The 72,089-nt window shown below is 35.6% G+C and overlaps 3 protein-coding genes across 5 annotated transcripts; 1 reads left to right on the top strand and 2 right to left on the bottom strand.

Moving 5' to 3' along the window:
* Window positions 1-20,096: 20,096 nt before the first annotated feature.
* Window positions 20,097-38,873, bottom strand: LOC114318197 (elongation factor Tu, mitochondrial). Of its 2 annotated transcripts, XR_003648952.2 has the most exons (14): window positions 38,479-38,861; window positions 36,649-36,724; window positions 36,351-36,443; window positions 36,120-36,194; window positions 34,958-35,062; window positions 34,763-34,853; window positions 34,291-34,496; window positions 29,037-29,120; window positions 28,842-28,907; window positions 28,690-28,752; window positions 28,129-28,369; window positions 26,877-27,088; window positions 23,516-23,667; window positions 20,097-20,788 (listed from the first exon to the last, which is right to left on the bottom strand). XR_003648952.2 is itself a non-coding variant. In XM_028265058.2 (12 exons), exons 1-12 carry the CDS (start codon window positions 38,658-38,660, stop codon window positions 27,018-27,020), a joined length of 1,353 nt encoding a protein of 450 aa, XP_028120859.2. In that variant the 5' UTR covers window positions 38,661-38,873; the 3' UTR covers window positions 26,767-27,017. The 2 variants fall into 2 exon arrangements, 1 of the variants encoding a protein (XP_028120859.2); XM_028265058.2 differs by lacking the exons at window positions 20,097-20,788; window positions 23,516-23,667 and having other exon boundaries at window positions 26,767-27,088; window positions 38,479-38,873.
* LOC114318196 (uncharacterized) lies at window positions 22,565-25,825 on the top strand. The gene is made up of 2 exons (XM_028265057.2): window positions 22,565-25,027; window positions 25,221-25,825. The coding sequence occupies exons 1-2, from the start codon at window positions 22,973-22,975 to the stop codon at window positions 25,644-25,646; spliced, it is 2,481 nt and encodes an 826-aa protein (XP_028120858.1). The 5' UTR covers window positions 22,565-22,972; the 3' UTR covers window positions 25,647-25,825.
* A 7,112-nt stretch (window positions 38,874-45,985) lies between the features above and the next one.
* Window positions 45,986-66,481, bottom strand: LOC114318198 (uncharacterized). Of its 2 annotated transcripts, XM_082877426.1 has the most exons (14): window positions 66,100-66,481; window positions 64,306-64,387; window positions 55,373-55,476; window positions 54,723-54,849; window positions 53,396-53,490; window positions 52,440-52,563; window positions 52,113-52,193; window positions 51,739-51,837; window positions 50,891-51,049; window positions 50,725-50,785; window positions 50,549-50,619; window positions 50,004-50,048; window positions 48,905-49,084; window positions 45,986-46,627 (listed from the first exon to the last, which is right to left on the bottom strand). In XM_082877426.1, the coding sequence occupies exons 1-14, from the start codon at window positions 66,135-66,137 to the stop codon at window positions 46,205-46,207; spliced, it is 1,689 nt and encodes a 562-aa protein (XP_082733552.1). In that variant the 5' UTR covers window positions 66,138-66,481; the 3' UTR covers window positions 45,986-46,204. The 2 variants fall into 2 exon arrangements, with proteins under 2 accessions (XP_082733552.1, XP_082733553.1); XM_082877427.1 differs by lacking the exon at window positions 51,739-51,837 and having other exon boundaries at window positions 66,100-66,461.
* Window positions 66,482-72,089: the final 5,608 nt, after the last annotated feature.

Genomic DNA, 72,089 nt, shown 5'->3' with positions numbered 1-72,089 from the left:
TTTGGGCAGACAAGTGTAGACTATGGCAAAAAGGCTGGAGAATCGGGAATCGTTGGTCACCAGACGCTTGCTAATGAATACCTCATCTTCCCAGTGAAGGAGAGCCGTCTTAATGGGGTCTCAACGATCCCGGTGGCAATGTCCAAAGCCTGACAGACCGGGTCAAATTGAGGAGCTTGCTGTGGAGATAAGTCTCCGATTCGTGAACCGAATGTCTCACCTGGTGACTCCAGACGCATTTGAGTCCCAGAAACACAGCCATTCAACAAGATTCGAAATGCCAAGGCTTGAAGACCTCTAGGACATGGAACAGATACGACTTCCCTCAGTTGGTTTGGATGGCATAACCCGTTGCAGAAGTCCCCCCCCCCCCCTTTTTAATCCATTTCTTTAGTCTTCAGGGAGCCAAAGCTTGACTTTACTAAACTAATAAAATAAGGCTCGCGCAAGGGCGCTCACCTTTTTTGGCTGAGCCGTATCTTGCTGGATAGGATTGAGAGAAAGAAAGGACGGGGGGTGTCACGACCCAAACCCGCCCCTAAGGGTTTAGCATCGCAACCGGCCAGTAATCCATGATTACCAAAGGCCTACTTAACAGTAATAACAATAGTACAGAGTAAGGGGCTGGCGGAAGCCAAACAGTAAATAAAAGACGTCCAATGAGTTGTGAAAATCTGGATGGAAAAAGACTTTTATGGACTAGTCCACATTCATCACCATAAACATATATACATATCGAATACACATAACATACAGGTTAGGGATCCAATCCCTTTACCATAATTGTACAGTCAAAAGTCTTAAACGTTCATTACGTAACAGAGACAAAAGGGTGAATCTGGAACACCCCAAAACAGCCTTGGCTTGAATGGACTCGGAACCTCGAAGTGAGGCACAATAGTTGGCTTGACAAAACATGAGCTTAACTTGACGCTCCTAGCTTCGGTTCAATGCCTGGCCACCTACATACATATATAAACAGTGAGCTAAAGCCCAGTAAATAACAAATGCGTAAAGGGGTCAAGAATAAATGTCTTTTCAGTAATTAAAACAGTTATTTGCATCAGTAGATCAGTTATTCAATCAATGGCTCATATTTCATGCCACATTAGTCAATTAGAAATCATAGCAGTCATATGTGGTACATCCAATAGCAAGACAGTACAATAGGTCTTAGTAGACCGAACAGTCAATTGATGGCCATCAAACAGTAAACACTAGTAGTTCCAAACATTGGAACTGACAGAGATCTCTGTAATAGTGGCAGTAACAGTAACAGTACAGTAGCAGTAATAGTAACAGTGATAGTAAGTTGCTATGGATGCCACGAGTACAGTTTATAAAATAGGACAAACATTCATTCAGTAAACAATGTTTCTTCAGAAAGCAGTACAGTCGATCATTCAGAAAATAATTATAATTGAACATATCTTTACAACATTGTTACTCACAGATTACTGGGCTATAGACAGGCTAATCAACGTCATCAGGTGCCAACCCTACACAATTGCAGAACGAACACACACTAAGTTACACACTTGGGATTAATAACTTAGCCCCTAACTTGACTTGGCGTAGTTCTATAACATTATCCTCATTAAGATGCCTTAAACATGGCCTAGGAATGTCTAGGATGGAATGAGGATGCAAAAATGTACTTTAAAATACTTTTCAAAATTTGTTGAAAACAAGGGTCTCGCTCGAGCGTGGCTTTTTTCGCTCAAGCGAGCTTACCAAAACAGAGGGGTCGCTTGAGCGTAGACTCTCTCGCTCGAGCGGTCTGTAAAAATGCAAAAAGTACTGGTTGCTGAAATTCTCCGCTCGATGCTCGCTCGAGCGTGAGACACAGTTCCTTGCTCAAGCGTAGGTCTCATCGCTCGAGCGTGCGTCTGCACACGCAAAAACCTGAGAGCTTGCAATCTACGCTCGAGCCAGCATTCCATCGCTCAAGCGGAGATCTGAACACAAAGGTGGTCGCTCGAGCGTGGAAGCCAAAATCTGGGTTTTCCAGATTTGTTTCCAAAGCTCAAACCAAGAATCAAACATACCAAAACTCATCCTTTTTGGCCAATTTTCTGGAAAACATTTAGAAACTCATAATACAACATGTTTTGAAGATCATCTTATAAAATCAAAGCCCAAAAGTATGTCAATTGAACACAAATTCAACCCAAAATTCAAGAACATGATGTAAATATGCCATGCATGTGTTTATTTGAATTCAAAGCTTCTAACACATGATCAAATGAGCCATTCTTCCCAAAAACATGATGAATTCTTATATTACAACTATAATCTAGACATGCATGGAAAAATTTCATGCAAGCAACTTAAAAACTCCATAATATGGGCATGCATGTATGAATGGACTCTCAAATCAACACTTTAAGCTAATTCTTGACTCCAATCACCAATTTTCCATGAACCATGCATGTAACAACTTAAATTCATAATTAAAAGAATGAATTTCCTACCTTAAGTCTTAAATTCCAAAGTAGAAGCCTAATTCCTCAAGTCTCCTTCAAATTCTTCTAAATTTCAAGCCAAACTCTTGATGAATTCAATTTCTCTTCCAATTCTCTCTCTCTCTCTCACACGTTTTGTCAAGAAGATGAAATGAAGAAGAATGGTGTGCCAACAATTGTATAAATCCAGTCTATGGCACACTTGTAAATAACTAGGCTCAATTAATTTAACATTAATAATTCTAATTTAATCATTCCAAATCAAATTTTAATTAAACCTACCATAAAATTCTATAAATCCTAATTAGCATATAACACTAATCAATTTCTGAATCGGTCGCCGATAAGACTTTCAATTTGCAATTCGAAATTAAAACATGAACAGATCATTCAGTAACAAACAGATAGAAATGCATTCAAAACAACACACTCATGTAATCAATTTAGGATTCCATCTTAATCAATTATTTATCATGCTTAATCACAATTTAACGCTTATCAGAAGTGAGGGTTGTCACAGGGGGCAACCATGCATGGTACTTCTCGACCGTGTCTACGAGGGACAGTTGAACGAGCGACTCATGAATGTTGTCGGGTCGAATGAGCCAATAACTTGAACGCGTTCGATCTGTTTTTTGAGCAAGAATCACAACGTTACCTTCACCATGATATGGACTCCAAGTTCTTATAGCAGAACACGAGGAAATTTATCATCAATATAATGATAGGAATGGAAATCAGAAGCACGACTGCGGTCTTCGTGGTCCAAGATAATAAAACCATCAGTAAGAGTAACGTAAGCATGAGACTTTTTGGTAGTACTGGTGAACCAGATAGCCGCGGCGATGGAATTTGAGATGGAGGACTTGTAGTATCTCTCTAGATCTGGCAAAAATGAAAAACCCCCTAACATAATTCGAATGGGGGCTAACCGCTGAGCCCACTCTGGTCTCACATGGTAGGCCCATGTGGTTGCGAGCTGGAGCTGCCATAGCTTATGGCTAGAGCAATGAGAAGGGGCCCCAGCAGAGATAAAAGTCAGGATAACAAGCGCTCTACCTGCCAAGTGGAAGGCAGGAGCAGCAAGCAAGTGCTTGGTAGGCCAACAGCCCAATGAACCGGGTGGGGTACTCGACAAAAGGGGGCACACTAAGCAAGTACGAGAAATTGGCCTCGCTCCGCTTTCTTAAAAGCAAGGACCACTGCAGGAGGTCAAACCAAGGACCTATGGAAGTCGGGGCTCGTCCCCGGTTAATATTGGATCAAACAATAGAGGGTCGTAGCACTGACCTCTTTTTTAATTGATTCAATACAATAAGGGAAAAGATCGTACAGTTCCCTACCAAGACAAACTCTCAACGGATCCTCCGCGTGCTAGGCATACCTTTTCCGTGCGTTTTTCTCGTGGCGGGAACAGAACAATAGGAAAAGACCCAGTTGACCTACCCAAGGCTCGAGGGCACGCTTTCTTTATTTAAGAGAGAATGGAGAGTGAATCGAAAGCTTTCTGTCTGCGTTCTTGGTTTGGGGGCTTTCAGGCCCCTCTCGATCTTATTCGTAGTTGGGAAGGGAGAAGGAGTCTAAATCAATGGACATTAATGAACCATCATTGATGGACATTGCACATGACACGATCAATTTGACTCAAGGTTCGATGCTAATAGAAGTAACTTACTCTCCTAGTAGCGAAGGAAAAGGGTAGGGCTTTTTTCGTAGCAATAGTGGGTGGGTCTCATGAGATCTATGCCAGCCATCGGAATCAAATGAAGGTCGAAGGACTATTCGATTCATTAAGGGGCATAGATCTAGGCCTATTTGTTCGGTCAATCACCAAAAGCGGGGAGGAACCACTATGGACGAGACCCCCCCCCCGCCTCGATTCTTTTGCATAGTCCAGGGGCCGGCCGCAGCAGAGCAACGGGGCATAGCAGCGCCCTCGCCTGGCGCCATTCCCAGACCTAGCAGCAGACGAGCGGGACATGCCTGAATTCAGACCGGACTAGACTCTTCTTTGTTTGAGCTGCTCCCACGCACGTAAACCGGAAAATCCCACTTGTCCTGGACTGGAGAAGTACGTAGAGATCTTTGTGGGACTGTGGAGGAAGTCTCAATCGATCTTTTCTAGGATTCCTTATCACGCCACACATGGGGATCTTTCCATTGATAGATAAGAGGGCTCCCCCCTTGAACAGACTCTTAAAGCTTAGGTTACTACCTGCCTGCGGAAGAGGTGTACTTTGTACCTCCCCAAGGTCATATAGATCGGAACTCGGAGCGATAAGAATAAAAGCCCTACCCACAGCTACAACTATTGGCGCTTCAAAAGGCTTAGATTCTAAGGGCACTACTGAAAGCCCTTTTTTAGGTCGTGTAATAGGGAGGTGTAAGCCCCGAAAGCCTTTGGTACTTTGGTAGGGCAAGCAGCCCTTAAACCAAAAAAGGGGTTTGGAACCCTTCCCCTATTTCTGCATTTCATTCTCTATTTGGCCCGCTTCAAACAAAATGAGAAAGAAGGGTCGGTCAATAGCATAGCTCTCTTTCTTTCCCCAGTCTCTTTTCGAAGGAAAGGCCTTCACATTCCTAATCTGGTAGGGCCGGATGACTTTCTTTGCCCTGGCTTAGTGAATCGCATCCCTGCACAACGACATTGTTTGTGCACCCCTTATTGTTTTGGCTTAGTGTTTGCAACAGCTAGGAAAGCAATCATAAAAGTGAAGCCTATCGCCACACCGACCATCAAATACAAGATTGGGCCTCTTCTCAAAGATTTGATGGAACGGCCTAGCCTAAAAAATGAAGGTTCTAGTACACGATGCGTTCCATTGTACGAATCGTGAGCATACCACGCATGACCGGACGTAGAGCCACTAAAAGCTGGCAGACCGGGCCGGGTACAGGTGCCAGATCCAAAAAGTCGAGTCTCGATCAGCTTAGTGCACCAACCACGTGGTACGACGGGCACTCAAAGACCTAGCAAATGATGGCCCACCCCACCCAAGAGCGCTTATGTCATAGAGGAACTCATGACTGGAAACAATCCTTATGGTTTTAATATCCGGTAGGAATAATAAGAATCAAAGTCCGGGTTGGTTAGTGAGCCTAGTGATAGGAGACTATCTAGCTTGGTTCGGAGAGCACTTGTTAGTTTAAAGGTTTTTTTGTTGCTAAATGTTATGGCCTAAATGCTGAACTATTGACCCTACTTGTTTGGATGGGTGTTCACCCCAAAGTGTTCCTAGACCGCATGTATACATCCGTAAGTAACTTAGTGCAACATGGAAAATTTCATTGAGAGGAATCAGCAAAGAAAAGAAAAATGGGTCAACATCTTAATGTGTATTTGAGAGATTGTCCTTGGGCTGAGGAGTGTCCACATGAGTTCGTTGAGGTGTTTACACAGGCCTGCGGTCCTCTTTTATATTCTGTCGAGAGTTCGGATTGCTCCACCTAAGTAGAACGAAAATAAGGAATTGGAAATGGAAAGGGTTTCTTACTCTAGAAGTTCCCTCTCGTATTCCCTTCAGACCTATCAAAAGCACATTCGCTAAAGCTTCCAATCTGAACCAAACTTCCATCTGACGAACTTCGTTCTCCATTCCCTATCGATTACACACAGATTCTTCTTTCACCAAACTTCCATCTAAGGTCTTGCCCTAAGAAAAGGTTCCCTCCAAGAAAAGGTTCAAACCCTTATTTCCGAATGAAAGATCAGCTCAATTATTTCCGGACCAGGTTCGAGAGAGAGAACTAAGACTCAAGTAACTAAAAGGCTGCAATCTCCCTTTCTCGTGGGAGAAGGCAAGCTGAGAATGAAGGAAGCTACTATATTATAGAAAAAAAGATAGAATAAGAGGATTTGCGGCGAGAAGTGTGAAAAATGTAAGCTTTCTATGGATGTAACACCCCATTTTTTCCTCGCAGCGGCGGTATCTATCAGAAGCAGATGAGTCTCACCCATGCAAGCATCAGGAAAAGCTAGCAACTTGTTAGCAATTGTTCTTACAATCCAAAAAGCACATCTTGGTCCCACTCTTCTGATGGCTTAGTTATCCTTTTGGTTAGGCACATCGCCTATTCAATCCCTTAGATTGGATTACCCATTTCTGTTAAGGTTAGTAATCTCCCCTAGTTGACCCTTCAAGCATCGAGGATAACATAGTCTCCCTTGTTAGGATACATGCATTTCCAACCTTCAAACTGCATATCTTTTCTTATCCGAACTACATGTCCCTCCTTTAGTCTAAATATCCTTCTGTTTGTGGCTACCCACTTGTTTGTCTATGCATACATCTTTCTTATCAAGCATTTGCTAATGGTCTATCAGTCCTTACTCTTGTAGGCACCATGGCCTCGACGAGTAAACTTGGCAATGAGGATCTTATCAGAGAGTTATCTGCTGAGGCAAGCCCCGATACAGATGTCATGTCACCGTTTTCAAGATTGAGGTAATTTCCCTTTTCGCCTACACCTTTGAGACAATGGGCAGAGCGCATGTCCGCAGAAGACACTCTTGCTTTCTGGCGTCAATATGAGAACATTTTGTCATTGTTAAGTATCAGGGTACACTACACTAACTGTTAATCAAAGCCTTGATCCACTTTTGGTATAGGAATACCACATTTTTCATTTTGGGAATTTCGAGCTCACATCTACCTTAGAGGAATTCTCTCAACTCTTGGACCTCCCGCATGACCGCAACAAGTTGGTACAACCGTTTGCACCAGGGGGGAAAACAACCTAAGTAGTCTTCTGGCGTGCTCCCGCTTAGAACTTACTCTAGGGCTTGAGGGATCACCTAGCAAATGCTCATTAAAGTTCATATAAAAGTACTTTGCCGCCGAGGCAGGTTTTTATTCTCACAAGGTTCAAGACCAGTATGTATTACTAGAACAAGTGTCATTTTACAGCTTTGGCTTTGGCCGTATTCAGAAGTGCCATCTTTCCAAGGGATATGGGTTTCATAGATGGTACATCGATCCCATGCTAGATCAAATTGACGACCATCGCACCATAGTACCAAAGATTTTGGGAAAGTTGTTGCACTCTCTTTTCTATTGATCCTCGCATCGTCGCCGAGACTTTTTGGGATACGCGCCATTCCTACAGAGATGGTTTCTCGAACACCTTGAGGAGTTTAGCTCCATCCGAACAAAGGGGTATTTCGATCATGACATCATCACCGACTATCAGCGACATGCCAACGATCCTAGTCGTATTGCTACTAAGGGGGATTGGGATTACTGCTCTCAATTCTCTAACATTTAAACATATACTAAAAGCCCAGTCGCTCGGACTCGGTAAGGCTATTTTACAGTGTGAAGGACATCATATGGTTCCTTTAATAGGTTTCCGGGGAATGACCGCTTCCATCTCGAGTTATGAGATAATATGGGCTAGTGCAAACCATCCTTGTGGTTGAAGATCTGAGTCCTTGGTTTTTTGACTATACCATCACCAACAGCAGGGTCAGAGTCAGAGTCTAAAAAGGATTACATCTTTAGGAATGCAGAAATCACGAGACCGCGGAGAGGATACTGGCCGCAAGATTACTCAGAAAACTCATTAAGAGTATCTCCTATAGATAGAGGCCAACTTCGGGGTAGATCTCCCTCCCTGGAATGTTGGAGGCCTACCTCCGTCCAATCCAAGTTATCGGATTACCTGACCGAGGAACGAGCTTGACATCAGAGAATCCCGTGGATATGGTCAGAAAGTCAACAAGCTTTGATGCATAAGCAGTGGGAGCTAGAAACAAAGAACCTGGCATATTCCATGAGGTTCCACAAAGTAGAAACAGAAAACCAGCAATTGGAAGAGAGATAGTACGAGCTGGAACAAGAAAATCAAAGTTTTTCCCTTTTGAAGTTCATTGCATACTGCCGTTCTCACGACTTAAGGCGTAAATGAACTGTGTATATATAATAGATTTTTTGTTTTTCATGACTCATAAGCATTACATATGTTCGACTTGCGTGGTAGCCTTCCTTCTTTCTGAGTTCATAGGTTTCCCACAGGTTTTGATTACCTGTCGCGCATCAAATTAAGATTGCCCATCTCTCCATTAAATTCAGGATGACTTCTTTTTCATCAAGTTTAGGTACCTCCCTATGATAGGATTCCTTCCTTTTGAGTAGGCGCCGCCATTAGATTCTACCACCTCGTGCACTGACATTCGAAGACTATATGCATCGTCACATTTAAACATCACACGCACTGGTGTGTGAATACTCTGTCAAACGCTACACTAGCACGTACATCATATCGAGCATTCACAAACACAACATCAAAGCATCTCATGATTTGCATTTCAACTTCTTTCACAACAATGGGCTCTGATGCCCCTTCTCCTTAGTAGACGCTTATTGTCTATTACAGCCCACTAATACGAGTACTACTCCTCTCTCAGTAAGCCGCCTTACCTACTGCGCCTTCATAGGTCCAAGTACCTCAAACAACATGAACATCCTTATGTAAGCCGAACAAGTAATCACATCAAACAAAGCATTGTTGAGTCATCATCCAAAGCATCATCTCATGTCATTCCATTGCATCTCGCACATGGTCCCTACTATTCTAGCGATTATATGACCAACTCGATCTCTTTCATATCTTTATTCATCTATGTAGAAACAGGGATCTATCTAACTGGAGGAAGTCATAGAAATCAGGGGTAGGCCCTGGAGAGGTAGAACTCAGAGGACTGCTACACGTAGTCCTATTCGAACTCGAGCAAGGTCAGCATCAGTATTCGTTATGGAAAGGACTTCAACTATAGAGAATGTTGTTCAGTAGATGATTGGGGATATAAAAGAAGAAATGCGCCAACAGATGGACGAGATAATAAAGGTCGTCGCCACTCTGACAACCAACAAGAATCTGAAAAATCACCCTACTGTCCAGCAACAGCCAACAGTTCGACAACAGCCTGCAATACTGCTAACGCAGCAACACCACTAAGGGCGATAATACACAAACAACTTTAGGTCTCGAAGTGCTGATGCAAAACCCACTTTATGTCCCAATTCCAGTGGTTCCGGAAGGTAGTCGAGTTGAGATTGGCGATGATCAATAGAAGTCTAAAAAGGAAGCTGAAGATAAGAAAGTGGCAAGTCAACTTTCAAGTTTAGAAGAAAAGATGATAATTATATAGGGAGTTGATGTATATCATAGCGTGAGCTTCGCGGACTTATGTATCTTCCCCGACTTGAACTACTAAGTCCCTTGATTTCAAGAAATACAATGAAACAATAGAAATAATCAAAAATATCCCTACACAAAATCTCAACATTGTAGGCCTTGTGAATCTCCTATAGAACCGAGGCATAGACTCACTTCAGAGGACGGCGAGTTTATTGAAGATGTGTCTCAATTCAGAAGCAGGGTTGGGAGTCTAGTGTATATAACCATCACATGACCCGACATTGCCTATGTTATTGGAGTCGTGAGTCAATTCATGCAGAAGCCAAGAACGATATATCTAGATGCTGCATACAGAATCCTCATAAATCTTAAGGGTTCACCTAGATCTTCCTTTCCCATCTTCCAGTTCCAGGAGACTCCGAGGCAGATTGGGCAGGAGATGGGCTAGACAGGAAATCCATCACTGGAAAGAAATTGTATTGTCATTGAGCTCTATATCATAGAAGAGCAAGAAGCAGTGAAATTTATTGGATCAAGGAAGGGGAACTTGTTAAAGGAAATGGATTTTGAGCATTGAGAGCCTCTAATCCGGTGAAACATGAGTGAGTCAAAGATCTAGAGGTCGCTTTACCTTAAGAGAAAGGGCATTATGTAAGAAAGAAAATGGTGGCAAGCATTATAAGGACTCCTTACATATCTAGTGAGAATCAAATTTCCTACATCTTCACTAAGGGACAATGCAGGGCCCTTCTTTGATGAAAAATTTGGAAATGATCAATCTTCATTCGCTTAGAAGAGTGTTAGCGTATGTGTCTCACTTATGTCTCATGTACTTGTACTAATTGTACTTGAGTTGTACTCTTTAATTTGTTCATTAGTCACGTCCAATCGTATTGGCAAGGCTGGGGTACGTATGTTGTACATAACCGCAGCCATCTTCTATCAATACTGAAGTTGGGATTCATGAAAAGTATTCTTTTTATTGTCCTAATTCTCTATTGGAACAGATAGAGCCCTTTGGCAAGGTTAGGTATTAGTATAGCCTATGAGGGGGTTTGCTTCCTACAAAACCCCACGGACGGTCAATTCAGATTAGTGTGTGATGATTGCCACAATGTGAAAGCAGCAATAATTCTCATCTTTTTCTTTTCTCACAACAATGTCTATGTGTAGCAAACGCAAGATATGACAACAATCACCTTGATTTTCTTTCCTTACACTGACGAATTACATTGGACTTTACATTTTATTACCTATTCCAATTCTCGCCAGCAACCAGATAGGCGGTGGAGTGTGTGTTAGCAAGGGTTACGTTAGCCTGCGGGGAGGCTGAAGCGTTCTACGCTTACCGAACTGTGAGATGGAAGTGGAAAGGGTAGACAAAGCCAGTAAAGACAAGTGACTTTAGGATGAAAGCAAATGATTGCGATCCCATGGGTAATCAGGGGCCGTGACTATGACCACTTAGTTTTTTATACTATTGGACTCTGAGACAGTACAACGACGATGTGGCTATGGGATACAAATAGCTCTGATATGCCATAAGGACTTCTCACATTCACGGATTCCTATTTCTATTATGGTGAGATGAACCAAAACAGGCCGGGGAACACCTTACCTTATCTCAGTAGGCTACCCAGGCCATGAGAATGAATATTTCGCATTGTTCGACTGGATAGCGATATTCTCCATGTGTTGAGGGAAAGGCATAGACTCATCTGGATATTGAGCCTTAAACGATCAAAGGGCTTACCTTTATACTGGATTAGCTGCTCCTTTATAGATTGTTTTTCCTACTTGCCCACCTCCTCAGAAGCTATCTTTGAATCTCTCCAAAGGTTTGTAACCTCTTTTCGAAACTTCAAAGCCTTTACTACAACAAAGAGAGGGTTGCGCCGAGACTGAAGCCAAAACGTTATGGTATGATAGGCTTAAGGAGATAAATGGGATCCCAGATAACAATAAAAGAATAGAGATAGGAAGACAGGTTGATCACTTGGGTCAAAGATAAATTGTTCATTATTGGAGAATTGAACTTGATGGGAATGCAGAGAAAAAGATTACAATACTTTAGGCAAAAAACAGGCGAGGCTCGTCCAAGTAGAGTGGAAATAGAACTGTAGCAGCAAGAGCTGCGAATAAGACACTTACAGATAGTGGTATCTACAGAATCAATAGCGACACGAGGGATGGGAATTGTAGCAATAAAAGGAAAAGATAGAGGTGAGTTAAATTATACATTTATCAGCGAGATAAAGGAGGTGTTAAGTACAAAAAGGAAAAGATACAAAAGAATGAATTTCAGCGATCAACGGGCAACTTTCTTATATCTTTGAGGTCAAGATAGACAATCCCCTAAATAAATAGCGGCTTCGGCTACTGTTAGTATTGGGCTGAGACTGTACTCTAGTTATAGAACGTAACTAGATCAATTGCTTTGCCGAAATTCTTCTATAAGCTTACAGGTTCTTGAAGAGATAAGGAAACTCAAAAGAACAAGGAAATCATATTCTAGACTATAGAAATACCGGTAATGATTCGACTACTATAAGGAGAGAAACTTAGTTTCACCTTAGTTACACTTCTCTGAAAAAAGAACAAAAGGAAATTAGAAAAGGAAATCACATAGTATAAACTACAGTTCCACTAAGCATAGAGAAACACAGATACCCTTGGAACCCATTTAAATGTGGCGCTCGACAAAGAAGGAACTTCACAGTAGGGAGCTAACACTTACCTCGCTGGCACTTGCAGGGTTGCAGAGGCTTTCGAAGACCTGCCACTTCCCTTCCAGTTGAATAGAGTATACGAAAGAAAAGACAAGAGGAGATAAGATAGGCGAAGTGGGCTTCTCAGGAAAGGAGGAAAATGGCCACAATGGTCTAGGCTCATGTAGAAACCGGGAGGGTTACGAGCTCGCATGGGGATACACCTATCAAGAGGATCAAGAAAGGGCTTGCTTCGCAAAGAAATAGGTAATCGTACTTGAGACAACTCTTACGGGCTATTCAACCATTGAAGCAGGCTCAGAGCCATTGGGAATTGAGAGTTAAGTTAGGAAGAAAACTAAGGAAAGATAAAGAAAGGGAAAGATAAAAATGAAATGAAATGAATACCGGAATAACAAGCAAGCAAAGAGAAACAACGAGAAAAGACCTTGCCATAAAACAAAGGAGAGTCATTGATGGGAGCCTTTGCCTATGTTCCTTAGAGGATAATACAGGAGCAACGAAACTATTGATTATTAAAGCTTACAGCGGGAAATAAGGCGTGAGGAACAAGGAAATAATATAAGGAAACAAGAAAACGAAAGAAGAGTACCATGTTGTGATTCCAGGCCTATCAAACTTGGAATGAAGTAAGCGATGTCTATATTACAAAACTTATATATATTATATAATATATTTTCATTTTAATAGAATTGGATTCTAAATATGATAGCCCGAGGAAAGAAAAGAATGCAATAGAGTTTACTTTGCATTTTGTCATTCCATCAAAAGCAACAGGGCCTTACTATAAATATAATTAATATTCCCACGCGCGGCACACGAACTATGACTATCTAAAATTGACGACAAAAGACATAACAAAGAAGGAAACTCAATTATTCATCCATAAATTTTGATTCTACTGGTTAACCGACAACTCTTTTCATCATACGATCAATCAAATCTGAACGAAAATAGTACCTTTATACCAAAGGCGAAGAAGGAAAGAGAACCGCTCGCTATTTCTATTATCAAATCAACTATGATCGTCCAAAGCACAAGAGAAAGTCTCAGCTTAGCGTAGTTTAATCAAATGGCCTGAACCGCACCGATCAGGGTTCATCCACCACATCCGAAGTGAACAACGTATCACATCTGAAGTGAACAACCATTAATTATAAGGGACTTTATGACATAGAGAGAAGGGCGACTGTATCTACATCAAAACTTGACCGATCTAACTCGCATAGCAGCTACTGCTTCTCTAACCACTTCCCTAGTTTGATTGAATGGATAAAGAAAGGCTTAGACCATATTCAGACACAAATGATTTCGTGGTACACATCAGATTGTTGATCGACAACCGAGACTGGAAGCAAGGTTTATACCAGAGAAATCGCCTTTCAAACCCTTCATTAGGACCTATCAAAGGTGCCTAACCGAGTTTTTTGCTTAAGGGAGTTGGCCGTAGAATCGACATCTGTAGGCTTGGATCCCCAACTTCGTCGATCTGGTTCGATCGATGGCCCTGCCAGTTATAGGTGTTGTCGTAAAGGCTGAGAATGAAGGCATTTCCGGCGATGTTCGCTAGACCTATGATGGGTTTCCTTTTATACTTTATCAGATGTAATTGTTGCCCCTAGCCAATCAATCTATGAACCAACCTACAATCAATCCTAATATTGTTAGTTGGGGCTGGGCTAGTAAGCCTTATTTAAGAAACAAAACCCAAAATACCTGGTCATGGTCTAATTCGTAGCGGGCCTCATGTTCTAGTTTATAGATCGAATTGGTTTCATGTTACCTTCTAGAGAAAGAGTTTGACATCAACAGGAAGCCCCTTCCCTCTTCGGAGGTGAAAGTCAGGTCATAATTCACTTACTATAAGGAATTTGTACTAAAGGCTATCATCCTTTTGTATGAATCAGGTGCAAATTCTATCATGGCTTCATGGATCTCCATTGCTTATCATTATGCTTTGTCTCGACGAGGAAACAAAAGCAAATCAAATGATGGAACTAGAAAAATGATCCTAGAAGATTATAGTAGCCTACCCATTAGTAGAAACTAAATATGGAGAAGTGTGAAGTCAAAGCTAAAACTAAAATAAAGCAGTTCGTGCACGAGAAATGCAAAGGAATCTTGGAAGAATCGGCACTTCAGAAAGAATTGACTCTCACTCTATGCCATGGTAATTGCAAACCAGAAATCTAATAATAAATAGAAAATAACTTCCCGAAGCTGGTTGTGAGAAATGGATATGAATTTCTTATAATTTAGAATTAAAGCAATCAAGAAGCCTCGGGTGGCTCGATCACGAGCGAAAGGAAAAAGGGAGTCAGTGGGTGGTCATTTTCTAATTTTAATGGATATGTAAAGCCTGAAACAAATCTAGATTGAAATAATTATTTTAAATGCTTTGCCCAAGCAGGTAAATGAGAAGGATGTGGTCGTCTTCCTTGGGTCAAAAGGTGCAATCTTCTGACCGAAACTATAAGCATAAGTAGCACCATTGAAGAGGCCACTGAGTCCTATCTCGAAGGGAGCAGGTATAATAGTATAAGAATTGGACATGGATAGTGCGGTAGTGGGATGAGAGAAGTGTTATACTGAATGTGATTGAGAAAGCTTTGCACTTCCTTAGACAGTTTCTCTATGAACATATACATATATAGGATAAAGTAGTACTAGGAAACATTTTTTTAGATCCTTTGTTCGATGCTGGCTTCGATCCCAAAGTGAAAGTCCTAGGCATCTTGGTATTGGATCCGAATGGATGTCTAAGCGGTTGAAAGAGTCGCCTATTTGATTTGGATGAGTGTGAGCAGACGGGATGGATGTCTTAGCAGCTATCTAAGATTAGAGGGGAGATTCTCAGTAGTGGTGTTCCTTCTTTGTCTACTCTTCCTTTGAAATGGGGGGCTGGAAAACTTTAGCTCCCATTTCAGCTGCTCCCCAATCCCAAGGTAGCAAGAAGATCAGCCCTTCTTAGAGACTCTACGAAAAAATAGCGAAGAAGTAAGGGAATGCGGCCCCTCTAGCTTGCATCAAAGAGTGGATTCACTGATCCGGATGGCAAACCGATTCCAAAGGAATTCCTCGTGAGATAAGAGAACGCGTGTGTGTGCGTGCACCATGATTCCCCTAGTTTCGTTGTTTAGTGGTAACGACCGCTTCTTTAATTGTTCTATTCCAAATGCTAAGAAAGGCCATAGATGCGAACCGATCAACGAGTCTTATATACTCTGTTACGCGGGCTTCAAGAAGTTCCAGAGTGTCTGGGGTTAAGTAAGAATGTGGTGACTTCTTTCCTTTGTTTGGCTTCAGTCCAATCTCCATCAACGATGTCTGAAAACGGATGATTTAATTACTAACGTGTTGGACGGGGATCTTGGAGGTTTGTAGGCAAGCCCGGGGTGGTTCCCACTTCAACCCCTGATTGTTGGGTATGGTGGGCGTAGCGAATCACTATTTGGATTTCTATTGATTATCTCCCTCTAACTAGATTTGGGCTTTCACTCTTGATTGATCAACGCGAGGGACTCACATTTGCCCAACTCGGACGAGCTACCTTATCTAGGCTTTGTTGTCAGCCAAAGGAAAAGGAGAAACTGAGAATCAAGCGGATGCTAGGATACTTTTACTTTTACTCCTTTCTAGTTTGGTCCTATTTCAGGACAGGGGGAGCGGTTAATGCTCAAATTACCTAATGTCACACGGGAGAGGGCAATGTGGACTGAAGGGTGGAGGAATTAAATACTCTGATCTTCTTGGCTATATATAGTTGTAATTGTTCTCTTTCATAGAAGAAAGGAGCAAGCTCATAATGAAGGGATCTAACCCTCAGTGCTCCATACGGGGAAAGTGATTGATACCATGGAGGGAGATTAAGTGGACTAGCCCTCTAAGCGATAAGAAGGTCTAGTGCCTTGTTATGATGAGCGGGCCTTCAAAAAGAAAGGAAACAAACTACTTCTATTCTACTAAAGAGCAATAGGGTATTCTTTTTTGTAATCGACTCTATAGCTTCTTCAAAGTTAGAGACGAAGGAAAGAGGCGGTAGTGCGGTAGAAGGGGGAAGTATTGATAAAAGATGGCTGGTAGTAAGGTAAGCTGCAATACCTTCCTTGTTCTTGTTAGTAGCCATTCAGAGCGGACAGGCAAGGAGAAGTCCCAATGCTTTCGTCTCAGGCTAGAAACAAGAGAGATTTCTATTGATAAGAAATGATAGCTATTGATTTGGTTTGGTTGAAAGCAGAAATTTGAAAATAAGCACGACGCTGAAGTACAAAATCGAAACCGCATGTCGGATGAGGAGCGGGAGGAATTCCTCTTCTACCTATCAATCAGGAAACGACTCATACCATTCGAGGAGTCAAGGATTTGCTAACCCAAATTGATATGAATGAAAGATGCCTCTGGAACTTCTTTTTCTCAATCAGTCGAGGGAACAACCACACCTCACTAAAATTCTTCACTACTCCTACAGGCTTGACGAAGTTAAGCTGTCTGGAGGGAACTCGAATGTAAAAAAAATAAGATTCCCTTTATATATATAGTATAGATAGATATATACATAGATAGTATAGATCTGTGGATAGAATTAAGGATAAATTACACTGACACTCCCTAAGATTTATGTTTATTACAGTTCCCCCCTCACATTTGGAAAATTACACTAACCCCCTTGTCAGTGTAATTATTTGACGGTATTAACTTTTAAGTTAAAATGACATATTTATCCTTAACCTTTACATATACTTTAAAGGGTAAATTACATTGACACCTCCTAAGGTTTCAATTTAATACGGATTCCCCCCTAACATTTAAAAAAAAAACTAATTTAATAAAAATAAATACGAAGAAATATATTTAATTTGTAAAAATTTATTTCTAACCACTCAAAAGATAAAAATTATATAAAAATGATAATTATTTTTTATTTTTTATTTCTTAACCAAATTAATTTTTTATTTTTTAAAAAAAAATTTCTAAAAATCAAACCATACATAGCCTAATAATCTTTTGATAAGTCATTTCTTATGTTGGTAACTTATTTAATTATTTGTTAATTTTACAACGTTTTTACCATCTGAGGCCTGTTTGGTAACCATTTCGGTTTCAGTTTTCAATTTATATTTGCAAAAATTTTAAAAACTGTCATAAAAACTTGTTTGATAATTTTTTTGATTTATAAATGGTTGTCTCAGTTTGTAAATTTGAAAAAAAAAATGTAAATTCAAAAAATGAGTTTACGTTGATTTTTAAACAGAAATTTAAAAATTTAACAAACAAAAAAAAATTTAATTAATTTTTTTGTTTTCAAATATTTTTTTTTTCAATTAATTTTGTTTTCAATTAATTTTTTTTTCAGTGAATTTTTTTTTCAACTAATACTAACCGAGGGGGCAATTGATAATGCTACTTTAAACCTTGGGGAGGGGATTGTAATTTCTAAAATGTGAGGGGTGTCAATGTAATTTACCCAGTGAAGGCAAAATTGGTATTTAAAAAAATTAAATTGCTGACATCAGCAAAATCTGTTAGTTGACTTAACAGTCAACTAACTGAGGAAGCAATCTGTAATGAAACTTTAAATTTCAAAAAGGACGATGTAATTTTCAAAAGATGAGAGAGGAAACTGTAATATATAAACTCCAGGGGGTATCAATGTAATTTACCCTAGAATTAAACAAATGACTTATTTTGAAAATGATATTTTGCATTGGATTCATCTATTAAAGATCTTTCTTATTCTAATATTGAAAATGATATTTTGCATTGGATTCAACTAGCAAAGATCTTTGTGCTATAATTTTATTATGATAATCTAGTAGTCTAGGACTAAAATTGAATAAAAATGATGTTACTTTATGATGTATGGTTTAGAAAAAATGCAGTATTTTGGTTATAATTTAATTCTATTTCAAAATCAAATCTTTTCATTATATATTTTACTGGTGTCTCACAGCAAAATCACAGTAGAAAAACCATTATAGAAGATACTCACCAGGGTATTTTTTTTCATTTTGCAATACAAATCTCACCCCAAGAAAAGATGTCTCACTTTTTTCTAAGACAAAATCATATTGCATATGTAAGATAACAGAGCTTTTTAGATAGTTACCTGATCACAAATTCTAAATTTTAAATTTCTTGGTTGTCATTCTTCATAAAAGGCTTCTTAACGACTTTGCATATAATTTACCAACAAACTCAATTATGTGAGGACAAATTGGGCTATTAAATACACCTTAAGCCTTCAAAATTAGGTTATGTTTGGTATAAAAATTTTGAGTTAAAATAGTTACCAAAAAAAAAAATAGATTAAACAATTAATAAAACAAAATATCACATCTAAATTATAATCATTTAATTTTTTCTCTTACAAAAGTCAAAAAAATCAAAAAGTCCATTCCAAACAAAACTTTTTAACTCCGGACTACAATAGTCAAAAAAATTAAAAAGTAAAAAAATTAACCCACATTGTAAAGGAAAACTTAGTATTTTTTTACTTCTATCTTAACAATAAGAATCAATTTCATTCTTGATTTACTTTAAAATCATATTAATTCGATCCATAAACATCCTACACCATGTAACCTAATTCCGTAGAGTTTGGATAACAAATGGGGTATTGAAAGACCTTGGATTGCGTGGAGTCAAGCCATACCAATTAGTCCCCATTTCTTTTGGATCATCCTTTTCTGATGAATCATGTGGGACCCAATTACATGATAAAGTCCATATTTACTCAATAGTCCCTCTTTCTTTTGGATCATGATCACCCATTTGATGAATCATGTGGGACCCAATAATTGTTATTCATTCATTCCATGTGTATACATCTCCAAATCCGTTCATACCAATGGCACCACATTTGGTACCCCAAAAATAACGGAACATTCCAAACTAACAAAAACTACACTTTAATTCAAAGATGTTTGTGTTTATTAAACAATACATATAAGCAAAAGTAAAAAAACTAAATAGTCTATTCGAAGCCATCTCTCTTTTAGCTTCTAGGGTGTGGGTCACGATTTTATCCCGCCCTACTCTATTCTATCTTATATTTTTTTTGTCTCAAGACGGATTTTGTTCCACTATCGTGTTCTATCTCACCTATATCCTCACGGAATATATACAATATATAATTTAATTTGTTTTTAAATACAAAAGATTCAAATATCGACATATTACAGTTGATATTTAGTTTTACTTATTCAATAATTTGTAATATATCATATTATCTTTTATTTTTATTAATATTATCACTCTTAAAATTATAAAATTAACTCATTTTAATATCTTTTCGATTTATTCTATCTTGACATGACAAAGAAGGGTGAAATACTATAAATTCACTCCCTTCCCATCTCCTAACTTCCTTTTGTTTTCTTTTTTTTTTTTTCTTTTTTTGATGAAACAAAAAAAAAAAAAAAAAAAAAAAAAAAAAAAAAAAAAAACTGAACCTTAAAAAACAGGGTACAACAGAGGACACGAAGATCTCCTAACTTTTGAGGAGGCGCTAGTTGGGGCAATATATGTCGTCCTCTTCTGCTTTTTTTTTAATAAAATGGCCAAAAATCTCATCACAATGCATATTTAATCATAAATGGGTCAAATTGAATCCAGGCAACAAATTCTAATACTTTAAGATAAGTGGCCCTGATGATCTATTATGATCACACATTAAGCCACGTGTATGATCTAATTCAATTATATTAATTTTTCTTATATCTGTAATTAAATCGGTTATTATCATCTTTACTGCTGTCACTTCCTATAATCACCTTTTACTGCCATCACTACCCGCGTACAAAAAGCACTATTATTTTTAAGGTTAAATTAAATACAAGATATTTTCTTATAAAAAAAAAAAAATTCATCAAAGAAAATAAAACATGTCAAAAAAAGCAAGAAGTAATGTCTTGCGTATGAAGAATCTCTTGAGCATATCGGAGGGTAGGGCGTGGGTCTGCATTGGGGCTTGACTTCAGTATTGGCACTCCTACTTCCTTCTTCACGTGGTTCAAGGGTTGGGTTCAGCAGATTCATGATTCTGAGATTTTAATACAATCTATTGCCATTTTATAGGCTATCTGGTTACAACGAAATTCTACTGAATTCCATACTATGGCCATGACCATCGAACGAACCTTAGCCATAGCTCATGATTTATTTTCATTGGTTTTTTCACCACAGCAGCAAGTCACACAGGCACTCTCTCACTCATGTAATAACATTAACAATGTCTTCTCTAATCAAGTTCTTTTGCAGCACACTGTTTCAATCGCAGCAGATTCTCAGAAGTGGCGTATCGTGGTCGATGGGTCTTGGCTCTCAATGGAGGATTGTACTGGAATGGCCTGGGTTTGTTTTGATGAATGTAATCATCCTGTCCAGCAGATGGCAGTGGCCGGTCCACCATTGCCTTCTCCACAGCAAACGGAAGCTGCAACTGCGTTTCAAGCTCTGCGGTGGGCACATAAATAGGGCATCATGCATCTTCAATTGCAAACAGATTGTCAAGTATTAGTTTTGCTGTTACAAAATTATGACCGGGTCTCTGACGGGCAACTTCAGTCCATTTTGAGTGATATAATGTATTATAGTAAATGTTTTGATTATGTTGTTTTTGAAAAGGTGGGTAAAGAGGTTGTCCAACCTGCTCATTCACTTGCAACTTATGTAAGAAAACGCTTTGCAGTTTAATTTATATTAATGTCAACAACAACAAAAACAATCAGTGTGTGTGGTTTGAGTTTTTTGAATTAAACTTTTTGAAAACTCAATTTTTTGATTTTCATATTTTTTTATTTTTAGTGAATATTTTTTAAATTTTAAATTTTTTTTTTATTTTTTTAGATGCACCTTACTTAAATGTATCTAAAAAGTAAAAAATTTATAAAAAATATTTTAAAATTTTAATAAATACATAAAAATATAAAAAATGTATTGAATTCTAGTATTTTTTTTATATTTTTAGTATTTAGTAAATTTTTAAAAAGTTTTTTTTATAAATTTTTTACTTTTTAAATATATTTATGTTAAGTATGTCTAAAAAGTAAAAAAAAATTACTTAAAATATTTAAAAAATTTAATAAAAACAAAAAAACATAAAAAATAAAAAAATAAAATTTCCTAAAAAATATTTTAAAAAAAACACCACCAAGCTAGGGACGATGAGGTAGGGGAGCATGGGTCCCATTGTAACCTAACACAAGGAGACTTTTAGCCAAGCCTGCCAGCCACTACCAGCTAAATTGCTATTATTGCACATTAAACGGCTTTGACACAATACTTGGTAACATTTAGGATTCTAGGACCCACATCAAGATAGAATTAGTCAGAAAAAAGATAATAATAATAAATGTTATTAATTGGCTCAAGCTTCTCTCTAATCTAATTTCATACTAGAACGTGTTGTTAGATTTCATGAGCCCACCACAGAATTATCGATAATTCAAACTATTCAATGTTTAGAACTAATCTAGTATTTTATTCCTACAAAAAATTACGTTGATTAGATATTGATGGTCACTTGATTATATCAATTTTATGTTAACATAATTATGATTTTAAAAATAAATTGTTAACAAAAATGTGATATGATCAAGTGGCTATTAATATACAATCAATGTGATTTTTTACAAAAATAAAATATTTGACGAGTCTTATACATTAAATAGTTTGAATTTTCAATGTAGCTCCGTAATGAGCTCATAAAGACCCAACAAGACACTCTAGTTGAAAAACCCAACTAGAGACAAGTTGAATCCTTACTAATTTCTATATTATTGACTCGCAAGACAAATTCATGTCCATGCTATGGATAACATGTAAATGATTCCCATGCTATTGTATTCATCTTGATAGAGTGTGGGTCTCATTCAAAATGAATGTAAACATGATATTCTAAACATGTTTCTACAAAAAATTCTAGATCTTGTTTATGCTAATATCTTGGGTACGATTGGCTGATCCTAACCTAATTGAGTTTCCACTGGGTAGAATAATTTCAACCTATACCTCCAAGAAGAACTTAATATAAATAGTTCAAAGTCAATGCTTCCAACTAACAAACCATGGAAAGATCAAATTAAGATAAAAGAATCCAGCATTACACCGCCTCTATATGAATAGTCCACCTAAGAGACCTAGTAGGGCAAAATGGTCATTTCACAATTGGGTTTGTTTAGGAAAGAGGAGATCAAAAAGATGAATAAAGGAAAAGCTTATTGCTTTTTTGTTATAAGAAAAAGGGCTTTTAATCCTGAACTTATCCACCAAGGGAACAGAGGGAGACAGCACAGCTTGAGACAGAGAGAGGGAGAGAAGTGTATTACTGAAGTTATAGAAGAGAGGCAACAACAAAAACAGAAGACAGCCTTCCTAGAAGAAATTGGGGAAAGAGAAGTAACTTAAAAGTTTCTCTTTCCTTCGCATTTCCATGGCTTAAAAGTGCTCCCTAAGCTCATTTTCCTCATTTCCTATATAACCACCATTCCTCCATTCTCGCCTTCCAAACACAAGAACAAGAAGATTCCAATCCAAAAACTCAACATTAACCTACCACTTCAAAAGAAAATTTCCAATCCAACCTATTACCCATTTTTATTTCGATTTTGATTTTGATCTTGATCTTGATCCAGTAAGATGGATCGCGGGCAAGATGTAGAAGGAAGCGGAAGTGTTCATTTACAAATTGATGAACTTGGCAATGGAGGTCCAACAATTTTTGAACCGCAAAGCAGTATGGAAACAAGAGATAGTAGCAATGCTAATCCTGTTTCTCCATCAGAAACCCAAACCCAAGTCCGCGCCCCAGAGCAGAAGCTGACTCTCTTCGCCCTCCGCCTCGCGGTGCTTGAGAAAGCGGCAACAGGCCTAGGAACACTAGGCTTTATTTGGGCAACAGTAGTCCTACTTGGCGGTTTCGCCATTACCCTTGATGAGACAGACTTCTGGGTCATCACCATAATTCTGTTAATCGAGGGGACTCGGATTTTCAGCAGAAGCCATGAGCTTGAATGGCAACATCAAGCTACATGGTCAATTGCTGATGTTGGAATCAGTAGTTTCCGATTGATAAGATCAAGCTCACACTTCATAATTAAAACTATAAAAGCAATCTTCAAACCCATTGACTTGGTTCGGAAGCAAAGCCAAAGGGGCCGAGAAGTTAATCAGAGTACTCACCTGGGAAGCCACAAAAACTGTGTTCAGAAAAAGATGCCGACTCGAACATGGTTGGCTTCAGATGTTCCTCTGTTGCCATATGCCCAATGGGTTTTCTCAGCAAAACATGTCAGCAGGCTTCTGTATTGGCTCCAGATTGCTTCTGCGTTAACCTGCACAGGTTTATCATTAATGAAGCTCATTAGACATAACTATGGCGAAATAGCAAAAGGAGATACCGATAAGCGGAATCGCGGGTCTGCTCTGAATATTTTTTACGCCTTGGCATTGGCAGAAGCTTTGCTGTTTTTATTGGAGAAAGCTTACTGGGAATGGAATGTGATTTACTATAAAGTGTTGGATGAGGTGAACAGAGAGTGTGAATTGGGGGCTTCGGGTATGGTTTCGATTAAACGATTCTTCTACGATTCGTATTCGAGGTGTGTTAATGGAAGCATTTTTGACGGCCTAAAGATGGATATGGTTTCGTTCGCTATTGATCTCTTGGATTCAAATTCGCCGGATGAACAGCTAATCGGAGTTAGGATTTTACACAAATTCTCAATGAATCAGCGGTTTTCGGATGATACACTGCAAAAGATTGGAATAACGTTTCCGGTGATGGAACGGTTAGTTGAGATGTTGAATTGGAAAGATCCACAAGAAGAAGAGATCAGGAAATCAGCGGCAGAGATATTGACGAAGCTAGCAGGCAAAAAACAGAACTCTCTACGGGTTGCTGGAATACCTGGTGCGATGGAATCAATATCGTCTCTGCTCCAGAGCCAAAGGACTCATAGTATAGCTGATGAAATCTCTGCGAAGAGAGTCGTCCACGACCATGAAAATTACAGTTTCTCGACATTCAATCATTTGGGACTTCTCATTCTAAAGAAACTTGCTCGAGACCATGATAACTGCGGAAAGATGGGGAACACGAGAGGACTCTTACCGAAAATAATAGATTTTACTCACGCAGAAGAGAGGTTATTGAAGGACGAAACTACTACAGAGTCTCAGATCTTGACGGTGAGACGATCTCTTCAAGTGCTGAAGATGCTTGCTAGAACAACAGGCACCAACGGTAAGCAGCTCAGAAGAGAGATTTCGGAGGTTGTTTTCACAATTAGCAACATCAGAGATATACTACGGTATGGTGAGAAACACCCAATGCTGCAACAACTAGGGATAGAGATTTTAACCAGTCTGGCAATGGAAGAGGACGCAACAACGAGGATCGGGAGCACAGGCGGAGTCGTCAAAGAATTGTTCAACATTTTCTTCAAAATGGAGATGCCTGAAAATCAGAATCATGTAAGAATTGCAGCTGGAGAAGCGCTAGCAATGCTGGCATTAGAAAGCAAGGTTAATTGTCATCAGATATTGAAATTGAAGAAAATTGAAAAGCTCATTGAAGCATTGGAAGTTCCATTGCTACGCATCAATGCAGCACGAATCTTAACAAATTTGTGCACCTACGTTGGAGCAGACTGTTTCATGAAGTTAAAGGGGGTCACTGCTGCAGCACCCACGGTAAGTTCTCATTTAACACCAAAGAACATTCAATATCTTGCAACACAATAGGATTGTATCTTTTCAAGTTGTACAGACAGACACACGGCAAACATTCAATTTCAGAGTAATGCAGATGATAGGGTTCCTTTACTCCTATGTAAACTACAGAATGTAATGGGGATAATAATCTATAAAATCAACTCCATTGCAGGTGCTTAAAGCAATAATTTCAGAAGAAAGCAAATTGCAAGAAGTGATGATCGGACTAGCAGCACATGTTTTCAAATATATGACTACTGAAGAATCGAGCATTGTGTTCGAGAGAGCTGGAATTCAAGTGGCTGAATTAGCTAGTGTACTAGTCCAGATTCTGGAGAAACACAAGTATCCAGCAACCAAGACTCCGAGAATTAGGAGGTTTGTCATAGAGTTGGTGATTTGGATGATGAGAGATGAGGAAACAAATGTTCAAATTTTCAAGGGTCTGGGAATGGAGAAGGAGCTGGAGTCTGTAACAGATACCACATCAGAGCTTGAAAACTTCAATGTTTTCTCTGGTACCGTTGGATTGAGCCGGCACATCACACCAATTCACTCGCTAGTCGAAACTGCGATGAAGTTACTGGAAGATAAATAATTTATGGTAATTCAGAACAGATTTTTCAAATACAATATTTCACGTTGGCATGTCAGAAAAAATGCAATAATTTTGTAAATATGGATGCATGAAGATTATAGGAATTCTTTTTTTATAATGTAAAAAGTACCAGAAGTTCTATTATCTCAATAATCAAGCTATTTCTATTGAGAATGTCAGTTGCAGGTTACATTTATAAAACAATCTCCATATTAGATTGCTAATAACTAGAATGTGCACTACAAAAGTAGGACATATGAATTTGGTTATATATTATAAGTAAGGTGAACATTGATCCTGTGGTTGACTGCAGAGCAGTGGAAGGGCAAAGCCTGAACCAATTACTCCACACACTTAGGTTCGTTACAAAATTAGAAACCATTAATGCTCTAAATTCTCAATTCATCCCAAGCCAAATCAAGCCAGCCAAGATTAAAAACCTTATTCTGGTATCCTAAAAATCAAGAACCACCTGTTATGGTTTCAAGGATGAAAATAAATAAAAACTCAAACCTTAATTCAAGCACAGGTATGGTCTCAAGGATGACAGAACAGTTGTACATTGGGCAAGACAACAAACACACACAAGCTATCAGTTGGCCAATAAAAGCATGATTTTTACACACAAAGTAATTCATGTGTTTGCTAAAATTCATGTTTCTCAAATATATATATACTGGCAAAAATATACTTGCTTCATATAGTCATAGTCCTCAATCCTTTAGACTAGGATCATGGATTTGAGTAGAGATTTGAAAAGAGAAAGAAAAAGATGAGAGAAATGTAAATAAAATATAGACTAAATTTTGTCTCCATTTCTCTCATCTTTTTCTTTTCCTTCTCAAATCTCTACCCAAACTTATGATCCAAACACAGCCTTAGAGTCATAATACAATATGCTCATAGAATCGTGCACTACATAGGGCAAGAATGAAAGAAGGGACAGAAATCAAAGAATTTATAAGTCACATCCAATTGACCATAATTTGCTTCTAGAAGAACCAGTCAGAGGCAATAATCAAGGACCAGGTCCATTCATACTAGACCTGAAAGTCATAATTTCAATTAGAAGTAATAGATTTCATAGAATTTAATTCATCCGAAAATGAAGAGAGAAACATTTCTGAAGAGCCCAAAACCACCTTAAGCAATTTTGCATTATAAACAGAAAGAAGGAAATAAAAAAATTTCTCCATACAATCCATATAAATCAAAATCCAACTTATTTACCTCACTAACAGTGACTAAAGTAAACATCACTAATCACCAGAAATTGCACTCATCTCTATGAAGAGTAGCCTGACATCTGTTAAACATCTTTCTGCAAATGAGTAGGCATGAATTTTATTGTTCAGGACCAGTTGCAGTATTTTAGTCAATTACTTTTGAGACAACTCCTGCACCAACCGTCCTACCTCCTTCTCTCAAAGCAAATCTTTGTCCTGTTAATAGCAAATGATCACAACACATCCCATGGATTAGACCAACAAAAAACCAAGAATACAGAACTCAAACAAAAACAAACTATTATAGTTAGCTTCTATACTAAAAGTTCTCAATCCAAGTACTATGACTTCATCAGAAGATGAGGACTTGCAATGGGCCAGCAGTTCAATATTTGAAAACTTGAAGAAAATTTGCGTGACAAATAAGTTTCAAGTGGTATTAGATATTATGAAATGTATTAAAAGAAAAATTAATTTTATGGAGATCTTTCACATACAAAAGAAACAACAAAGTCAATACCCTCTGTCAGTTAAGACCAGCAGGCTATAAAGCTTCGTCAAAGTTTTTTTCTAATCCATGTTCCAGATACTGTTTAATCTTATGAGTAAATATCATTCATGAAAGTGTTTGTTTTAATTTGATATATGGTTGATGGCATCATTGTGTATTCCACAAGCATAGCCAGCCATATCAGCTTCACAATTAATTGAAATTATGTGCTTATGTGAAGCATATGCCTCAGAAATATTAGGTTTGTCGCAGTTGGCATAACATATGCCACTAGTATCCATAACTATGACTAAGTAAATGCATTTTAATCAAATCCCAAGTATAAATAGCCTGTACAAATACATTGCAACAACGACCCTACAAGGTAACAATACATGTTTATGAGATTCACTGGTGTCTATGAAGCAAAATATTTCACTTCACATTGTCATGACCTACACAACCAGCATTGCCCAAGCATTTGTAAGTAATACTGGACGTATGATGCAAAAAACAAACTTCAACACATCTACATTCAATTTACTTCAAACATAACTTCAGTGATAATTTCCTCCTAAGGGATGCCAGTTATATTCACAAGAAATATGACAGAACTCCATGAGAAAGAATGGATACTCCTTTGAATTCTGATATAAAGAAAAATGAAGCAGAAATTATGAGAAATAAAGAAATTTATAATCATTTGTGTTGTGTATCACCACAAGTAGGTTTATCTTCAAAAAAGAAATACTGTTGTCAAACAAACCTGCTTCAACAGGAACAGGTGAAATCAGCTCAAAAACTGCAGTCACATTGTCACCAGGCATCACCATCTTAACATTTTCAGGCAATTCCACCTTCCCTGTAATATCTGCAGTCCTCATGTAGAATTGAGGCATATAATTTGAGAAAAACGCAGTATGGCGGCCACCTTCATCTTTCGTGAGAACATAAATCTCTGCCTCAAAACGCTTATAAGTTTTTAGGGTTCCAGGTTTTGCTACTACCTGTGGCATTAATAACACTGTCACCAAAACGAGATACTTGGTGTTGGGGATAGAATAAAGAAATGAAAAGAAAAATCAACAGTCCCCGCAATGCTACAAACATCATTACAGTGTTGAAAGCTCTTCCTCATATGCAATCAAACATGTTTCATTATAATGTCAAGAAGCATTATCCATTACGACAAGGTAGGCCATTACATTTTAATTACTTTAATAGTAAGATAAAATGATCGATTCACTTTATAAATTGAGAATTGCAACTTGGCTGGAGCTACAGTTTCATATTGGTGGCCATGCGCACCTTAGCCACATTCACTCACCTGTCCTCGTTGTACCTCATCACGCTTTAAGCCACGCAAAAGAAGGCCCACATTATCACCAGCCTACAGGAGAAACAACATACCAATAGTGTAGTGACCTCTGCACTGAAACTGAAGTGTCCAATAATGTAAAAATTAGACAAAAGTTTTACCTGTCCATGATCCAAACTTTTCTTAAACATCTCTACACCAGTGACTGTAGTCTTCAAGGGCCCACCCTACAGAAGACAGACAGACAGACACAACATAATAAGATTAGTATCTTGCATAAAACATAGAAAGTAAATGTGAAGGCATTCTTCATGTTCATGTTATTTTATAAATTTGATTTTAGTACTATGAAGTACCTGCATCAATCCCAAAATTTCAATATCCTCACCAACTTTGATGGTACCCTGTTCAATACGACCAGTAACAACAGTCCCACGTCCCTTCAACAAATAAAATAATCATTAATTGAGGTAGCAGTGAATATCAGGTTCAACTTTTCACAATGTCCGTGTATATATTGATAACTGTGTAATAGGCTTTCCATGGTAGAAACTACAAAAGGCATATTTTTTAAAAAATAATAATAATGTATTAACTTCTAAGACTTCATAAATATCAAACACATAAATTGCTACTGAACAGTGCAAAATAGAATACATTGATGTAAAAAACAGCTCAATTTATTGCAACTGCATAGAAAACTATGGTACATTCCATATTGCTATGGAATGGCATAAAATCATCACCAATGTGCATTGCAAGATACTTGAAACTTTTTTTTTTTTGTCATTATTAATTATAATTAACATAAATTTTATAACTTATAGAAAAACTGTAGAAATTTAATGTATAAAGAGAAATGCTTGTATTATTGATTGATCTATATTGATATTTATTACAATGATTCATGATTCTTATATATAGAAGAGGGTGAGTGTGTAGTAGGTAAGGAGTAGGTGAATGATGCAGGACAGATTCGAAATAGGCCTGAGTATGAGCAAAAACACAAATAACAGGGCTGTTTTGGGGGTTGTGAACAGTAAATATGAACAGTAGACGTGAACAGTGATTTGTAGGAAGTAGAGGAAGGGTTAAAGAAGGATAGATCTAGATATCACACCTAGAAAACCCAAGGCATCACACCAATGGGCTCTTTAGCATCACACTAAAGAAAGATTGCATCAGCACAATCATAGAAGCATAAGCTTAATTTTCATTCATTCCATTCATAAATTGCCACAAGACTTACAATATAATTTATACTCACTTCATCTTGATTCTAAAACTTTCCAAATTAAATGACATGACTAACTTAGACTCCCTAGGACTCTTTAATGCATTAATCATGTGAAAGACTCTAGAAGACTCTTTGACCAACTAAATAACCCAAAGACCTTGACTAGAAATTTAAAGACATTTGACTTGAGAAACTCAAAAGACACTTTTAAATAAATCCCAAATCTAGTTAATCTCCCAAGTAGGCCCCACATCATCTAGCATATGCCAAATCAAGGCTTGGGCCTTAGAACCGTTGGATCCACGCCTTTTATAGACTTTAATTGGCTGCTGCCATTTTCCATCAGTGAAGTGGAGGTGGTAGTGGTGTAGTGGGTTAGGTTTAGTGGAGTAGGTGAGGTGGTAGTGGTGTAGTGGGTTAGGTTTAGTGGAGTAGGTTTAAGTGGGTGAAGTAGGTGGAGAGTAGGTGGATTTTAACAGCCCCCCGCAAACTCAAGGGGGATAGGAACTAACCAACTTGAGTTTGAAGAGAGTAACAAAACAAGAAAATACATAAAAATAAAAGAAGATAGGTGGCACTGTATGGTCGTGTCAGACCATTGGTGAAGACACTGGATGGTGGTGTCATAACGTTGTAGAGGACACTGTATGGGGGTGTCATAACCATGTAGAGGACACTGTATGGTGGTGTCATAACGGTGTAAAGGACACTGGATAGCGGTGTCAGACCGATGTAGAAGACAATTTATGGGGTCATGTCGGACCGTTGTAGCAGACACTGTGTAGTCGTGTCAGACCGATGTAGAAGACAGTTTATGGGGTCATGTCGGACCGATGTAGAAGACAGTTTACGGGGTCTTGCTGGACCCTTGTAGAAACTAACCGGAATCAATGTCGGGACAGTTTACAGAGTCTTGTCGGACCCTTTGAAGGAGCGAACCGGAATCAATGTCGGGACAGTTTATTGAGTCTTGTCGGACCCTTGAAGGAGCTAACCGGAATCAATGTCGGGACAGTTTACAGAGTCGTGTCGGACCCCTGAAGGAGCTAACCGGAATCAGTGTCAGGACAGTTTACAGAGTCTTGTCGGACCCTTAAAAAGTCGCACCCTCAAAAGGTGTGCCCAATCTTTCAAAAGGCGTGCCATCAAAAGGCGTGCCCAATCCATAAAAAGGCGTGCCAGATATGATGGCGAGGCACGTGAGTGCCTTGGCTGGCGCGCCCGTTTGTCGTCTGGCGTCAAGTGGCGCGCGATACACGTGGCTGCCTCGGCTATTTAACCAAGACGGAGGCTGAGGCTGAGGCAGAAGCTGAGACAGAAAAACTGAGAGAAACCTCTGAAAAATTCTTCCGTTGCTGAGAAAGAAACTCTGTAATACGCTGTAACACTCTGTTGCCCAGAAAATGGCTTCGTCTTCCCGTGGGCTGCTCACTCTCTTTCCCAACCTCAATGAGTCAACAAGAGAGAGAACTGGTGCGGTGGCCAGTGAACCTCAACCAAACACCTCTGTGTTTGCTCCGTTGAACTTTCCGATGCGGTCGGTGGAGCAAAAAATGGCGGTGCAAACTGATATTGAGGCCAATCAGTATACTCTGAAGTCATGTGTGGAAACCATGACTGCGGTCACAAACTTGTCGCACCGGCTGCAGAGCAGGACAAATGAGGTGCAACAGTTAAATTCCCAGCTGGCTCTGCTCCAACGCATGTATAAGGATGCGCGAGCAGAGATAAGTGTGCTAAAGGCGGAAAATAAAAAGCTGAAGCGGAAGGCCACCGTTATGTTCCGATTTGAAGGACCGCCATATGCTGCAGTGGAGGAGCAGGGAGGAGTGATCATGCCCAGTGGAGTGGGAAACACGGAGGCAAGACCGGCAAGGGCCGCCCAGGACGGAGGCAAGAAGAAAAGACCGGCGGCAGAGTAGAGAAGAAAAAAACCCGCCTGTGGATGTGATTGTTTGGGTTTTGTTTGTGTTTTTTTTTTTTTTTTTTTTGGTGTAAAATGGTGATCGGGGTTGATCCCGAGATGAATAAAAGATGGTTTGGTGTGCAAAGCTATATGGTATGAATGGAATTTGAAAAAGATTAAAAATAATGTGAAAGAAAAATAAAGAAAGAAATAATAAAAATATATTTGAAATCAAAATGAAAGAATGGGGAAATAAGGAAAGTGGTTTGGAGAAAATAAATAAAAATAATGGATTTTGAAATCAAACGGAGGAAAGAGAGGGGACAAGCCCATGTGAGGGAAAGAGGGGTTTAAAGAAAGTGAGGGAGTGGGTTGATTAAAAAAAAAGGATTGTGGGTTTGAAAGTGGAAAGATGAGAGAGAGAGAGTGGGGTACATGATGAAGAGAGAGGGATGTCGTGCATGTGTGTGTATGTGGCAGTGTGAATGAGAAAAAGAGAGAGAGAGAGAGCTGTGTTGGGTGACATTACTGCAATTGCTTGGGCTACAGCATTGATCTCTGAGCTGTCCCATTTCAAGAAGGATAAGAATGTTGAGAAGCCTAACAAGGCTGAAAGTACAATCACCTGCAGCTTATGGATGACTTCCTGATTCAGATTTCCACTCTAAAGAACAGCCTGAGTTGGATTCGTTGGCAAAGCAGGTGCCTTCTAATCTGGAATTGTCTGTAATGGATCCACAATCTGATGCTGATTCACTATCCTTGACAAAGCTTCGATCAAGAATCTCTACATTGTTTGAGTGTATGTCTAAGGAGCCTAACATGGAAAAGATTTTGGATGACACCAGACTTGTTGTGCAGGAAACACATGATAGTCTGCATCAGCACTCCATGGGTTGTGTTTTGGAGGAAAGTCACAGTTCTGATGCCACATGTGATAGACAGGCTTGTCCTGAGGGGTCTGAAGAACCGGCAGCGAAGGAAATCTCTATGTCCAAAGATTGTAAGCCAGATGGAGCAACAGTAAATACCATTAGCGAAGATTCCCCACTGGGCTCCAGTGAGAGTTCCGATCATGACAATACGGATGGGTAAAGAGATTTTGGGTTTGCGTCGGCGAGGTGGTGAAGAAGAGTGAAGGTATGTGTAGAAAATGCTAGTGGACTAGGTTGAGGTCCGACGGGCGGCCAAGGCGAAGTTGCCGCCCGCCGGTGAAGCAAAAATACTAGGTTCTAAACCTGCTCTGATACCATGTAGAAATTTAATGTATAAAGAAAAATGCTTGTATTATTGATTGATCTATAATGATATTTATTACAATGATTCATGATTCTTATATATAGAAGAAGGTGAGTGTGTAGTAGGTAAGGAGTAGGTGAAGTGGAGGTGGTAGTGGTGTAGTGGGTTAGGTTTAGTGGAGTAGGTGAGATGGTAGTGGTGTAGTGGATTAGGTTTAGTGGAGTAGGTTTAAGTGGGTGAAGTAGGTGGAGAGTAGGTGGATTTTAACAGCCCCCGCAAACTCAAGGGGGATAGGAACTAACCAACTTGAGTTTGGAGAGAGTAACAAAACAAGAAAATACATAAAAATAAAAGAGGATAGGTGGCACTGCATGGTCGTGTCAGACCATTGGTGAAGACACTGGATGGTGGTGTCATAACGTTGTAGAGGACACTGTATGGGGGTGTCATAACCATGTAGAGGACACTGTATGGTGGTGTCATAACGGTGTAGAGGACACTGGATGGCGGTGTCAGACCGATGTAGAAGACAGTTTATGGGGTCATGTCGGACCGTTGTAGCAGACACTGTGTGGTCGTGTCAGACCGATGTAGAAGACAGTTTATGGGGTCATGTCGGACCGATGTAGAAGACAGTTTACGGGGTCTTGCTGGACCTTTTTTTTTTTTTTTTTTTGTTAAAATTGATGTATTATTGATTGATGTATGTTATATTTTACAAATGGTGAGGGGCTCCTTATATAGGAGATGTAGTGGAGTAGGTGGTAGTAGGTGGTAGTGGTAGGTGTGTAGTAGGTGGTAGTAGGTGGTGGTAAAAGGTTCTTGCAAGTTAAAGTTGTTTCTTTTTCCACGGCAACGAGAAAAATTAAGTAATGAACTTATATCTATGGTGATATGTCCTCTTATTGGTTGTTCACATTAAGGAAGAAACTCTGTACTTGGAATTTTTGAATACGAATTAAAAAGCTAAAAGGTTTGCTGACACATGATATATATTACAAACCATGTGTACTTGCACTTGTCTTCCTATAATAAAATTTAAATACTATCTCAAGATAAACAAAATGTGATAAAAAAAACACAATCAGACAACTACTTACTTATAAGTATACAGCATCATTAATTGAAGAAGTTTTATTGAGAAATTGTGCAAGGAAATTGAAACTAACCTAGAAAAGGCATCATGCAGTAAGCAGTTTGTAATTAAAAATGCAAGTCGTTGAATTACCTGAATTGAAAAAACATCTTCAACTGGCATTAAGAACGGCTTATCAAGCTGGCGTACAGGATCAGTTATATATTCATCCACAGCATCCATTAGTTTTAAAATAGCCTTTTTCCCAAGTTCATCATTTGTCCCCTGTAGGGCAGACAAGGCTGAACCCCGAACAATTGGGATTTCATCTCCAGGAAATTTGTAGAAGTTGAGCAGCTCTGCAAGAATCATTTATCCGGTTACAAGCTCAATGAAATCATGACATAAGCCAAACCAAACTAAATCTTGTGTCCCAATCAGATGGGGTTGGCTAAATCATGACATAAACAGTAAGTTAATAGCTATAAAGATAATAAGTCAATAACTAAGAAATCCTAACATCATACCACAGAGTTCCTTGACTCCATCACATAACCAAGTTGTAGAAGTAATTAAAAAGAACAGCAAGTGAAATAAGTATTAACAGTTTTAAAGGTTCTCATACCACGGAGTTCCATCTCAACAAGTTCTAGTAGCTCTGAATCATCAACAGCATCAACTTTATTAAGAAAGCATACCAAAGATGGTACACCAACCTTCACACAACAATAAGAAGTACTCAGCAACATGGTTCTTTAAAAAATTGAACACATGAAACAAGAAAATCTGCTTTACAAGCTGCTAACAAAGGGTTGCAGACCTGGCGGGCAAGCAAAATATGTTCCTTTGTCTGTGGCATGGGTCCATCTGGAGCAGATACCACCAGGATGCCCCCATCCATTTGGGCAGCTCCAGTAATCATGTTCTACAGTTCAACCACATGTATCTAGTAAGTGAGGACATTCCTTGAAAGATGATAACTTATCGACATTTTTGTGTGCCCATGGAAGTTAGACAACTGAATTTTGACACCATGATGATTCCAAGTACATAATCCAAAAAAGAAACTCAAGCAATAAAGGCTACCAGCTTAGACCTTGGAGATACTTAGACCCTTTAAGGCTAGAACTTGATCCATCCTACTACTCTCTCATAATTTCAAATTGAGATTTGTAGTTAACTAGAAATCCCAAAGCAAATTGCTCCTTTCATTTCTTAGTCACCAGAAGGCTAGAACAAGATCTACCATATTTTTCAGTCATAATTTTATACATAATCCCAGAAGGGAACTCAAGTAATAAAGGCTACCAGCTTAGATACTCAGTACCTACTAGAAGGCTACAACTAGGTCTATCCTATTTCTCAGTCTTAATTTATTCTGAGATTTTTCTACCAATAAAAAATTTTCATGCCATATCCTTCGTGAATGAACTGCCATTTATAATTCTAGACTCCTAGTGTGTCACATAAGAAGCATATTTGGGTCTGATCAGCAGATTTACCAGGGCCATTTGATAGCAATGGATGTATAATGTATTAGATCCAAATTATTTGCCCATGTAGAAATTCTATCAACCTTGGATCTAAGACATGATCAATCTTATCAGGGCAAGAGCTGTTAAGAACATGAGAATAACAAAATGATTCAATAAATATTGGAAGTTAAAAAGTAGGCAACAGGCACAATTCAACTATAGTGCCATTCTTTTATGTGTGTACTGCTTCCATCATTCATGGTGCAGTCTAGAAAACTGCTTCTTTCATTTCCAGACCTCATGTGAGCATACAATTGGGGTGGGACCACTGGGTAGAAAATTATTGGATGGCATATTTGGCTGTGTTCAAATTATATGTTTCTCAAAATGCACTGAACTTCACCTGCATCCGCTAGGAAGCATTGTAATGCTCTATATAAATCAAAAAAATTTAGATTTTAGAAATTTGTTTTTTTACAGAAAACAAATCAAACTTAAAAGGCTTACTTTAACATAGTCTGCATGTCCTGGGCAGTCAACATGAGCATAGTGCCGCTTAGTAGTTTCGTACTCCACATGGGCCTGCAAAATCATGTCAAGACCTAGGGTGAACTCACAGAATGGTTTCAAAAGGTATATAAATGAGCCTAATGAGGTAACAGAAATTTTAGGCCACCTCAGCATAATGCTTTTTGAAATATAATGTTGAAAATAAGGCAAGCAAAGCTGTATCTTAACCGTAGCAATAGTAATTCCTCTCTTCTTCTCTTCAGGAGCCTTATCAATCTCATCAAAGGCAACAGCCTTGGCTTTGCCTTCTTCCGCAAGCACCTATGGTAAATAAATAAGAAATAGAGTTATTCCAACTATTTATGAAGTTAACAGGCAATTGCAAGAATAAGAAAAGCGGCAACTTCCCCATTTCAAACTGTCAGCATGCTCAACATGTCCCAGTTTCAGGTCATTTTATCATGAAATACGATCAAGAGAAGAAAAAGATTCATATCGACTGATCAAATAATTATAAATACTCAACCTTTGTGATTGCAGCAGTCAAAGTAGTTTTCCCATGATCAACATGTCCAATGGTACCCACATTTACATGTGGTTTTCTAGAACAACAAAACCAAAAAATGGAAAATGATGAGCTAACAAGCATGCATTGAAACAAATCGTGATGAGAAGTAGAGAGATATGCATATCTGAATATAAAGTTACAATATTATCTGACAGATAATAAGCATATTCATCATCCCTTCAAATTCACTAACCACCTTACAAAGGATTGAGCTCATGGTAGCATCTGCCATTTGGATATCCCACGGAAATTAGAACTACTCACTAATTTTACTTGTGATTCACAGTGAATCCATCATCTTTACCGTAGCATTTGCATAATTCTCTGTTTCCATTGACACTCAATCAAAAATATAGGCTACTCAATATTCCAATGAATGACCTCATTTTCTTTATGTTGGTTCTTAAGGTGATATTTCCTCATTGCAAATCTATGTCACAAAATACATCTTCGAACAGATATCCACACATTGCTAATAAGTCACATCTTAATGAAAAATTTATTAGAAAGAGTGAAAATCTTGGTACATTTTTCTGTCATTGAAAAAATCCTTCATAAAATAAAAATAAAAACAAAAAAAAGAAAAAAAAAAAAAAAAGGGCTAACCCTCCAATTGAATCCCTATAAGCCGGAGGAAATGAAAACAAATAAAGGTTATGCAGCTTTCGTTTCAATTTCCATTTTTCTTAAGAAAAATAAAAATAAAAAACAAGTATTTGTACCTTCAATATGAAAAAACTTAAATAGAATAAATTGAGTAGAATTATATTTTCCAATCGCATCCTAATTAATATTCAAAAGCTAATTTTGTGTATTTACTAAATATTCTCAGCAACCAAAAGAGTGCAATTGAAATTAAAATGCAAGTGCCAACAACCATAATAAAAAAAATGCAAACACATATATAGTTACAAAATTACAGTCATGATCAAAATCAACCAAGCAACATCGCACATCGAACCAAATTACACAATTAACCAATTCAAAACACAAAGCAATCAGAATAAAAACTTTTCAATAAAAGAAATGTGTATGATCAATGATGAAATATAGAAAATATCAAAGCAATTGGTTATGCAGCATTGGTTTCCGTTTCATTTTTCTCCAAAAAACAGAGAAAAAATAGTTTTTGTGTACCTTAATGCTCCGTTTGTTTGGACAAAAAAAGAAATTCCATATTTTATGGCGTTCAGTACAATGGTGAACCAAAATCAATAGAAAACATTTTCTATAGTCAACGAAAAACAAACCTACTTGGGTAGAACATGTTTTCCATTCTTAAAACGCGGAAAATGTTTTCCAAACTAAAGTCTCACCAATGTCACCCCACTACTACTGCCACTCTCACCTCCACCACCGCACCACCATCACCACGGCCACTACCACCATCACCGCCACCCCACCACGACTCTGCCACCTCTACCTTCATCCCACCACCACAACCAAACATAGAAAAATATTTTCTAGAAAAAGTTTTTTCATAGAAAATATTTTCCGCCCCAACAAAACGGAGCATAAATATGAAAAGCTACGAACTTAGATAGAAATATAGGCTCATTGAGTAGAATTATTTTCCTTTCACATCCTAAGTATGATTCAAAACTTAATTTTGCATCTTTCCCAAAGATTCTCAGCAACCAAAAGGCGGCTTAAATAAAAATAACATTACAAGTGCCAATGATCAAATTCAAAACAAGCAACATCACACATCGAACCAAATTACACAATCAACCAATTCAAAACACAAAACATATACGATCAAAGCAATTGATTTGTGAGAAAACTAACGTTCTTGTGAATGTGGCCATGGATCGCCACCATGGAGCGAATTGAGAAGCACTTGCATTTCCGCGAAGCAAGTGCAAGTGAGTCGAACTCAAACCTCGACAGAAAGAGTAGGTAGGTGCGATGAATGAGAGAATGTGCTTCGAATTATGAGCTCTGACCGCTGATGATGATAATGAAGCCATTGAGACCCCAACGCACAGAATATATATATATAGTTGTGTTGTGTATCTATATATCACTCAGAGGGAACAGAAGTTTAGGAGTCTCATGCGAAAGGGTTTTAGAGAGAGAATTATCAATCATGAGAAAATGATACTCTCACCGATCACCAAACCAAATCAGTCCGGGGCATCGATAATGGGATGGCTAAAATTGTTTGTTGTATAAAAAGCGATAAAAGTGAGAATCAAAAATATTTGATAAGATAGGTTAAGAGTTTGTTAATTTTAGAAAGGGAGTGGTGGTGTAATAGATTTGTTAAATATATATATATATATATATATATATATGTGTGTGCATATAATAAATAAAATAAATAAATAATTTAGTTTAATTAAAAATTTTAAGGCCAAAATTAAATTTTAAGTCCAAAAAAAAAAGAATAATGATTTGTCCCCCTAATTTCTTTTCTCGAATCCCCCTAATTTCAGAAGAGAGAGAGAGAGAGAGAGAGAAAAGAGAAGAGAGGGAAGAGGAGGAGTTCAGAATAGAGGGAAAAGGAGGAGCTCGATCGTCGTCCTCTGCCCGATCGTCGTCTCCGGCAGCCCCCGCTTCTGCCCGATCGTCGTCTTCGGCAGCCCCCGCCTTTGCCTCGCCTCCGCCTCCTCCTCCCCGTGGTTATGGCCCCCTCCAGTCCTCCTCCTTCCTCCTCCTCCTCCTCATCCTCCTCTTTTCTTCTCTTCTCTTTTCTTCTCTTTCTTCCTTCTTCTTCTCCCTCGTTTCTGATTAAACCAGGGAAAAAAAAAAAAAATGCAGAAACGACGTCGTTTCTAGGATTAGGGGGATTCGGGGAGACTTTTTTTCGAGTGGCGTAGCATTACCGGAAAAAAAAAATCCCAACAAGTTAAAAAAAAAATAAATAAATAATCCGTTGGTCGGGTCAACAGTTGACTCAACCCGGAAGACAAAAAAAACACTTTCCTACCCTAGCTAAAGCGCTAGCCGCAGTTAACAAACGTTTTAACACACACCACTAACACACGCCTTAACCGATCCATTGCAGCACCAAACAACAATCCTTGCTAACTAAAACTTATCAACTGACACTAACACTCTCCTTAACCGATCCACTACGGATGCTCTAATCTGTTTAAATTAGATTCAAATCTTTTCTCAAATTTGAATTTTAATTATTTTATCAAATTGGTATCAAATACAAAGAGTTTACTTTTTTTTTCATTAGATTAAAAAAATGTTAACCTTTCGTTGGTAAATGTCTGGATGAATAATCAGCCGGTCAATTGGGATAAAGGATCAATCAAACAGCTAGATGAACAATTGGATTGAAAAAAATTTACATTAGACTGATCGACCACCCAAATATCCTCTTGGTCATTCTCCCGTTGACCAATTGTTTGATGAAAATTAAAAATTTAGCATTACACCGATGGGTATCAGATGAAAATTTTACTTAAATTTAATAAAAAAAAATAATAAATGTTAGAGATATTCTTATACATTTTACCCTATTTCTTTTTAAACATCGGTATCCATTTTTATATATGATTTTCATACAAAATGGTTTCTTTTATAAATTATTTTTCAAAAACTTGTTATCAATAAACACTTGTCATTACATTGTTGATTAAATTTGAACGATACTAAATTATTTTAATATAATTTTTTGGGTCACACTAATAATAGTTTTAAGACTGTTTAATTATCACTTATTAAGCATTCTTTAAGAATTAAACAATGTTAAAAAAATTAAAATTCCAATCCGCAATTAACATTTTATCATAAACTTTTATATACATTTCATATATTTTAATATATTTTATATATATATATATATATATATTAACATTAATCATAATCATCGTTTATTAGACAATAGTGCTGTCAATAATGTTAAAAACAAATAAAATTCTAATACTCTTCACATGTTTTTAAACATTTTTATAATTTTTTACATTTGTATCTATACTATCTATATAATAGAATGTAGTGTTTTTTCAAAAGCTTTTAAAATGTCATTCTAAAATTCTTATAAATTTGAAAAATACGTGGCAACTCTCCTTTGAGTTTATAGCTCTTTTCCTTCGCGCTCTTAAAGACTTTCATAACAATAAAAACTCTTACTCTTCCACCTTTCTCTCCTACCCAGGGCCGGCCCTGGGCAAAGGCTGGTAAGGCCTGTGCCTAGGGCCCCAAAAATTAGGTCTAAAAAAGGGCCCCCAAATTTAGTCTTGTATTAAACTAAAATTTTAAGATGGCCCAATTCTGTTTAATTAATTTAGGCCATTTTAAAGGAGGCCTCAACAAATCTATTTGGCCCAATTGATAAAAGGCCTAATTGAAAAATATTTATAAGTTTTAGTTGTTAGTCTAATTAAAAAAATAAAATATAAAATATACGTATATGTATTAGTCGTTAGCCTAATTTTATGTGTCCTATTTTTTTTTCTCTTTATGGCCCAATTATGTGTTTTTTAGTATTTTTTTTAAAAATATTTTATACAATTTTTATTTATTTATTTTGTAGATATATCTAATTTAGATACGCTTAAAAACTATAATATTTATATTTTTTTGAAAAAATGTTACCAAATAGAAAAATATATAAAAAAAAAATACAAATTGTAAACTTAGACAATTATTTTTGAAAACTCTAAACCAAACAAAGTGATTTTTATTTTTATTTTTATTTTTAATAAATATCTAAAAAGGCCCCGAAAAATTAGTTTGCCTTAGGCCCCCGGAAACTCAGGGCCGGCCCTGCTCCTACCTTACGTTTCTTCCCTACCCTCAAAGACTTTCACTCCCACTCTTCCACTATCCACAACTCCTATCCATAAAAAGCTGTCAACAAAAAATATAAATTTGAAAAATACGTGGCAACTCTCCTCCGAGTTTATAGCTCTTTTCCTTCGCTTTCAAAGACTTTCATAACAATAAAAACTCCCATTCTTCCACCTTTCTCTCCTACACTACGTTTCTTCCCTACCCTCAAAGACTTTCACTCCCACTCTTCCACTATCCACAACTCTTATCCATAAAAAACTGTCAACAAAAAAAATCAAAACCTATCCATAAAAGGCTGTTACTCTCCCACCTCAAACAAATCTCTTCTACCCTCAAACACTTTCAGTCCCACTCTCCCACTATCCTACAACAGATAGATATAAAAAAAAAAAAAACACCCATCTATCCATATCCCTTTAAACCATTATTTCTAACAATCCACTACTACAAATACATAAAATTCTCATAAATACGTTTCTTCCCTACCCTCAAAGACTTTCACTCTCACTCTTCCACTATCCACAACTCCTATCCATAAAAAGCTGTGAACAAAAAAAATCAAAACCTATCCATGAAAAGTTGTTACTCTCCCACCTCAAACAAATCTCTTCTACCCTCAAACACCTTCAGTCCCACTCTCCCACTATCCTACAACAGAGAGATATAAAAAAAAAACCACCCATCTATCCATATCCCCTTAAACCATTATTTCTAACAATCCACTACTACAAATACATGTACTTCATCATTCCTTCATCAACAGTGAACGCCAGCAGTCAGCCATTGAATGCAAGTCTCGATTTTTCTTTTTCTTTTTCTTTAATAATTTATTTTTTGTTCCAAGCATTTGAGATTTTGTATTTTGACTACAAAAATTGCAGAAAATTGTAATGTCCATGTCTCTGTTTTTCTTTTTCTTTTGCTCTAATAATTTGTACCATATTGTGTCCTTGAGGATATTCCTGGAGTGTTTGTTCCACCAATTTTGAATTTTTATTGAAGACTCAATAGGATATATATAACCCAATCTTCTCTCTGGTTCTATATCTCTCTCCCTCCTCTCCATTGAAGAATCCTATAAACACAAATCTCTCTCCTCTGCCCCACTCCATAGAGCTTAATTAAGTGTACATGGCTATTGTTTATGAGGGCAACAAACATGTCTCTGTTTCTCTTTTTCTTATGCTCTGAAAATTGTAGTGCCCATGTCTCTGTTTTTCTTTTTCTTTTGCTCTAATAAATTTTTTTTTTCAATTATTTGTGATTTTGTATTTTCATTATAAAGATTGCAGAAAAAGCGAGTGTAATTTACCCATAACTTTACGTGCAGACATAAGCAGATCAGTCTAAGAAATCCAGCTGCACTTACGATTCAAAAATTACAAGCTTAGAATAACATGTACATGGGCTGCTAAAGTTGCAGATTTTGAAACCACAAATCTTTCAAGTTTTAAGAAAATTTCAACTCAAACAACTTTCAAGCCCAATTCTACAGATTCATTATGTTTCTTCTCATTAATGGTGTACTTTTATTATTGAAATACCTTGAATACACTTGCACAAAGACACATTTTTGTATTTATTGAGAAAAGTATGGGTTTGATTTGCTTTAGGAATTTAAATAGTGTTCATATACATTCGATTTTTGGCAGATTGTAATTTAAATTGTGTTCATATAAATTCTTTTGGTTGCAGTATTGTTCTGTTTTTTTATTTTTATTTTTGACATGTCTTACTTTAAGATATGGTAGGAAATAGTTTATAACGGTACCACTGTGGATGGTATTATAAGTGTTCTAATCAAAATTTAATCTTTCAAGTTTTATTTTGTTTTACAAAATCCAAAATTTATATGTACATACTTGGTTTAAAAATCAGAAATATTATGTTTTGAAATGAAAATTCTACCATATTAGACATGGTTTCAATTCTTTTGTTTTTCTTTATAGTTTTTAATTTAAGATTAAAATTTAATTATTTTCATTACTTCTTTAATTTCTTAGATTGCAAGAATCTATTAAATTTAATACTATATTTTGTTTATGATTTTAGTGGATAAATAATTCAATAAAAAATAAAGTTTAAGATGGTTAAAAGTATATTTTGATAGGTATTTGTAGTGTTCTACCAATAAGATAATGCAGGTTTACCATTATATTAACAATACATGTTAGTTTTATTTTTATTTTATGTTATGAAAATAAAAGGGGTTTTTTTTTTAAGGTCCCTAGTATTAACATTTTCTAGCATAAAGGACACCAAATATTTTCATAATGTCTAAGGTCCCTCAGGTTGATCCAGAGAAAATTGGTCCAAAGAAAATTAGTCCAGAGAAAATTGGTCCAGAGAAAATTGATCCAGAGAAATTTCATCCAGAGAAATTCTGAATTTCTCTGGATTCAACCCAGAGAAAATTCAAATTTCTCTGGGCATTGTGAATATATATATATATATATAAAACTATGGCTGCCAATTAGGTAGAAGGGGAGAAAAGGGAAGAAAAGGGAGAAGGTATGGAGGAAGCTGCTGTGAGGAGGGGGGAAAGAAAAGGGATTCTGTTTCTCTGGACTCCCCAAACCCAAAGAAATTCTCAGACATACATTTTCAGATATTCTCCCACCCAGAGAATTTCTCTGGACTCCACAATCCAGAGAAAATTCCCAGCCAGAGAAATTCTCTCAACCCAAAGAATTTCTCTGGGCATGACCAGATGCATCATAGAAAATTCAATCGAAATCAGAGAATTTCTCAGGTTCAAATCAGAGAAAATTCAATCCAATTATGAGAATTTCTCTGGTCCAAACCAGAGAAATTCAATCAAAATCATAGAAAATTCAATCTAAATTAGAAAATTTCAAGTCTAAACCAGAGAAAATTCAATCCAAATCAAATCAGAGAAATTTGATCAATTTCACTGAGTGTACCACGAAAACAAAACAAACAAACAAATTTCACTGGGTTTTCTTCAAAAACTACATATAACAATACCCATCAATTTCTTCTCATCAAAGAGAAGATCAACAAGACCAACAACGAAATGTGAAATCAAAAAACAACAGTGTTTTATGGTGTCTTACCTCATATACTCATGTGGGTTATCTCCAGAAATTGTCAACTCTAGAAATTAATATGATATTTTCCCAAATTCACAAAATATTATAATAACTATCTCTATAACACAGTCCAACCATTTCTATGTGAACTTCAACCCCAATCTCTATATATATATATATATATATCACACATGTACTTAGCAGAGAAGCCTTGACCGATTGGTTTCTACAAAGAGGAGGTTGAAGAAGAGAAGATGATGAAGATGGCTGAGACTTCCACCTCACCACCATCAAGCGGCCGTGCTCGGCGACGACAACAACAGCGGCGACGGTGACGATGAAGACAGCCACGACATCAAGGCAACTCGACCGTCAGCGCTGATTTCAGCTTAGATCGCAGTGGTCAGACTGAGATCGTGATGGTTCGTAGCTCAGATCGCGGCATTCCGACCATTGCCGACCAGCTCCACACCATTAACACTAACAGAGGGGTTGTTTGGTGCAAAAAGAGAGAGGAGAGAGAATGAGAGAGTGAATGTTATATATGGGTATGGGTGAGGGAGGACCTTAGACTACAAAAGAATAGATTGTGGACCTAATCTATTACTAAAAGTTGGATAGGGACCTTAGACCGATTTTCCCAAAATAAAATCAATAATTTTACACATAATACAACTAAATTTATTTTGGGTGGAATAAGGGGAAATTAATTAATTTTATGAATATTATAAAATCATAACAGGTATTAAGTTATTTGTGCATTAAACTCATATTTTTTTTTAATTTTTTTTTTATAATTTTACACAACTTTTAAATTTACAATTAATACTCTATTTGGTTTGGAGTTTTCAAAAACAATTTTTTGAGTTTTCAATTCGTATTTTTATATTTTTAGTGATTTTTAAAATATTGTTATTTTTATTTTTTAGATCCACTTAATCTTGATATACTTAAAAGATATAAAATTTGTACAAAAATCTTTAAAAAATTTATTGAATATAACAAAATAGGAAAATGTATTGAATTTTCTTATTTTTGATTTTTTTTTTTTTTGAATTTGGTGAATTTTAAAAAAAATTATATAAGTACTATAATTTTTAAGTATATATAGATTAGGTATATCTAGAAAATTTTAAAAAACTACTTAAAATGTTATAAAAAAATTACTAAAAAATAAAAACTTAATTTTTTAAAAAGTGAGTTAAATCTAAAGTTTTATATAAGAGAAACACAATGATTAAAAAAAAAAAAAACGAGTATAATATTTATGGACAAAAAATATTTATATGCACGGGGTGAACACTAGTTTATATATATATATATATATATAAACTATTCAACTGCTTCTAGGCTAGCTTATGAGGTGAAAATAGACTTTGATGCTAATGGATGGAAGATAATCCTACAAACATGAACACATTAATCCCATTTCCATACCCATCCCTACTAACATTTCCACTACTCTTCTAGCCAAACAAGACTTTACTTGGTTTTGCTTTCACACCCTTTTCCACCTTTTGTATCAACAAATGTAAATCATATTCAATACAACACATTCACATCAATTCCTTCTGTTTCTTTCTTTTTTTCCTTTTTATTTTTTCTTTTTTCTTTTTTCTTTTCTTATTTCTGTATTAACTATTTCATTCCTCCCATTTTTCTATCTTACATAACAATACAACATTAAATTGTCCAAACATCAACCATTCTCATCGACTGTTACGGAAAAAGTTGAGATCCCAACGTCGCACGATGTTGTTTGTTGGGTTCCTAACAACCGTTACAGTGGCTTTCATACAATCTGCCTCGTCACCACCAGATGAGCTTTTCATGCTCGTTGAAGTATCAGTATCAACAAATGATGGAGTGGTGCCTAGTGAAGGTCCCATAGATGACACGCTCGTGTTGGGAGATGGGAGTTGGGATGCCCAATTACACCCGCTGGTGGCTGCCGATGTGGTGCTGGATTCTGTTCTTGAAGACGCACAATGATCAATTGTCGAAGACTTGTTGGGACTTTCTTTCCGTGAAAGCTCGTGGGGATCGGTATCGGTTTTAGATGGGGGTTCCTCCACATAAGGATGTCTCATTTCCAAGTCTTTCAATGACTCTATCACTGCTTCCATAAACATCTGGGAATATTTTCAGCATACCAAAGGTCAACACAAGGCATTAGTCTATTTTATCGGGGCTTTTCCCAAACTAAGACTTTTTTGCATTCTATTTCTCAAACTAGGCCTAGTTTGGAAGGAATTTCCAAACTAAGCTAAAACGCTATTACAAATCGCGCTTTCACTGTTTGGAGCCTAAAATTTGATGAATAGTGAAAGCGCTATTGTAAAATGCGCTTTTAATTAATAAATCGCTATTTTAAATCGCGCTTTTAATATAAAAAAATTTTTCTAAAGAAAACGCTATTTGAAATAGCGCTTTCACTGTGCATATAATTTTTTTTTTTTTTGTAGAAAACGAAATAACGTTTCTACTGTTGAAAACCAAAACCAACACATACGCACACACCCACACACACCCAACCCACACTTTGAACCATTAAAATAATATAATTTTTATATATAATAATAATTTATAATAATAAATTATATAATTTTTATAATTTTCATAAATATAAATCATTTTTAGGTTATGGATGGTTTGATTTATAACACATATGTAAGGATAAAAAATTTTGTAATCAAAAATAATTTTTGCAATTTTTATAATCAAAAATAATTTATAAATTACCAAAAATAATTTATAATACGTATATATTTACTTTAAATAAACTATATATAATACGTATGTATTATATATATAATTTTTATATATTTACTTTAAATAAATTATTTTTGATACGTATGTATTATATATATAATTTTTATATATTTATATATTTACTTTAAATAAATAATTTTTATATATTTATATATTTACTTTAAATAAATTATTAATAAATATATAATAATTATTTTATAAAATAAATTATTAATAAAAATTATTGATTGTAAAATAAATTGATTACTTTATAAAATAAATTGATTATAATTTTTATTAATAATTATTTATTATATATTTTTAAATAATTTATAAAGATTATAATCAATTTATAAATAATTTTTACAATTTTTATAATCAATTTTTACATACGTATGACAATAATTTTTATAAATTATTTAAACCATACGTATGTAAGGGTAAAAAATTTTAAGTTATGGATGGTTTGATTTATCATTTATCAAACCCTTAAACCATACGTATGTAAATGTGAAGATGGGTTTACTGTAAATGTAAATGTGAAGATACGTATTAAATTATTTACATACGTATTAATTATAAATTTTTATAAATTATTTTTGAATAATACATACGTATTATAAAATGTGAAGATGGATTTACTGTAAAAAATTTTAAATAAAAAATGTAAAGATTTAAATAATACATACGTATTATAAATTATTATAAAAAATTTTATAATACATATGTGTTATGAAATTTTATTAATAATTTATTTTATAAAATAATTATTATATATTTATTAATAATTTATTTAAAGTATATATATAATACATACGTATCAAAAATAATTTATTTACAGTAAATATATAAAAATTATATATATAATACATACGTATTATATATAATTTATTTAAAGTAAATACATACGTATTATAAATTATTATAAAATTTTTTATAATACATACGTATTATAAATTATTTTTGGTAATTTATAAATTATTTTTTATTATAAAAATTGCAAAAATTATTTTTGATTACAAAATTTTTTATCCTTACATACGTGTTATAAATCAAACAATTCATAACCTAAAAATGATTTATATTTATGAAAATTTTAAAAATTATATAATTTATTATTATATATAAAAATTATATTATTTTAATGGTTCAAAGGGTGGGTTGGGTGTGTGTGGGTGTGTGCGTATGTGTTGGTTTTGGTGTTCACCAGTAGAAACGTTATTTGAAATAACGTTTTCTACAAAAAAAAAAATAAATAAATAAATAAATAAATAAATAAATAATTATAAGCACAGTGAAAGCGCTATTTCAAATAGCATTTTCTTTAGAAAAAAAATTTTATGTTAAAAGCGCGATTTAAAACAACGATTTATTAATTAAAAGCGCATTTTACAATAGCACTTTCACTATTCATCAAATTTTAGGCCCCAAACAGTGAAAGCGCGATTTGTAATAGCGTTTTAGCTTAGTTTGGGAATTCCGTCCAAACTAGGCCTAGTTTGAGAAATAGAATGCAAAAAAGGCTTAGTTTGGGAAAAAGCCCTATTTTATAGGCCAATACGTATCGACATTTTGAACTTCCAAAACTGATATATCGTCATACATATCCTAATACCGTTATTTAAAATCATCCAGAGAAGACAATTAAAATAGCTCACCCTTTCTTCTTCTTCCACGTTGGAAGGGAAATCTGATGAATTATCAAGTGGGTATTCGACGTACTCATCGTCATCTATGGAGGATGGAACATGGAGGCCACAAGGACGATGACCATTGGAAAATTCAATGTCAATCATTTTAGAAGATGATGGGATGGGCTTAGTTCCAGATCCTTCTTCCTGCAACATGCATAGTATTATTGGCTGTTAGCACTTTTTTTAAAAGGAAAAAAAATAATTGGTTTCGTTTTTCTGAAAACAGTTTTCAGAAAATTTTACTTTCTTATTTTCCGTGTTTTTTTGTTTTTAATGAATTTTTTTAATATTTTAAGCAAATTTTTTAATTTTTAGATATACCTAACATAAATATACCTAAAAAGTAAAAAATTTGTGAAAAAAACCTTTTAAAAATTCACTAAATACCAAAAATATAAAAAAAAACGAGAATTCAGTACATTTTTTGTATTTTTATGTATTTAATAATTTTAAAAAATATTTTTTCACAAATTTTTTACTTTTTAGATACATCTAAGGAAGGTGCATCTAAAAAACAAAAAAAATGTTTAAAATTTTAAAAATATTCACTAAAAACAAAAAAACACGAAAAATAAAAAATTTAGTTTTCAAAAAACTTAATCCAGAAAACTCAAACCAAACACACTGAATAATTTTTGCCTTTATCTCTTGATATTTCATTTTTGTTTTGAATTCTTTTTTCCCAGTGGCAAGCAACTTGGGCAGTGACAACTTTTTTTAAAAAACAATCGGCATAAAGGGAAGTTGAATGTGTAGTAGTGAGACTCAAAGCCAGCCATCACGGCTGGTAACGAGTGAGTTTGGCAAACACAAAATGGGCCACAAACCATCCAAGTGGCCCACAGACAAAAGTGACTGGATTCATAAGCTAAGTTTGGCAAACATTGTCTTTAATTTCAAATGAAGTTTCATCTTCTTTCTAGAATAAGCTTCTCGGATATAATATCAAAAGCATATTGACTTGTATCTTTAACATGTACAAATTTTGGGGCAGGGACTTTCGGAAAACTAGGAAAGAAGTTTTCAGAAAAATAACAAAGGAGAAAAGAAAGTAGAGATATACCTCTTTTTCTGATTGTTTATCATTAGATGAGGTATCAGAAGGGACCTGAACAGTTTCAACGCAAGAATTAATAATATTAGAAACTTAAAAAAAATAAATAAAACTTGAACTTGAACTTGACATAGTAATGCATCACTTTATCTTGATACACTAATGCCTTGCACAACCATTTTTTACTCTAAAGGGCATTTAAATGGGAACAACTACAAAAAATTGCATTTTCATGGAGGTGTCAGTGAACCTGTGCATGGTCAAAGTGAAAGTTGTGACATAGGACACAGCTCTCACTTGCTCTGACTTGCACCTCCATGAAAGTGCAATATTTTGAGTTATTCCCAATTACATGTAATTTCTCCTTCCCTTTCTCTCCACTTCTTTTTTCCTCCTATTTTCTTCCATGTTCGTGCATTGCATTCCATTTGACAAGACTCCAATTGCCAATGCATTATATTCAAGATCTATTTCATTTAACCAAAAATGCATGTCTCTGATCTTACTCTCTTCTAACATTTTTTTAACAAAAACCAAAAAAATGAACTACTGACCTCTGTTCGACTCATAGGTCTTTTGGAGCGAACTTGCTTAATGGCATCTTCTGTGCTGCTTGCTGTTGGATCTGCAATCAATGACCAATCAATATGGGACGAGACAAGCCTTCGTAATAAAAGACACCATGGAGAACAGAATTTGAAAATTAAAGACAGAAGTGCTGGATTCATACCTATGGATGCTGTCAAAAAATCATCTGCATAATCTACTTCATGTATGGTACTCCAATTATCCTGCAGATGGAACACGAAACCATGGTTTATGGGTTGTGGATCTGAAATCGCCGAGTTCTAGTAAAATTTAAACCTACCACAGGATATAGTTGCAGTTCAACTTACCTTGTCAAAGTAATCGTATGTTGTATCAAATAAAGCATCGCCCACTTCATCCTCTGGAGGATGCAAAACATTATGGAAAAAAATATTTATAGAATCGAAATAGAACTGTGGACGTGGAGAGTTGTGATCTCCCTCGAATTTAATGATATTCTTATCCCCCTGCCAAATCACATGTTGAAAAAGATGAGAAGAGCGTGGTATAAAAATCAATGAAATGCGAGAGGAGAAATGCAAACAAGACGATGTATTGCAATGAATACCACTCTTTTTCAATGTATAACGAAGATCAGAACCAATTATCAAAAACCTAACTACTGAACTAGATTACAAGATGTAATAGTTTACTTTACACGATAATCAAACAAAACTAAGCCTTGTGTCCCAATCAAGTAGGGTATTTTTTGCTATTCTGCTATGTCAAGAGCAATATACTCGGTTAAATCAATTGAATTCATATCCTTTTTTACTATCGCATCGCATGTCAGTTTAATTTTCATGATGCTTTCTTTTAATTAAATAAATAAGTCTGCAACTAAAATGTCTTTAGAAGAAATTAACTACAAGCGTAACTTTTAATGGGATTAAAGTTTTGACAATGGATATTGCTTTCTTATGACAAAGCACCAAACTTAACAATTGAAGGGGAGACTCTAAAAATACGCTGACTCTAACAATTAACAAAAATACAAGTATTAAACTGGAAGGAGAGATCAAGATGCAAACACATTTATTCTCTCGTAAGCAGAACATAAATTATATCTTGTGATGCAGGAAAATACAAAATACATGCGTACGTGAAAATATATCAAATCTTGCAGATTTCTACCATTAATTCAGAAGATAATTACCACATAAGCATCAAATATACGATCTGAGTGATGAGGCTGTATAAAATCATCAGCAGTAGCATGCCCTAGTAAAACTGGAACAAAGCAGGACTTGGCCACCTATAACAGGGTAAGTGATGACAATCGCTCTCACGAAAAACATAATATAGTAAACACTAAACAAGAATAAATTTATCATTAATTAAATAGGACTTAGTAACAAAATAAGCTGTTTCTGATCAATGAACACAATTGTGAATGAAAATACTTTAAAAGAAATATTAACAACCATTTTAGCAAGAGATTTCACATTGCAAGTTAAGAACAAGTAGGATCATTTTCAGGTGATCTGCCATCCCAAAAATACTTCTATAAATTATTTGGTAGAATCAAACCTTGATGGTGTTCAGGTCCATTATGTCAAATTTGGCCTTCTTTTGAATTGCTCGTCGCATGTACTGGATTGCAAACTTCACCTAAAAATTGGAAAAACAAAGTATAAGTCATAATACCATGCTTCAGGCCCTGGCACCCAATATATCACAATATTTGCAACAGGAAATATTAGCATAATAATAATGATAAACATATGAGAATTTGTACACAAGTGCATTGCAATTTTTACATTGAGTTTAGAGGGCAAGAGTTGTTCTACATTAAAAAAAGGAAGATAGACATTGTTTTAAAATGAGAAAATGTCTTCCACAAATGGATCAACTTACAGTGAACTTGGGAAGACGAACTTTGAATGTATCCACAAGTTCCATCATCAAGTCAACCAAATCAGAGAAAGGGCTGTCAAGAACCATTCCAGCAATCGAAGGATCTTCAGCTCCATACATTAAGCTGCAAATAGCAAGCCAGAATTATAATGGCAAATACACAAAGTAAAGAGGCCTCAAAAGAGCTCAAAGCTCATGTGAATGTTGCAGTGTCTACTTATCTTAGCTTCATGCTAAAAACCTCAAGCACCAAAGTTCAAATATTGTTATTTTACGATAAAGTTATTAGTGATAATGCTGAAAGTTATATTTCAAAGAATTCCATATGGCCAAACTTACCCAGGTAAAAACATTCAACTGAAACAACTATGTTGAATAGCATCAAGCAAACAAGCATGAACATATATTTTCCTATGAACTTGTTTAGGCTTAGGACACAGTGTGTACGCCTGTCAGAACTGGTGGTATGGTGATCAGGAGGTTAAAATTTTTTGATAAAGCTCTTTTATGCAAATGTTGTGGAGATTTGCATTAGAGAGGGATAGATATTGGCGTCAGTTATCTTAAAAAGTGTGGACATCTTTAGAAGTGGACTTGTCATGTGAGTATACTAATCTTTCCAGGTCTTTTGAGACATTCGTATAGGTTTTTGCTTTATGTATACGGAGAACATCCCCTTTTGATGCATTTATATAGAAGCCAATCAAGGCAACTTTCCTCGGCAGAGAAAGCCTAAATCAGAACATTTTGTATTCACATCAGATACAAAAGATGAAGGGAGTTCCATTAAATCAAACACACAAGCACTAGAAGGAGAGAAGTTCATAGCAATTACGTTATGTTTTTTATAGACAATTGTACAAGACTTATTCATATTCATTTGGTTTAAATACATAATCTTAGGCCCCTGTGCTCTCTTGTTACATGAAACAAATATACAAGGACATGAAGAAAACCTAGTCACGGCACCCATTGAGCGGCCCCACAAACCAATCAAGGAAATGTTCCCATCTGCCCGCAAGTGGTCAACAACAGCTCCGAGATCATCCTTCTGGAATGAGTAAAAAAAAACACACATTTTCAGCTACCAACAAAGAATTGCTATAACCACCAAGATTATCACTGACTGGTGCATAAAGAACTGCAAGACCTACAACTGCCACATTCTGTACTTTCTCTGGCAAAGAAATATGACCGACTACGTAAGTATCATTTATATATATATATATATATATTGATAAATAAGTAAATTTATTAGAGAAGCATCAAGAGGATGCAAAGAATACAAATTTGAAACCCCCAATGAAACAATGCTAAGCTATCAAATCCTCTATGAAATAAATATAAGCTAAAACATCTGGATCAACTGATCCCGTAACCCATTTATATAACACCAAAAAAACCCGCCTCTCTAGCCAAGAAATCGACTAAGACACCCCTTGGAATACATGCCTGTTATAAGTATCATTTATATATATATAAACACACACACACGCATATATATAGAGAGAGAGAGAGCAGTCAATTACATAGTACTAGTAATATTATGGATTCTCCTAATTCACTAAAACGATGTACGCAACTTCAATTTTGTTGTTGTATTACACAACTGTAAATTATAGAGTGCATAAACAACTTTTAGGTTCCAATATTCACTTTAATACATAAGCAAAACTGGTAGAATTTTGCCTCAAATCTCCACACGTCTTGATATACAAAAATTATCAATAATAGTCTCTCCAAACAGTAGAGAACATAAATAAACATCACAAAAATCTCAGGATCTCAGGTAATATTTCCTTGTTCTCAATAAGAACAAGATGAAAAGAAAAGAAAAGAATAAGAGAGCTCTCAATGCCCATTTTAAACCAAAATACTTTAGGACAATATTATAAAACTTTCTTTTTGGACAAAATTAAAAGAAATTTGTATTCAAAACTGTGAAAATAATAAACTTGTGCACCGATCACAAACATGTATTTTATAAATGACACAATGTATCAAATACAATCAAGTTTTATGAAACATATTAATGATTCATATTATTTTCCATGTATAACATATAAAATCACATGCATCATTTCTATGGTGGATTTTAGTTAATAATAGGGGTAAACATACATCATGTCAAAATATACATCAATGACTAGTGCAACCCAATAGGCCATAGAATATAAAAATAAATAATAAAAAGTAAAGCTAAAGATCAAGTGTGGACATCATAAACTCCCTCCTCACAGACTTTATATTAATAAAATATAATTAAATTTCTCCGCCACTTACTTCATTCCACCCTAGAGTGACGTGCTCTCCTCCAGAAAGTCCAGACCCTGAGAAATCAAGGGTGAATACAGTAATATTTGAAGGCAAAAGTATTATAGCAGCTTCACTCGCATCAGCCCTGCACCCACTAGTGTAAAATCAAGACAAAAGTTGTTAGTAAAAAAAATTTAGAGGAAAAAAAAAAAATTATAAAAGCTAATTCAATTATATACCAGGCTGATGTTCATAAGATCTAAATATTAAGGAAAAAATAGCCTTGATCATGTCATCATTGAGAAAAAATAGGTGAAGGGCATTTGCAATCACTTGCCTATTTCTTAGTTCGAACCAAGGTCAAAAGCCTACCTTTTCAAACTGAGTTTCTTAACAAGACAAGTTCAAACACGATATAGGTTTTCTGGCATAATAAATAATGTCATTTCAGACCTTGTTTCCTTAGTGAGTGCCCATATGGTTAGATGTATTTCTTCGTGTGAGAACAAGAAGTTTTCTACCAAGTGAGGACCTTTAGTTCTTTTTTAAACTACCATAATTTGATTCTCACAGTACAATGTTTTGAAAATTTTACAGTATCTGTAAAGTGCAAAGTAATTAGCAAGCTCTTAAAACATGACATCACAATTTCTATTCAACCAAATTTATTTACTAACCTGTTGCCATGGCAGTAAATTACACAAGGCATAGCCTTTCCTTCTGGACGAATAATAGGCATGTAATGACTACATTGAAGAACATCTCCTCGACTGTTTACAACCTGCAGAACGTAAATAAGGCCAAAAGTTAGTTAGGAACTCCAAGATTCTGAACATGAAATAAATCATAACACGATTAAGGACGACTACCGCTATAGTCTACAAACAAAAAAGAAAAAAGGAATAGTGATATGATTGTCCTCTAAAACTTGATTTTGTTTTTTGTTTGTTTTTCCTAAGAAATAATTATGAACAACCTTGATCACATATTACATTTTCAACTTCTCATAATGCAGTTGCACATCAAGAATGGATCGTCAAGTACATGAATATTAAAGTGAGTTTAATTTTTTTTTGAAGGGGAGAGGACAGGAAATGCTAACATATCACCGAACCAAAAAAAACAAAGGATCAAATTTGTCAAATGCTACAACGAAATGCTGTGGGGAAGCAGACGGATATAATAATAAGTTGCACACATCAGCTATGGTACGGGGCTTTTAAGAAGAAAAAAATGCAGGTTTGTAAGGATTGATAGATCAAATTGACTTTACAATTTTGCATTGCTTCCCAAGGTTACAATTCAAACTACTATGAAAGTTCATTTGGTTCACTTAGAAAATATGAGGAAGAAGAACTCCGAAAATATGAGGAAGAAGGAATATATTTCTGTTATATTCAAAACTTCTTATTTTACAAGACCAAATGACACTCCTTATATAGGAGATATTACAAACATCATTATAACCCATTATATGCCACTTACATATTATATATTACCACTATCTACCACTATCATATTCTATACATGTCACTATCTACCACCAACACCACTATCATATGCCACTATCTTATTATATGCATTAACACAAATTTCCAGCACTCTCCCTCAAGCTGGTTTGAAGATATCTTCCATAGCCAGCTTGCTAGTCAGCTTATCAAATTGCTTCTTGTGTAGTCCCTTCGGTAGCACATCAGCTAATTGTTCACCCGTTGGAAGGTAGGTCATACAGATTATGCCAGCATTGATTTTCTCCTTGATGAAATGTTTATCCACTTCTATATGTTTTGTGCGATCATGTAGAACTGGATTATGAGCTATAGATATAGCTGCTTTGTTGTCACAATAGACCCTCATAGGTGTCGGGTGAGAAAGCTTTAATTCTTCAAGAATTCTTTTAATCCACATTACTTCACAGATTCCATGGGCAACAGCTCTGAACTCTGCTTCTGCACTACTTCTAGCTACCACATTCTGTTTTTTACTCCGCCATGTAACTAGGTTCCCACCAACAAAGGAGCAGTATCCGGATGTTGATCTCCTGTCTGTAACACTTCCTGCCCAGTCTGCATCTGTGTATACTTCAACTTGAAGATGTCCATGTTTCTTGAACAGTAAGCCTCTCCCTGGAGTTGCTTTCAAATATCTTAAGATCTTATAAACGGCCTCAAAGTGCTCTGCCCCTGGTGAGTGCATGAACTGACTTACCATGCTGACTGCAAAGGCAATATCAGGCCGCGTATGAGACAAGTAAATCAATTTCCCGACAAGTCGCTGATATTGTTCCCTCTCTTTAACTTCTTCAGCCTTAGCAGCTTGTAACTTCAAGTTAGGCTCGATCGGAGTCTCCACCATCTTACAACCAAGCATACCTGTTTCTCCAAGGAGATCAAGAACATATTTTCTCTGATTAACGAATACACCTTCCTTGGATCTTGCAAATTCCATTCCGAGGAAATACTTGAGGGCTCCCAGATCCTTAATGTGAAATTCTTTTGCGAGTTTCTCTTTGAGGGCTGCTAACTCTGCTTCATCATTACCAGTTAAAATGATGTCATCAACATAAACAATCAAAATTGCAATTTTACTGTTTTTTGAATGTTTATAAAATATTGTATGATCTGCTTGACTCTGCAAGAAGCCACAACTGATAACTGCCTTCCCAAAGCGTTCAAACCACGCTCTTGGTGATTGTTTGAGTCCGTATAATGACTTGTTCAATCTGCATACTCTGTCGCTTCCAAGTCGCTGCTCAAATCCCGGCGGTAGGCTCATGAACACCTCCTCTTCAAGATCACCATTGAGAAATGCATTTTTAATGTCAAGTTGATGTAGAGGCCAATCTGAATTTACTGCAAGAGATAACAGTACTCTGATGGAATTTATTTTAGCAACAGGAGCAAACGTCTCCTGATAGTCGATCCCATAAGTTTGAGTGAAGCCTTTAGCCACCAGTCTCGCCTTGTATCTCTCAACGCTTCCATCTGCGTTACATTTTATCGTAAACACCCATTTACACCCAACTGTTTTCTTGTCTTTGGGTAGATCAACTATCTCCCAAGTACCACTTCTCCTTAAAGCATTCATCTCCTCCATGACTGCTAATTTCCAATTCGGATCATCCAATGCTTCCTGTATATTCCTTGGAACAAACAAGTGTGAAATCCTAGATGTGAAAGCTCTATGGTTTTTAGACAGTCTTTGATAGGAGAGGTAATTTGCAATAGGATGTTTAATGCAATTTCGGACACCTTTCCTAATTGCTATAGGAACATCAAGGTCGGAAATAGAAGGAATAGGATTACCTAAAATTTCGATGCCAGAACTCGGGTGGACATTCGGGTCATTAGGATGGACATTCGGGTCATTATTCCTCAGATGAAATCGCTTCCTAGTATAAACCTGAAGCTCAGGATTTAGATCATTTTGTAGTACTTCTCCCCCTAAACAAGAATCTTCTTGACTAGGCACCATAGAACTTGGTTCTCCTAAGTGATCATTATCAAACAGATGTGGTTTTTGTGTAGGATAAATGACATTGGGGAGCGAGATAGAAATATCCCAAAAACGGTCTTCTACTCCACTTGTCTCCCCCTGAAGAGAAGTGTTGGGGAAATAGGATTTTGTTTCCACAAATGACACATCCATACTCACATGAAATTTCTTAGTTTGAGAATCGAAACACTTATACCCCTTTTTGTTTGAGGAATAACCCAAAAAAACACATTTTATAGTACGGGGGTCAAGTTTTGAACGAAATTGACTGGGAACATGAACATAGGCAGTACATCCAAAAACTTTGGCGGGTAAATCAGAAAACAATCTCGTATCAGGAAAAAAAGTTTTGAGACAATCAAAAGGTGTTTTGTATGTTAACACCTTTGTAGGCATCCTGTTTATCAAATAAGAGGCTGTTAAAATTGCTTCACCCCATAAATATTTAGGAACATGCATGTAAAACATTATAGCACGTGCTACTTCAAGTAGATGTTTATTTTTTCGTTCTGCAATGCCATTTTGTTGAGGGGTATCCCGACATGTAGATTGATGAAAAATCTCATTTTTTTCCAAAAACTCACCCAACTGCTCATTGAAATATTCTGTTCCATTATCAGAATGTAAAATACCAATTTTGGTTTGAAATTGGTTTTCAATCATATTGTAAAAATTTGTGAATAAATTTTTCACGTCAGATTTTTTATTCATCAAATAAATCCAACATAAGCGGGTATGGTCATTAATAAATGTAACAAACCATTTTTTACCAGAAAGAGTAGTGATTTTAGAAGGGCCCCAAACATTACTATGAATCAAATAAAAAGGTTTGGAAGCCTGGTAAGGTTTTGGCAAATAAGTAGAGCGATGAAATTTTGCAAAAATGCAACTTTCACAATGAAAAGAAGAACAATCAATCCCTTTAAATAATTCTGGAAATAAATGTTTCAGATAAAGAAAACTAGGATGTCCTAGCCTATAGTGCCATAGCATTATTTTTTCTTGAATAGAGATTGAACTAGTACTATTAAAGCTCTGAGCTTTTTTATTACTAACAGGTACTTCATCAAAGTAGTAAAGACCTTCAAGCATCCTAGCACGCCCAATCATCATCCCCGAGTTCTGGTCCTGAAATTCACAATGGGATTCAAAAAATGTAACACGACAATTAGAATCCTTAGATAGTTTACTGACAGACAAAAGGTTACAGGCTAAGTTGGGGACGTGAAGAACAGCATTGAGATTAATTTTCTCAGTTAGTTTAATAAATCCTTTTCCTGCAATAGGTGAAAAACTACCATCGGCTATTCTGATTTTGTCATGACCAGAACAAGGGAAATAAGTACTAAATAAATAGGAAAAACTAGTCATGTGATCGGAGGCACCGGAATCTATGATCCACGGAGAGAAGTTTAGGCAAGAGAAGGCTTTAGGATTTCTACCTGTTTGTGCCAACAAAACACTAGGAGTACCGGATGAGGAGTTGGATTTTATCAGCTTTAAGAGTTGATCAATCTGCTCTTTGTTGAAGGGACCTGAATCGGCTTCATTAGCGGTAGGAAAGCCACGATTCTTCTCTCCTTGTTTGCTGCTTTTCCAGTTGACAGGTTTGCCATGGATCTTCCAACACGTTTCGCGTGTATGGCGAGGCTTGTTGCAAAAATCACACCAGACTCGTGGCTTATCATCAAACCTGCGCTGGTAATTTGCAGCCTTGTTGGCCGCAGCATCGCTAATTAAAGCAGAAATTTCAATTGATTCACCAGTACCTTTTTTCTTAAGCATGACGCTCCTTCGGCTCTCTTCCCTTCTGACTTCGGCAAATACTTCGCCAATGGATGGGAGAGGAGGTCTGCCAATAATTCTTCCTCGCACTTCATCGAACTCAATGTTGAGGCCGGCAAGAAACTTGTAAATACGGCTGTCTTCCACAGTTTTCTTGTGGTGGTTGCAGTCGTCAACCGATTTCCATTCGTATGTGTTGAAGATGTCAAGATCCTGCCACAACCTTTTCAACGAATTGAAATATTTGGTGACGGAATCATCTCCTTGACGAATCTCTCCCAACTTCAAAGTTAATTCGAAAACTTGAGATTGATTTCCTAGGTCAGAATACATCTGACTAACATTATCCCACAATTCTTGTGCAGTAGTATAGCACATGTAATTAGAGCTTATATCCTCCTCCATGGAATTGACCAACCATGTCATAACCATGGAGTTTTCAGCGTCCCAACTGTCGAACAGCGGATCATTAACAGCAGGAGCCTTCTTGTCACCAGTGATGTAACCGATCTTTCCTTGCCCACGGATATACATCCGGACAGATTGTGACCAGCGGAGAAAATTATCACCATTTAGGCGGATGGTGGTGATTTGGACAGAGTGAGAGTTTGACGTTTTCACCGGAATGGCAGCGGCAGGGGTTGAAGTGGTTTCGGACGTGACTTCCGACATGGCTATGACGGTTTTAGGGCTGCTGTGTTTTTTGTTGCTCTGATACCAACTTAGAAAATATGAGGAAGAAGAAATATATTTCTGTTATATTCAAAACTTCTTATCTTACAAGACCAAATGACACTCCTTATATAGGAGATATTACAAACATCATTATAACCATTATATGCCACTTACATATTATATATTACCACTATCTACCACTATCATATTATATACATGCCACTATCTACCACCAACACCACTATCATATTCTATACATGTCACTATCCTTCACCAACACCACTATCATATTATATACATGCCACTATCTACCACCAACACCACTATCATATTCTATACATGCCACTATCCTTCACCAACACCACTATCATATTATATACATGCCACTATCTTATTATATACATTAACACAAATTTCCAGCAAAAACATTATAGCACGTGCTACTTCAAGTAGATGTTTATTTTTTCGTTCTGCAATGCCATTTTGTTGAGGGGTATCCCGACATGTAGATTGATGAAAAATCCCCTTTTTTTCCAAAAACTCACCCAACTGCTCATTGAAATATTCTGTTCCATTATCAGAATGTAAAATACCAATTTTGGTTTGAAATTGGTTTTCAATCATATTGTAAAAATTTGTGAATAAATTTTTCACGTCAGATTTTTTATTCATCAAATAAATCCAACATAAGCGGGTATGGTCATCAATAAATGTAACAAACCATCTTTTACCAGAAAGAGTAGTGATTTTAGAAGGGCCCCAAACATCACTATGAATCAAATAAAAAGGTTTGGAAGCCTGGTAAGGTTTTGGCAAATAAGTAGAGCGATGAAATTTTACAAAAATGCAACTTTCACAATGAAAAGAAGAACAATCAATCCCTTTAAATAATTCTGGAAATAAATGTTTCAGATAAAGAAAACTAGGATGTCCTAGCCTATAGTGCCATAGCATTATTTTTTCTCGAACAGAGATTGAACTAGTACTATTAAAGCTCTGAGCTTTTTTATTACTAACAGGTACTTCATCAAAGTAGTAAAGACCTTCAAGCATCCTAGCACGCCCAATCATCATCCCCGAGTTCTGGTCCTGAAATTCACAATGGGATTCAAAAAATGTAACACGACAATTAGAATCCGTAGATAGTTTACTGACAGACAAAAGGTTACAGGCTAAGTTGGGGACGTGAAGAACAGCATTGAGATTAATTTTCTCAGTTAGTTTAATAAATCCTTTTCCTGCAATAGGTGAAAAACTACCATCGGCTATTCTGATTTTGTCATGACCAGAACAAGGGAAATAGGTACTAAATAAATGGGAAAAACTAGTCATGTGATCGGAGGCACCGGAATTTATGATCCACGGAGAGAAGTTTAGGCAAGAGAAGGCTTTAGGATTTCTACCTGTTTGTGCCAACAAAACACTAGGAGTACCGGATGAGGAGTTGGATTTTATCAGCTTTAAGAGTTGATCAATCTGCTCTTTGTTGAAGGGACCTGAATCGGCTTCATTAGCGGTAGGAAAGCCACGATTCTTCTCTCCTTGTTTGCTGCTTTTCCAGTTGACAGGTTTGCCATGGATCTTCCAACACGTTTCGCGTGTATGGCGAGGCTTGTTGCAAAAATCACACCAGACCCGTGGCTTATCATCAAACCTGCGCTGGTAATTTGCAGCCTTGTTGGCCGCAGCATCGCTAATTAAAGCAGAAATTTCAATTGATTCACCAGTACCTTTTTTCTTAAGCATGACGCTCCTTCGGCTCTCTTCCCTTCTGACTTCGGCAAATACTTCGCCAATGGATGGGAGAGGAGGTCTGCCAATAATTCTTCCTCGCACTTCATCGAACTCAATGTTGAGGCCGGCAAGAAACTTGTAAATACGGCTGTCTTCCACAGTTTTCTTGTGGTGGTTGCAGTCGTCAACCGATTTCCATTCGTATGTGTTGAAGATGTCAAGATCCTGCCACAACCTTTTCAACGAATTGAAATATTTGGTGACGGAATCATCTCCTTGACGAATCTCTCCCAACTTCAAAGTTAATTCGAAAACTTGAGATTGATTTCCTAGGTCAGAATACATCTGACTAACATTATCCCGCAATTCTTGTGCAGTAGGATAGCACATGTAATTAGAGCTTATATCCTCCTCCATGGAATTGACCAACCATGTCATAACCATGGAATTTTCAGCGTTCCAACTGTCGAACAGCGGATCATTAATAGCAGGAGCCTTCTTGTCACCAGTGATGTAACCGATCTTTCCTTGCCCACGGATATACATCCGGACAGATTGTGACCAGCGGAGAAAATTATCACCATTTAGGCGGATGGTGGTGATTTGGACAGAGTGAGAGTTTGACGTTTTCACCGGAATGGCAGCGGCAGGGGTTGAAGTGGTTTCGGACGTGACTTCCGATATGGCTATGACGGTTTTAGGGCTGCTGTGTTTTTTGTAGCTCTGATACCAACTTAGAAAATATGAGGAAGAAGAATTCCGAAAATATGAGAAAGAAGGAATATATTTCTGTTATATTCAAAACTTCTTATTTTACAAGACCAAATGACACTCCTTATATAGGAGATATTACAAACATCATTATAACCCATTATATGCCACTTACATATTATATATTACCACTATCTACCACTATCATATTCTATACATGCCACTATCTACCACCAACACCACTATCATATGCCACTATCTTATTATATGCATTAACACAAATTTCCAGCAGGTTCTTTAAATGCTACTATGACTTTACAATTTCATTTCAACAGGATCAGATGGCAGAAAGTTTGTTCATTTCAAAATTCCTATAAATTTACAATTCCTTTTGGTGGTCAGTTAAACTAACAGTAAATTAGCTTGGGGTTCTTACTCTCAGAAAGTTAAAAAATATATCAAAATTACAATATCGGATAGTATAAACGAGTTACAGATAACAGAACAAGAGTTCAAAGGCCTGAAACCTAGCAGTGAAGAGGCCGCACAGAAACTAGTTGCTCACTAGTGAATCATTATGCAGATTCCCTAGGAATCACCTAACTAACATATGGGTCTCTCTTGATATGATAAAATATGTGGCTCTAAGAAAAATAAACTTATATTGGACAAATGCACAGTTAGTGCAACTGTTATATTTTGCACTTTTATTTCAATAGCTGGTCCCCTTGGGAGAACCATCTGCTATCAGGTTGCTTTCCTTCCTATGAGATTTAAAAGGGCACCACCATCATGTTCTTGATCTCCTTGTAATTGGATAAATTGAAGGTTAGTTTCACAATCATTATTTTAGAGATACTTGATAAGATGTAGTGAGCAAATATATTTTTAATTAAGAATAAAATAATAGAGAGGAACCAGTTCTATCATGACTTGTTTCACTATGATTTAACCCCTTTCCACAATTAAAACACATGCAACCTCCATACTTCTTAGATTAGCTGGAGTTCAAATTTTATGCTATGACTGGGTATGTAGTGCAATTTGCAATGCCTCCACATTTGGGGCACCAACTATAGAGTGGCAAGCTTAAAACCAAAAAAGAGATGTTCATAGCTTCAATCTATATATTGGCAAAACCAAAAAAGAGATGTTCATAGCTTAAAAGGTACAGCAAGAGCTGAAACTTCATACAGAAGTTAGATCTTACCTCCACATCTTTCCGCTCGTACCATTTCCCTTTCAGCATGAACTCTTGATCCAACAAATCATTTTTTGGGTCGTATTCAGCTCTGCAGATATCATAGAGGTGACAAAGTAACATTCAACACTCCTCAAAACTTCCATAAAATTGAATACACCTAGTCTTTTTGTAGTTCAGGATTGCTTATGAATCAGCCATATACATAGTAGTTGTTAGGGACATGAAATTCAAGTGGAGGAAAATCCCATGAAAAATATATATATAGTTCAGGTGAATTCTACAGTTATGGTACTACTAAATGCTATGTGGTTAATATTTAAATACTAAGTCAGAGAGTATTCTATCACATTCAAATAAATAAGTGTAGATAGACACAACACAACTGATAGTTACAGATGTGTACATATAATTTTATAAAGCCCTGAGCCTCAATCAAACCCACATGGATTCAAGTTCTATATGTAAATACAGGAAAATTTTTAAAAAGGAAGCAAATTTGACAAATTCATGGAAACCACATATGAAATGCAATTAAATAGTAATCAGGAATATTAGTAATAAGAAATATTAGTAAAAATATATATATATCCGCAACTTTTGATTCTTTCTACAATTAATTTTTTTTTTTTTTTTTTTGAAATAGATTCTTTCTACAATTAATAACAATATGTAAATCCTCAAGCTCCAGTAGATCTATCAAACTTCATTAGCCCTAAGCAAAAAATCAACAACCCACATAGAGAGGAATTGACAGTGTACGGACTTCATTTTCAAACAAATTTTACAGTTAGTACAAGTAATTCAAACCCTAAATATTCAAGAGAGAGAAAGATAGAAAATTTCTAACACTGTGTTTGGTTAGGGATTTGGAAAGGGATTTGAAAAAGGAAAGGAAACGGTATATGAAATTATGTGAAATGTATTTTATTCATATTTCACCTGGCTTTTTCATTTCTTTTTCCCAATCACTTCCCAAATCCCCAACCAAACAGTGTAAATTACTCAAAAGAGTATTGAATCTAAAACACATCCAACAAAATTAAATAAATAAAATAAACCACGGGTGCTTTAATTTCAAAAAACCCACCAAGAAAAAAACAGCACCGCCCAGAGAAAATCAAAACAAACAATTAAACCCAGAACATAGTTCAAAGAATTGACAGGGAAAGGACTTCTTGTTCAAACAAATTTAATAGTCAGTACAATAAATTCAAACCCAAATATTCAACACACACGGAAAATCTGTGAGATTACTCAAAAGGGTATACAAAAACACATCCATCAAAAATAAATAAAATAAACCACTGGGTGCTTCAATTTCAAAAAACCACCAAGAAAAATAAACAACCCCCCCCCCAAAAAAATAAATAAATAAATAAATAAATAAATAAAATTTAAACCCAGAACAGAATTCAAAAAATTGACAGGGAAAGGACTTCATTTTCAAACAAATTTAACAGTCAGTACAAGTAATTCAAACCCAAATATTCAACAGAGAGAGAATCTGATAAAATAAAAAAATAAAATAAAAAAACAGAGAGAAAATCTCTGAGATTACTGAAAAAGTGTATTGAATCTAAAACACATCCAACAAAAATAAATAGAAAATAAATTATGGGTGCTTCAATTTCAAAAAAAAACCACCAAGAAAAATAAACAACCCAACAAAAATCAAAACAAACAATTAAAACCCAGAACAGAATTCAACTTACATATGCCTCAAAATGGGACAAAAATATACCTTGAACACATTCCCAGAATATACATAGACAGAGAATTGAAAGTGGTGTGTGGGGGTACCTTGGGGGGCGAATGATGAAGTTGACAAGTGGCTCCATATAGACTCTCAGATGATGAAGATCTGCTATTTCTCTCTCTATCTAGGCTGTTTCTGTTTATATCTATGTGTGTGTCTATGATTGAGTATGGAAATTGTGGAGAAAGAAAGGGAAAGGAAACAAGATTGTGGGTTGGAGATGAATTTCTCAGCAGAAGATGGAGAAGGAGAGGAAAAGAAGCAGCTTTGTTGATGGTGGTGATGTTGATGGTGGTGTCATTGTTATTGTTGTTTTTCTCCATATTTGCGTTTCTTCCCTTGTAAACAAACAAAACAAAAGCAAAATCTAAAAGATCGCCAAAACCGAGTCACTACTGTGTGTGTGGCACTTAGCACGTGCGAATCACCCCCTCTTTGTTAAAACTAGAATCTTTCGTATGATTCGATACACATCTATCCGGTCCATGCGTTCTCATTGCTTAGAAGATTCGAAAAAAAAAAAAAAAAAAAATTAGATATATTTATATTTTATATAATTTTATATATATATTTTTTTATATTTTTAAATCACTCTTTAAATTTCTTAACTAAGGACAACCCTCTATAAAGTGAAAGGGATTAGAAGTATAATATGATGAAGTGAAGAGATTATTAATAAAGAGTGTTTATTAATATTAGATTAGAGATATAAAATAAAGAGTGTTTATTTATACATCACCTGATAGTAATATTATAGATAGTATTAATATATAAAATTAATATTTTTTTATTCTTTTAATATTATAATTATTATTATTTTTATAATTGTTAAGTCCACTTAGAGACGCTTAAAAAATATAAATCTTACATAAAAATTATTTAAAAATTCACTAAATATAAAAAAATCATATTTTTATAGTATTTATTAAAAAAAATTAAATATTTCTTTCACAAATAAATTATTTGAAAAACAAATAACATTAAAAATATTTTAATTCATTTTATTTAATATTTAATCTATTAATCATATCACTAGATTTCTAATCTCATATGTTTTCCTTCCATGCTAATCCAACCAAGAATGAAGATTGTTAGTCCTTTTGAAGTCTTTAATCTCATCACAATCTTTCACAATCAAACACTTTATATGGCTCTCCCTTATTATTAGTCCAATCTCTTCATTTATGAATCCAAATAAATATAATCTTAATTTAATCTGGCGCAATTAAGAAATGAACATGAGTTTAGTAATTTTAAAATATTTAAATTTCAATTCAGTGGTAGATATATAAGTTTCAATTCAGTGGTGGTAATTTTAAAATATTTACTAAATTTTTCATAATCTGAACCTCATTCAAAGTGACAGATGACATATAACTCACCTGATCCAAATTCGTAAGCACACCAACTACAAAAATATTATAGCATCATGATGACCTCTTTGGTGCGGCTTATTTAAATTTTTTATAATTTTTCTTATTTTAAGAATTTGTGTTTGCATGTTTTCGGTTTATAGTTGATAAGCAAAAATAATTAAAATAAGCTAAAAAATATATGATTATTTAAAAGTTAGGGAAATAATTCTTTGGGGTTTATTACACTTTCTATTCATAAACTATCGCTAAATTATCTAATTAGTTCTTAAACTATCAATTGAATCTACTTAGTTTCTAAAATATATAAATTAAAATCTATTTAGTTCATAAAATAAGCCTTTGTTTGGCATAAGCTAAAATGAGACTTTTTAGTTAAAATAATCACAAAAAGACAAAATAGACTTTTTAGTCTAATAAGACAAAATATCACATTCAAATCATAATTATTTTATTTTTTCTCTCACAAAAGTCAAAAAAATCAAAAAGCCTATCTCTTTTTAACCCTAAGCTCGTTTGGGAACAGACTTTTTTAGTAAACTTTTTTACTTTTTTTCTAAAATATGATGTGAAAAAAAACTAGTATTTTTTGGATGACTTTTCGATTTTTTACGAAAAGACGTACAAAAAGTAGAGAGAAAATGCAATCTTTGACTTTTTGATATAGATTGTTAACTTTTTGATTTTTTTTAGTGACTTTTTTACTTTTAAGCTAAAAAGTGAAGTTGTCAAAATAGCTAAAAAGTCAAAAAGCCAACCCACATCCCAAATGAACCCAAAAGTAAAATTTATTTAATTCTTAAATTATCGATTGAATCTATTAAGTCCTTAAAATATTTAATTCAAACATATTTAGTTCTTGAAAGAATTACAAAAATAAAATATAAATCCATATTTTATTTCTGAAAAATCTTAAAGCTCTACTTTGCCTTGGTTTGGCAATCCAGTCTTGGGTTAATTTAGCCACATCCGTCCAAAATAGGCTAAATTAACCACAAGAAACAAAAAAACATTCACGTGGCTGGGGAACAACTAAGTGTCTATGCAAATTACCAAACTACCCCCATTGCCAATTTGTTTGTCTCACACCATCACCAATTCGAACCACACAATCTCTTATCTAAGGCACAGTTAGACACTGAAAGGAGGAGGCAAAAAACACAGACGCTCAATGGTGTAGAATAAAAGCAAAGCTGTCTACAACCCAAGCCCACCAGAGTGGACATCGCCGATGACATTACCTCCATTACATTCCCGCTACCACCAATCGTCAGGTTCTTCAATTTTTTTTTTTTTTTTTGGGTGGTATATGTCGTCTCCTTCAACCCAATTTGCTGGGTGATTTAGTAATCATCCAATTTTTTGTTGTGTGAATGTTTATTGTTTGTTCGGCATATGGGAAAACCAGTGTATGATAATGGATGATCCATTAATTCTGATGGATCTAAACTTTGGATTTTCTTTACAAAATTTATCTCTGCAAAGTGGCGTGGTCTGTTACATTTTTTTCCTCATCCCTTTGATTCTGGGCAGCATTTGTATGCCGATTTTTGGGTATGAGTCCTCAAATTTTTTTTTTTTTTTTTTTGTATGGATTGAATTTTACATTTTTGCAAGATAAAACATTTATGTGTTAATGTTAATGCATCTGGAAAAGTATCTGAAGAAGGTTGGGTTACAAATGCTAAAGTACATCTTTTTTTTGAAAAAAAAAATTTTCCTCATCTCTTTGATTTTGGGTAGCATTTGTATGCCAATTTTTGGGTATGAGTCCTCAATTTTTATTTTTATTTTGCCATTCTGTGTATATTTTTGTGTATGGACTGAATTTTAGAGTTTTGCAAGATAAAACATTTATAGACTGGAAAGTATTTGGAAAATTATCTAAATTTTGGTGGGTTAGAAATGCTGAAGTACCTCTTTTTTTTCTTTTTCTTTTTTTTTTTGTTTTGGTGTTTGTTAAAGTTGTTTTTTTTTTTTCCGAGTTTTTTAGTTTATCTTACATCTATAACTATTAGGTTTGCTACTTTTATAAATGCTCACACTTGATCTTGTATTTGGAAGTGGTTCAGTAGATACTCATGATTGTACATATGATTGTATTGTACAGCCCAAAGGTGCCCAACTACCACTTTACCCTCTTGATCCACAATTCCATTGTTGGTATAACACACAGAGCTAGCATGAAATTGGAATTAAAGAGGCGGAATTGGAGGGAAGAAACTGTACAAGCACCAGTCGGGGATTGGCGGTGATGAGAGCTTCTTATTAAGATAATTGAGAATCGATTGGTGGCCATTTTTTTCTTTTGTAAAACCCCATTTTTTACTAACAAATGGGGAAATTTCTCATTTCATACATAAACAATTCCTGAACTCGAAATGATGTGGCACCTACATGTTAACATATTTATTGTATTTTAGTCTTTTACACGGTCAGAAAACAAACCATGGCTTCTTTTACCCTTACTGTAACTTCCACTACATGGCCACGTCAGATGTGTGTCTGTGGCTATGGCCAATGTATTGTGAAGATATCCAGATCGACCAAAAATTTAAAAAATGTTCCAACAAACGGTTACAATTGTTGACATAATTTTTTTGACAAGTTTTCTTTTTTTTTAAAAAAAAAGGCCGAAATTCTCTTGTTTCCCCGAAATTATAAAAAAAAAATGCTTGTAAAAACAAAAAAAAACCAAATAATCAACTGTCGTGTTAACCGCACAACCCACACGCCTAGGTAAATCAACAAGAAAGGGGAACACCTTCACCCCAAGGGCATTTTGGTAATTTCACATATGGACACCTCACCAAAAAGTCAACCCACATCTCAAACGAACCCTTTGTCTTTAAAATATATATATTTTTGTTGTGTATTTAAATTAGTAACAGAGTCTGGTTATTAGCTTTGTCTTTAAAATATATATATTTTTGTTATGTATTTAAATTAGTAACAGAGTCTGGTTATTAGTCTTGCCAATAAAATTATGTGAGTACTCCGTTTGGCAAGAAAAAGCCCAGGCTTTTTTGGCTAAAATAGCCACAAAAAACAAAATAGGCTATTTTAGCCACAAAAAACAAAACATCAAATCCAACCCATAATCATTACAATCCTCTCTCACAAAAAAAGTCAAAAAAGCCAAAAAGCCAAAAAGTCCTTCCCAAACCAGGCTAAAATAGCCCAGGCTAAAATAGCCAAAAAGCCAAAAAGCCAACCCACTTCCCAAACGGAGGCTAAGGGTTCATTTGGGATATGGGTTATCTTTTTGGCTATTTTAGCCTAGAACTAAAAAATCTTGTTTGGGATAGACTTTTTGGTTTTTTTAACTTTTGTAAGAGAAAAAATAAAACGATTATGGTTTGGATGTGACGTTTTGTCTTATTGACTTTTAGCCTATTCTGTCTTTTGTGGCTAAAATAGTCAAAAAAAATTAAAAAGTTTGGCATGCCAAACGAAAGCTAAAGAAATAGAACTAAATAAATTGAATAATAACACTTCATTACAAATTATAATAGAACAAAATAATACATTAATTAAGTTATGAAAAGAATTTAGCAAAAAATTTAGAAACAATCAATAAGAAATTATAAATGAAATCTAATATATAATACTAGATAAAAAAAAAAAGCTTATATTTTAACTAGGTATGATCTTTTACGAATTTATAATACTTATAAGTTTATATTTTATTTTTATAATCCTTTCAGTGACTAAATAGATTTGAATTAAATACTTTAAGGACTTAATAGATTCAATCGATAGTTTAAGGGGGACTAAATAGATTTTAATTTATGTACTTTAGGGATTAAGTAAACTCAATTGATAGTTCAAAGATTAAGTAGACAATTTTAGTGATAGTTTAGAGGTATAAAATGTAACAAACCTAATCCTTTAACTTTTACTTTTTATCTTTTTATTTTTATTTTGCAATAAATTACACCAAAAGATCTATGTGATTGTGTATATGAGTAATGATACTAATTTTTTTTTTATTTATTAAGCAAGTAAATGTTAAATAGGATTGAGCATAGGGTCATTCATCCCACGGAAATTGCATAATCTGATTCTATCCGCGTATATTTGGGCGGTTTCAAACCTGCAGTAAGGTTAGATGTTATTTGAAATATTTTCATGTTTCGGGTTGTGGGCGAGTTGCGAGTTTCACCCACACCCGCACACACCGGCCCGCGCTTATACTTTTTTTTGTTTCTCATAAAATTCTAGCAATCTTAACCTTCCATATTAGTAGATATATATACATACATAATATATAATATATATTATATACTCACAGTTGTTATGTATACAAATATACTTATACATAATATATAATATATATTTCTAGTATATTGAACTTATTTTATTTATCTACGTAAATGGAAATTTTTATTTTTATTTTTTAAGTAAGGATTATCAATTTCTAAATCTCTGAGGTTAAAATATTAAGAATAAAAAATGAGTTAAAAAAAATAATTTTATGATAAGAAATATGTGATTTTATGTCCTAAAATAATATTTAAAAAATGAGGAGAAAATGCCCAAAATAGAAATTTAGAAAATGGAGGAAAATAGGTCCAAAAATAAATTTTTAAAGAAAAAAGTTTAATCCGTAAACCGCTTGCACCGTTCGCATATCCATGAACCATATCCATACAATCCTC

This window comes from Camellia sinensis, chromosome 7 (genome assembly GCF_055761805.1).
Source record: "Camellia sinensis isolate YWXY chromosome 7, ASM5576180v1, whole genome shotgun sequence".
NCBI classification, from domain to species: domain Eukaryota; kingdom Viridiplantae; phylum Streptophyta; class Magnoliopsida; order Ericales; family Theaceae; genus Camellia; species Camellia sinensis.
The sequence above is the reverse complement of the archived record's forward strand: the minus strand, read 5'-3'. Positions and strand labels throughout refer to the sequence as shown.

Coding starts and splice junctions, on each gene's coding strand:
- LOC114318196 (XM_028265057.2), top strand. CDS start 22,973: ATGGATCGCGGGCAAGATGTAGAAGGAAGCGGAAGTGTTCATTTACAA. Junction 25,028..25,220: donor TCACTGCTGCAGCACCCACG/GTAAGTTCTCAT, acceptor ACTCCATTGCAG/GTGCTTAAAGCAATAATTTC.
- LOC114318197 (XM_028265058.2), bottom strand. CDS start 38,660: ATGGCTTCATTATCATCATCAGCGGTCAGAGCTCATAATTCGAAGCAC. Junction 36,195..36,350: donor GAGGAATTACTATTGCTACG/GTTAAGATACAG, acceptor ATGATTTTGCAG/GCCCATGTGGAGTACGAAAC. Junction 35,063..36,119: donor GACATGCAGACTATGTTAAA/GTAAGCCTTTTA, acceptor GTTGAACTGTAG/AACATGATTACTGGAGCTGC.
- LOC114318198 (XM_082877426.1), bottom strand. CDS start 66,137: ATGGAGCCACTTGTCAACTTCATCATTCGCCCCCCAAG. Junction 64,388..66,099: donor TTCATCATTCGCCCCCCAAG/GTACCCCCACAC, acceptor TGATATCTGCAG/AGCTGAATACGACCCAAAAA. Junction 50,620..50,724: donor TTTTTTGACAGCATCCATAG/GTATGAATCCAG, acceptor CATTGATTGCAG/ATCCAACAGCAAGCAGCACA.